The sequence below is a fragment of the Astatotilapia calliptera genome, chromosome 18, assembly GCF_964374335.1.
Source record: "Astatotilapia calliptera chromosome 18, fAstCal68.1, whole genome shotgun sequence".
NCBI lineage: Eukaryota > Metazoa > Chordata > Actinopteri > Cichliformes > Cichlidae > Astatotilapia > Astatotilapia calliptera.
Window position 1 is genome coordinate 34,302,676 of NC_137439.1, and position 72,089 is coordinate 34,374,764.

Genomic DNA, 72,089 nt, shown 5'->3' on the forward strand with positions numbered 1-72,089 from the left:
GCATTAAGCCAGCTCCCACAATAAAGGCCTTTTTCAGGGCATGAGCAGAAGGATACAGCCTCATTTTTGTTGGTATTCCATAAAAGTCTCACTGTCATTCATTCCCACTGTAACCTCTCCCAGCACAGCACCCATAAGCTGCAATAGTCTGGGAAGGTGGTTTCACATGATCACATGAGCTGTTTAGTCTCCAGAACATTTGAAAAGCTCATCCTTGGACTGGGGGAGAAAGCATGTATGTATACGAGATGCAGAACTGCTGACAGACCTCTGGAACCAAGGCCAGATATAGGTCTCCTTTTGTTCCCTGAACACATATGTTTCAAAGCTATGAACAGTTTTAAAACCGCAAATATTTTATCTGATTAATTTATGATGCATTCAGGACCAGTGATAGCGATCAACAGAAAAAAGCTGTAAATGAGCTTGAGTAATGCTTAGACATTAGGTTAAAAGTGACTGTAGTGACTGTAGTGGCGTGGCAAACAAGTATTACAAAACTTAAACATAAAATCAGTAAAATAGACAAAAGGAAATGACATTTTCCCGATGATGGATGATCTAATCACAGAATACACAGAGTGCTTTTCATTCCCACTTCTGCTGGTTAGATCTCATTAGCTAAGGCACTCTGTGGCTGAAGCACCACACTGAGCTTAAATGTGTGCGTGTGTGCTCGGTGTATGTCTGTAACCTCGATGAGCTGCATATGGCCTGATATTTTTATATGGTAAGCCCTCAGTACACAGGCTTAATGAGCAACCTGCAGATGCCCCCCTCCCCCACCCCCACATATGTAGATTACAGATATGGCTACCAAAGAAAAGCACTCTGTGGACCACTCACTCTGTGCTAGGCTCCTGACAGCAACAGAGCTTGATGGAAACTGGCAGCCTTAGAAAGCTCGCCACTGGGGCTGACAGTGCCCACTACCTCAATGTTAAAAAGGTCACCCAGCAAAGTGGGAAGAGACTGGTAACTAGCTCTTGTGAGACAGACTCCACACTACAAGCAGAGCTGGACTGGTAATATGACAGGTTATGAGCTACTGTGCACCCACCCTAAAGTGTGTGGAAGAAGTGGTTGATAAAGTTGGGCAGGCAAATGTAAAAAGGTGGACTGGTTGGAATGGACTGGTTCTTATATAGCGCCTTTCTACTCTTCTGAGCACTCAAAGCGCTGAAAAGCACTTTGAGGTGGAGCTGAAAAGCTAAGAGAGAGATAATAAAAAGAAACTAGAAATAGGTTTAATAAGGAAATAGATGAATGGACATCATTAGGAAAGGATAAATAAAATGAATGGATACATGCACATCTTTGCTCTGAAAAACAAATGGCATTTGGAAGGTTACTGCATTTGGAAATTCACTGCATGTATATCTTATATCCTCTAGTTTGTATTTCTCACCTAACCACATTCTGTTCTTGTGCTTTTCACATATTCTTAGGATATTCAAAAGTCATGCTGTCTCCTGAAGGTCCACCCACTGGGAGCCTTGTCCTCCGTTTTGTCTCATTGGAAGCTTCAGTTATATACATATACTCCTAGGACCTGGCGTCCACATGTGGACATCGCATTTTGGGTTATTTAGACCAAAATACTCAATTTTGCTCTATAAGGGCCAGATATCTACTTACGAGGACATTATCCTGCTACTGTTCTATCGAAAGTTTAAACGAATATCCTCATATGTGGCTCTGATGTTTCTTAGAAACAAAAATTAGGTAAAATTTTTTTTAAAAAAACAAAAAAAAAGTGGTAATTCTTTGTTTTTAAATTCATCGAGTCCCAATATGCCCAAATATCAAAGAGAAATTAAAAATGCCGTGAAAGAGTTCGGGTCTTAGCGCGGATTGACGCGAGGTTAGCTCGTTAACGCGCCGTCCAGACTGTGTCTGCTTCTGCAGACTGTGACACAACCAACTAGCTAATATTGTAGTACTGTCTTATATGTACCTGAGATGACGGAAGATAAAGCCAGTGGGGATGCGTGTTAAATCTCCCTTCTTTCATAGTTTTATGTCTTATTAACTAATGAGACTGAAAATAGTCTTATTCTAAGACATGTCTCATTAACATCACTAAGTGATGTCCACTTAGTAAATTATGTTCCACATTAGAGGAAAAACAGGATACTGAAGGACTACCTGCTGACTGATAAGCATGTGTTGTCCTTGAGTTCAGCGGTGAGGCCTGAGTTATGAAAGAGTTGAAAAGGTGATGGCGAGAACACCTCAAGCCTTTGTAAACCTGTGATGATGTCACAGTGACATCTTTATCTTTTATAAACTATGGTCCTTCTTCTTTATTTATGTATTGTTGAGCAATGTTCTAGACAAATGCACAGCACGTAATATCCTATGTAATATTAATATTATGTATTCCTTGTTGTCTAACAGACGGCCCAGCAGCAGCAGAAACCATATTATGAAAAATAAAGCATACCAACTCAATGCCCACACAGTTTTATTCAGTGATGTCTGCAGTGTTTCCACGTTGTCTCCTCAAATGTAGCAAATGGAAACATACATTTGTTCTACCCTCAGTGGCATACTTCACTCCCCAAACCTGCCTCTGTGCTCACTCTCATCATCTAAAGCTCAGTTCTGTTCTGTTCACACAAAGATGTAGTTATGAATACACACACACACACACACACACACACACACACACACACACACACACACACACATCTCTACAGATTTTTGCTGTGGCAAAGCTGTTCATGAAAAGATTAGCAGGAGTTTTGAGCACCTGCAGGATTGAAAGCATGCTGATGACCGTGACAGGATACTGTCCATATGCCACAAGCTGCGCACACTATACTCACTCATACACACATCCACACGCACACATGTGTGCAGGCTTCAGTGAAAGGTGAAGGAGTGTATCAGATTATTGCGACAGGCAGTGAATGAAGATGTTGGGCTGTTCAGCCATGGTGAACTTTCACACACACACACACACACACACACACACACACACACACACACATACACACACACACACACACACACACACACACACACACACACACACACACACAGTCAGCAGATTGCAGTGATCTGACTGCTAAGTCTGGAACAGTTTACAGAACGTGGAGAATGTGGGACATGTAGTGTTAAATACTCCATGAGGGAGATTATTTCCCTTTGAGCCTATAGTTGGTTAGAAGCTCAGAGATGCAGATGGTGAGACTATCATGACCTGCTGTGCTCTCAGGGATCCAATGCCAGAGCAACAACACAGAAACCCAGAAATGTGATTATTGACTCAAACACAGTGCTTGCAGTCGACTCCAGTATCTCCAGCCAACAGACAGATGTCTCTTTAACATGTCTAAGACTGGATAATAGTATTGTGATAACCATACTCAGATTAATGCCAGATAAGGCTGAAAGTAACTGTGATTGTTTGAGTGGTCAGATCAGTTGATCATAGAGAAGTTGTGGCTGTTTTTTCACCCGATCAATGAAAGCACAGAGAATATTAGCATTTCATCATAATCTGGTTGATGTACTGCATGGTTGATTATCAAAAGGAGAAGCCCAATGCAAATGGTCTAATAAAAGGTTAGTTTTAACTAAACTTGTTCAAACTTACAAGAACACAAATGTCCAAAAGTCTATGCAAACAAAACAGGAACCAAAGAAAAACACAAGTGGAAATGGGACATGGGAAAGAATAAAGGCAGGGAGACGAGTAAAAAACATAAGAAACGATTTGCTTAGCACTTTTCTAGTCCTACTGAAAAGTGAGCACCAAGGCCACATTTAACCGTGCAAACATACAGTGTTTTGTTTTATACTTTCTAGGTATTTTTTCTACCTCACATCCATAGCCAATTTAGAATGGCCTAACTTGTCTTTGGACTATGGGAAATAGCCAGAGAATGCAGAGGTCATCCACAGAGCCACAGGGAGAACTTGCAAACTCCACATAGGTGCACTATTGTGCTGGTTACACAAGCCACTTATAAAATAAGACTGGAAGTAACAACAAAGAGAGGGACATAGGTAAAGACAGGGAAGATAACAGGACTTGGAAAAAAAAAGAATAAGAAACACCAGCAATTAGCCAAGGAGAAAACATGCCACAGAGAAGCCAACATGCATGAAACTGTGGAGCACGTTTTTACAACGCTGTGATTGCAGCCATTCCCCAACTCTCTGTGAATGGGACTCATGGCCATTGATCAGTGGTTGTTGATCAATGGTCATGAGAATTTGCATAATTATGATTAAGGAACTGACCTCCCTGCCCATTGTTCCTTCACTGAGCTGGTTTCAGTCATTATGCAGATGTCCTGTTTATAAGATTGAAACCTGCAGTCAGCTGAGACTGAAGACGTCACCTGATGATGACGAAACGTTTCTCCCACAAAACGCTACGTCCAGATGAACAGAATCAACTTTTGGAGATGTAGAGCACATTGCATAAACAAGTAGTGTTGTGAAGCCTGCTTTAAAAATGTAACAGGTCATAGTATACCACCCCATAAAAATATTTAAACTAACTTTTAATATTTGATTACTTTTGAATTTTGAATGTAAGACTTGAAAGTGAACAGTAAAGCAGATGTGTCCTCTAAATTCAGGACATATTTACCAATGTAAACAAGCTGTATTGTCTACACATCGTCATGCTAGGTCAGCTTTCTGAATTCACAGGGATACTGACTTTATATAGCACAGTACCTGAGAACTGATCCATGAAATTTGGTGGCAATTCTTGAAATTTTTATATTTTTCCATTTTCAAAATAGTGCAGGGAGTTAGTCCGCAAATGTGAAGGCTTTGGAAACAGCATTTAACCCCTTAATGGAATCTAACAGTGGCATCAACATGATTCATGAGAAGAACATACTGATTAAATGTTTGCATTCAGGGCTGGAGTCCAGTATGTTACATTCCTATCAGAAGAAATGAAACCAGCTGCATATCAATGGTGCATATTTGAAATGTTATGCTGTAAAATCTGCCAACAGCAGCCGGGCCAAGTCATCTGCTATGTAATCCTCTATACACACAGTACACATAGGATTATTTCGCAGAGTTAATTGGTATTTTGCAGAAAACAAACACTTATAGCATCACTGAGCACACACTGTAGACAGGAGAATAAGTTCTTGTTAAACCCAACTACTACATGCATAGTCTGCAGTGAATAACAATTAACACAGAACGGTGGGTGCCGCATTAGTGTGAATACGCTGAGGTGGAAGAGCAACTGTCCTCTGTTTAAAAGGCAGCTTTAAGTAAGGTGCCAGGTGTTTTATAATTAGAGAGTCAATAGAACCAATCTCTCAAAATGCAAAGATAACTGCCTTCATCCTTACTGATATATGTGAATTGACGAGCATTTAAATATAAAAAGACACTGCTCAAAGACAATGGTTTCACACTTTCTAATAAAGCTAATAATATTAGCTATAATAATAATGCCCATACATTTACTCATTTCTTCCACAGCTATAAAGTTATCAGTCATTTCAAATAAACCTACAAACAAAGCTCCCACATGGAAATAACAGCAAACCAAGCTTTAGTCTTTTAAACTGAAAAACAGCAGACATGTCCTCTCTGGGTCTCAAGTTATTTTTCCTTTATTCTACATCAGTTTTTACCGTTCTTAAATCTAGCAAAGGAGGAGGGCGAGGAGGCCTTGCTGGTGTTAACACACAGTTATGCTTCCTAACTAGCTGGTGTTATCGTGGCATTATCAAGCCCACAGCCCATTTTGTCTGTTTCACGAATGATTGTGCCACAATGTTTGACTTTTTTTTATTATCTTTGTCACATCATTAGAACGACACTGAACTGCCAAAGTGTACCCCGCCTCTTGCTCAGTGATAGTTGGGATAGGCGCTCTGCCCATTGATCACAATTCATCTAAAAACAGAGAACTTTGAGAACCTTTCTTGGTGCAGTATTCCAGGGCACTGGATTAATGCAGTGCTTCAACCAGCAGTAAAAGCTAAAGCCTGGTTCTATGTTAGAACATTTCTTAACATCAAAGAAACACTGTTAATGAATTAAATGTTGTCTTAAATAACTCTCAAGCACTTCATGGTAGATCAAACCCTAACGCCATTCCCTCCTCGAGCAAATGGAGTAAAAAAGCTGGCACTGGATCAAAATTGACAGGCAGTCTTCTCTAATGCTGCGAATCATAAATTACAGCCCTGCTACTGAACGTCAAGGTTAATTCCCTCACCCAGTGTGATGAAATGATTCCACATGACACCTTCAATTGATGCTTTTGGAGGCCTGCCCACCAGAGGAGATCCCTGTCACACAGGCTTTTAATAAAGGACATAAAGGAAAACGAAAGTGGCATGACAATAGTAACCATGAAAATGACTTCATTCTTGTATAATTCACTGCAGCACTGCCTTCTTTTGTTAATAATTATTCTTTTTGGTGGTGACTGAGAAATAGACATTGAACAAAGTAAAAATGATAAAACTCTTCTTTCTGTCTCTCAGAACATTCAAAATTCTTCATCGAGACAATGAAAATATGTATAGAGTTTGCACAGCCAAGCTATGATTTTTGCTGCAGATACATAATAAGTCTGGTACATAGCCATCTGTCAAGATTAAGTACCAATCAGCACCACTGGTTCAAATGCCCTTCTTAACACTCACCATCCTCACACTACCATCCCTCCTCTTACCTACCCTTTCTTCTCTCACCTCCCTCCTACTACCCAGTGTGTTTTGTTTCTGTGCCCAAATGTTTGGAACACATAAAAAACAACAATAGCAAGTCTACAAGAGTGGTGTGGTTTTTTAACTCCCAAATATGAATATGAACTTTAAATTCATACCATCACTGAATGTTTTGTGGCAAACAAGTAGCACAAAATCTCCTTTTCTCCTCTAGAATTGGGCATGGTGGACAAGGTCCATGGCATGGCTGGATCATTCTGTCATGGTAGTCAGACATAACTCAAATGCAGGACTCAAAGGTTTACAATCAGACGTGTGTTTATTTACAACGTGGTCACCAGGTGCTATATACAACAGTGGGAGGAAAGGGCTCCAGGGAATACAGAGGAAGGCACACAAGTCCAGACTTCACACTCTTCACTTGACAGTCATTTACAGAAATACACGCTCATCACAGTCCAAGGCCACAGGGAATAATCCAGGTAGGTCTGTGCCAGGAGAAGGAAGTACACGTTAGAACACGTGAACATGAGAAAGATAAATAGAGATGGTACGAGAGCCAAGGGTACACTGAGTAGATTAAGCACAATGATCCAGAGACAATTAAGCAATGGCTTTGAAGATGATGATGATTTGCAGGTGTCTGAATGTCAGCAGGTGAGTTGGCCAAGGGCAGGGAACCAGCAGGGAGGACCACAGGTAAACAAAAGAGGTGAGAGAAGGAGACAGAGGGGGAGAGAGAGAGACAACAACAAACTCTGGTAGGAAGTCAGGGAGGACTGGGGTACGATGACGTGGCAATTTTCTTTTATTGTTTTGTTTTTGTTTGTTTTTTTCAAATTGTGTATGAGTGTGTGTGTGTGTGTGTGTGTGTGTGTGTGTGTGTGTGTGTGTGTGTGTGTGTGTGTGTGTGAGAGAGAGAGAGAGAGAGAGAGAGAGATTGAGAAAGAGAGACATTGTTAACATTGTATGTATGCCTGGAATAGATTTTAGTAATTTTTGCTAATGTATGACTGTAAGCAACTAGCCTGGTACCAAGTATAACATTAACATTCTTGTTGTTTTGCTTATTTTATTGGCTGAGAATAAGCCAGTAGCTGTGGAATCTGGATGGTGGTGGGTTCTTTTCCCCACTCCCTTTGTTGTACAACAACCTGAGTGTAAAGTTGTTTTTAATTGCTTTATATTGTAAGGTAAAGACAAAGAAAACCCCAACAGTCATATGAACTCCCTATGAGTAAGCGCTTTGGCGACAGTGGGAAGGAAAAAGAAAAAAATGGGTTTTAACAAAAAGGGCTTCTCACTCTTACTAAACTTGTCACGGTCGGACGGTCCTCCCTGGACGACCTGCTTGTTGTGTGTGTGTGTGTGTGTGTGTGTGTGTGTGTGTGTGTGTGTGTGTGTGTGTGTCTCCTTTTTTCCTTCGCCCCTCCCTCCGGGTCCGTCTATGTTTAGGAGCCGTGCTTTCGGGAGAGTGAGAGTGTGGCGACCCCTGACCCGGAAGTGTCTCCGCTCAGCTGCTGACACACCTGCACCTAATCTTCCACCCAGCTGCCACTAATCATCCCCGTTTGGGCTGAGGTATTTAACGGTGTGTCCAGACGGCAGTCGACGCTGGATTGTACTCGAAGCTCGGTAGTAAAGTGTGCTCGTTATTGGTGACGTAGCTTTAGCCGGCTAGCCTTCTCATCTATTGTTGTCACCCGTCCATTAGGAGCAAGAAGTACGGAGCGGAGGGTTGGAGAGAAGGGCTCCCTAGGATTATCACTCGGGAGGAGAAGCACATTCGGATTACTACTGGGGAGACTCACCTGCACCACTACTGGGAACTTGGAGAAAACCACTGTTGGACTATTACACTTCTTTCATGTTTGAGACTGTTTTTGAGCACTGTAAATAAAAGCACTGTCTGCTTTGCATCCAGAGCTCCGCGACTGAGTCCATATTTCCCCATTACTCGTGACAAAACTGCTGCAGTGCTCAATATATACTGTGAATAAGAAATTACAAGAAACATTTACAACAACTATTTACAAATACTCTTAGCTCAAAACAACATATATTAATTACAAATGGCTCACGTGTTACGAAAAAGACCATCGCTCAGGATTCTCACAGAAATGATCAGAACTACAAACAACTAGCTGCTTTGTTGGTTGTAGAGGAGACAAGGAGAGAGGCAAGGTGGCTGTCAGCTGGAGATTAAGAAGCTGCTGTCCATTCAATCATCCAATCCGGACTTCAAGAGCTTTCTTGAGTCAGCCAATCACAGCCACACCCATACACCCAGCCTGGAGGGAGGAGATAAAAAATACACACACCCACACACACTCCAATGGGAGGAGCCACACATCAAAACAGGCAGCATGTGATCACAAACCACAACATTTCATGGAATCATAACATTTCCCCCCCCCACCCAAAAATTGAACATTTCGCCCTTAACGAAATGCTGGATTCATCACCTAGATAGAGCATCAGCCATGACACTTTCTAAGCCTTTCTTGTAACGGCAGAGGTCTTACACTGTGAAAATCTGGGGGTGAAGCTGGTTGTGTTTTCTAAGGAGCTGTCTTATAGTCATTTTCTGATGGTTTCCACTGCCTCAATTGTAGGTATGCAAATGAAGAGAGAAACCACATCAAAGAACGCTATGGTTTCACCTGGATAAAGTGTAGGTTTCTGGACATTTTTTGTGAAGTCGGTGGAGTTTTTGATGTGACTGGGGGTCTTCCCCACAAGGGGTGCTAGGATAGTGACAAGGTGTTTGGAAATGTTCTAGGTGGCTGAGTTTATACTGCTAACAATGGGTCTGAGTGGGATTCCTTCTTTGTGGATCTTTGGAAGTCTGTAAATACAGGGTATAGCATCCCCGTTTTAAGGCTTCATTGGTATTGTTGTCACTGAGCAGTGAAGTAATTTTTGTGTCATAGTCCATTGTGTTTAGAACAACAGTGTACCTTCCCTTGGTAATATGGTGATGTTTTGGTGTTTGCTCGGGGATGTGAGGGCCTTGTTTTCGTTTTTGTGTTTAAGCTCCTTAGATGACGATGACCTAGATGACTGTGAACATTCACAGACAACACCTTCAACACACCACGCTCCTCCTTGCCATAGCATTTGTGTTGTGCCTCAATCTTGAGTTGTTTAAGTTGTTTATGTTCAAGAAAGGACTTTATAAAAGATGGACGATGTGGCCCCACTTCCTTCCATTGTACAAAAATAAAGCTTAAAGGTTTCATAGAAGTGTAATTTGTTCTATTTAGTTGTATTTTTACTCAGTTGTGTCACAGTCTGGCGAGAGCAGACTGTATGAATTGAGAAAAGGACCCAAAACGCAGACTCCAAGGAACAGGGAACAGAACTTGAAATGTTAACAAAAGGCGAGCCGTTTAATATGGCTGGTAGAAAAGGTACAAACAAAGGGCAAGGCAAACTGAAGCAAAATTAACACAAACCTAAACTGGGGAATCTAAACAAACAATAAGAAAAACCTAGACAAGAAACTTGGAAGCATGGCATGAACAACAGACGACCTGACAATCACACACTGAAAATAGAGGACTTAAATACACAGCACGTGATTAGGGGAAGTGGGAACACATGGAGGAACAGCTGACTGACATGAGCCTAATGACAGGACAAGGGAACTGAAACTAAATACAATGAACAAAGAACACACGACTCCTTCAAAATAAAACAGGAAACATGAGACAGACATGATAATACAAACTTGATAACATAAGACACGCAGCATGAAACACGAAGGTTGAGGGGAAACTTAAATACAGGGGAAGAAAACACAAGGAGTCTAATAACCAAATGAACTTAGATAACCTAATGAACAAAATAAACTCAAACTTAAAACGCTGGGTCAAAAGACCCAGGATCATGACAGAGCCCCCCTTCAAGGGCAGATTCCAGACGCCCAAAACCATGAACAAAGAAAAGAAGCAGCAAGAAAACAAACATGAAACAAAATCAACAACCCACCCAGGGCGGGCGGTGGGGGTCCAGGATGGAGGGCCAGAAACAAAACAAAGAAACCGAAGCACTCAGTCCAAACACAAGGGCTTAAGAGTCCGAGACCCTGTTTCAGGAGGGCGACCATGATCTCGGCAGAAAAGGAGTTCATGGCACAGTAGTTCAGGTGGCCGACCTGGAGGCCGATGGCACAGTAGTCCATAGTTCAAGGGTTCAGGGGGCCGGCCATGTGGAAGGTGGCAGTGGCGAAGCAAGCATGGCTGGCCACACTGGGGGGCTTGGCTCGTGGCCGGCGGCAACATGGACGAGACCTGTCGGGTGGCTTGGCTCGTGGCCGGCGGTGACGTGGACGAGACCTGTCGGGCGGCTTGGCGGGTGGTCGACGGCGTGGACGATAATCCTTGGATGGTTTGGTTGGTTTCCGTCGACAGGCTGTCCTGACAGGCTCCGGAAACAGCCGTGCTGGACCTGGACGTGGCTTGGCAGGTGGAAGGAGACAAGGCTGAGGCGTGGCAGGCACAGATAATGGCGCTGCAGGCGACGGCGTGGAAGCCGCAGGTGGCGGCGCTGCAGGCGATGGCGTGGAAGGATGCTGGGCGCGCTTGGCTGAACCTCCAGCTGGCACAACAGGACCAGGCGAGGCAGGGCCAGCAGGTGCGGAGACCTCTGGCTGAGGCGAGGCAGGGCCAGACGCAGCAGAGGCAGGACCAGGCAAGGCTGAAGACTGACGAGGCCGGACCAGGCGAGGCTGAAGACTCTGACGAGGCCGGACCAGGCGAGGCTGAAGACTCTGACGAGGCCGGACCAGGCGAGGCTGAAGACTCTGACGAGGCCGGACCAGGCGAGGCTGAAGACTCTGACGAAGCTGGACCAGGCGACGACGTGGACGGAGACGCGGAGGCCGCAGCTAGTGTGGATGAAAACACATCAGCTGCAAACGTGGATGAGGCTGCTGGTGGAGCAGCTGGTGACTGAACGGGCCCCTCGGACCCTCCAACGGAGACAGGAAGCTGAACGGGCTCCTCGGACCCTCCAGCTGACGTGGCGTGAAGCTGGTGCGGTTCTCCTGAACCCCCAGCTGACGTGGCATGAGGCTGGACGGGCTCCTCGGGCCCTCCAGCTGACGTGGCATGAGGCTGGTGCGGTTCTCCTGAACCCCCAGCTGACGTGGCATGAGACTGGACGGGCTCCTCGGGCCCTCCAGCTGACGTGGCATGAGACTGGACGGGCAAAGCAGAAGCTGAAGCAGAAGCTGGACCAGGCGACAGCGAGGCAGCCGCAGGTGGTGGCTGGACGGGCTCCTCGGGCCCCCCAGCAGACACAGGAAAAGGCTGCACAAACTCCAACTCAGCCCCTGGCCCCAACCTGGCCTGGATCTCGGTCCCACAGTAGCTTAGCTGAGCCTCATGGCTAGCACTTCCAGTGCAAACAGTCTTATAATTTGGCTTCTTGGAAGCAAAGTTCATAGCATGATCAATACACTGGGATGCTAGATAATTTTGCAGAAGGATAAGATATTCCATGGAAGACTTGGCTGGTGATTTTTCAGTCTTAGTCATTTCATAAACATGCCCATGAACCTTTAAGGCAGTGTTTGTTCCAATATTGTCCTTAGAAAAAACGCGTGGATTCAGAATACAATCACCCACCTCATGTTGCTGTGAGCCGTGGTGACGACCTGGACGCCGCCTCCTCCTGGAAGCCGTGGTCGTGGAGGCCGGCGCCGCTACGGCTGAGATGAATGTAGCGCTGGAAGCAGCCACCGGTTGAGGTGAGGAAAACGCAGCACTTGTCTGCTGCAGTGGCGACATGGACATGGAGACAGGTGGGAGACTCAACACGCCAACTTTAGCTCCTATAGCTGGCATAGGGAGGGCTGCGTCACAGAGGGGCTGGAGTAATTCAGTCTGCATGCTGGGGGGCTGCTTTGGCAACACGGTGCGGATGAAGCCGTGCAAATCCTCCGACAATCCCTCCATGTAAGCCGGGTATGCAGACAGAATCCGGTGCAGCTGAACTCTAACTGACTCCTTCTCACTCTCCTGTCTGCACGCAGAATAGATTTTCCACTGTCCATGGAGAATGGTCACACGAGTGCTGAACTCCCAAAAATCCTCAAAGATGTCTGCTGGGTCCATTCTGGTCAGGTCGTTCTGTCACAGTCTGGCGAGAGCAGACTGTATGAATTGAGAAAAGGACCCAAAACGCAGACTCCAAGGAACAGGGAACAGAACTTGAAATGTTAACAAAAGGCGAGCCGTTTAATATGGCTGGTAGAAAAGGTACAAACAAAGGGCAAGGCAAACTGAAGCAAAATTAACACAAACCTAAACTGGGGAATCTAAACAAACAATAAGAAAAACCTAGACAAGAAACTTGGAAGCATGGCATGAACAACAGACGACCTGACAATCACACACTGAAAATAGAGGACTTAAATACACAGCACGTGATTAGGGGAAGTGGGAACACATGGAGGAACAGCTGACTGACATGAGCCTAATGACAGGACAAGGGAAGTGAAACTAAATACAATGAACAAAGAACACACGACTCCTTCAAAATAAAACAGGAAACATGAGACAGACATGATAATACAAACTTGATAACATAAGACACGCAGCATGAAACACGAAGGTTGAGGGGAAACTTAAATACAGGGGAAGAAAACACAAGGAGTCTAATAACCAAATGAACTTAGATAACCTAATGAACAAAATAAACTCAAACTTAAAACGCTGGGTCAAAAGACCCAGGATCATGACAAGTTGTATATAGTATTTGTATTTGTATTCTATTTTTATCTTATTGTATATTTATTTTATTTTATTCTACTGTATATAGTATTTTATTCTATTCTGTACAGTTGTGTACTGTATTTATTCTTATTGTATTCTAATTTTTGCCTCATAACTTTTGCACTGTCCACTTCCTGCTGTGACAAAACAAATTTCCCACGTGTGGGACTAATAAAGGTTATCTTATCTTATCTTAATAAGGCGCGTGCACACGCAGCGGCTTCTCTCTCTCCCAAACAAACTACTTTTTCGTGTTTTTCGTCCTGCAAGTTGCAGTGTTTTTGTAAGTCTTTGTCGCGTCTATCTGTGTGCAAGCGAGGATATGCCCGAACACTTCTTCTCGACATCGGCAGAAACAAACTTTTTAAGTTAAACTCTGTGGACATCGAGAAGCTGAAAGATCTGGGTCTGCTCCGAAGGCCTACTCAATCACCGACCCCCACTCCTGCACTTCGCCCACAATGGATGCGCCTCAAGCGGTGTGAGAGGAAGCAGAAGAGGGATAAGCGTGGTGGCATCTGAGCTAGGCTAGCGGCTAGCCCACACAAACCCGCCATCCCCTCTATCGTTCTGGCCAACGTACGCTCGCTAGAAAATAAACTGGACGACATCTGACTGCTACGTTCATCTCAAAGGAACGTAAAGGACTGCTGTGCTTTTGTGTTCACGGAAACATGGCTTAGCGACAGTGTCCCGGACCGCGCCATTCAGCTCGACCAGCTAACATGCTACCGTGCTGACAGAGTCATCGTCGCGGGAGGTAAGACCCGCGGGGGAGGACTTGTGTTTACATCAATGATGCCTGGTGTTGCGATGCTGCTGCGGTCTGCAAACACTGCTCACCAGTGCTGGAGTGTATGGTTATTAAGTGCCGGCCATTCTATCTACCGAGGGAATATACAGCCATACTACTGTGCGCTGTGTACATCCCTCCCTCCTCCAATGTCAACAACAGGAGTGAGGCACTGAATGAACTGTACCAGCACATCAGTGAGCAGCAGACAGCCCATCCTGATGCTTTTCTCATCCTGGCTGGGGATTTCAATCATGCAGACTTAAAGTGCGTGTTTCCAAAAATACAACAACACATAGACTTTCCAACAAGGGGAAATAACACACTGGACTTTGTTTACACCACCCAGAGAGGAGCCTACAAAGCTTTTCCCCTCCCCCACCTCGGCGCCTCAGACCATATCACTGTCATGCTAATGCCTGCTTACAGACCGCTCGTTAAAACCACCAAACCGGTTCGTAAGCGGATACAAGTGTGGCCAGAAGGGTCTTCAGAGGCTTTACAGGACTGCTTTAATACTACAGACTGGAACATGTTTAAGCAGGCTGCCACCTATAACAACACCACTGACCTCCAGGAGTACGCAGAGACTGTTACTGCCTACATCAACAAGTGTATTGAGGATGTAACAGTCACGAAAACCATAACTGTCCGGGCAAATCAAAAACCATGGATGACAGGAGAGGTCTACAGGCTGCTGAAAGCTCGGAATGTTGCCTTCAGAGATGGAGACGAGGCGAGCCTGAGGACAGCTAGGGCCAACCTTTCCCGTGGCATCAGAGAGGCTAAGAGACAGTACTCCAGGAAAATATCTCATCACTTCAAAGACAGCAGAGACTCACGGAGCCTGTGGCGAGGCATTCAGACCATCACAGATTACAAGCCCCCACCACAGACCTGTGACAGCACTATCCCCCTGCTGAACGAGCTGAATACTTTCTTTGCTCGCTTTGAAGTCCAAAACAGCACCACTGCACAGAAGACCCCACCCCCTCCTGGTGACCAGGTGATGACTCTGTCCCCGGACAGCGTGAGGAGATCCCTCAGCAGGATCAATGCACGTAAAGCTCCGGGTCCTGACAACATTCCTGGTCGTGCTCTGAGAGACTGTGCAGTGGAACTCACTGATGTCTTCACAGACATCTTCAACATATCACTCATCCAGGCTGTCGTCCCCACATGTTTTAAAGCCACCACAATCATTCCGGTTCCAAAAAAGTCATCTCCCTCCTGCTTTAATGACTACCGTCCTGTTGCACTTACTCCCATCCTGATGAAGTGCTTCGAACGACTAGTCATGCAACACATCAAGTCTGTCCTGCCCCCCTCCCTGGATCCCTTCCAGTTTGCGTATCGGCCCAACCGCTCAACCGATGATGCCATCTCCACTGCACTCCACTCAGCACTCACACACCTGGACAAAAAAAGACTCATATGTTCGAATGCTGTTCATAGATTTCAGTTCAGCATTCAACACTATAATCCCCCAACAGCTCACTCAAAAACTGGTCCAGCTGGGGCTCAACACCTCACTGTGCAACTGGCTGTTGGATTTCCTCACCGGAAGACCTCAAGCAGTACGGGTCGGCAGTAATACATCCAGCACCATCATTTTAAACACGGGGGCCCCGCAGGGATGTGTGCTGAGCCCCCTCCTCTTCACTCTGCTGACCCATGACTGCACTCCATCATATAGCTCCAACCTCTTCATCAAGTTTGCGGACAACACAACGGTGGTGGGTCTCATTAGCAACAGGGATGAGACCGACTACAGAAGTGAGGTGAGACGCCTGGCCACGTGGTGTGTTGACAACAATCTCTCTCTGAATGTGGAGAAGACGAAGGAGATTGTTGTGGACTTCAGGAGAATGCACACCCAACATGCTCCTCTGACCATTGACGGAGCGTCTGTGGAGAGAGTGAGCAGCACCAAGTTCTTGGGTGTGCACATCACAGAGGATCTCTCCTGGACGTACAACACCACAGCACTGGCCAAGAAATCACAGCAGCGTCTCTTCTTTCTCCGCAAACTAAGAAGAGCAGGAGCACCAGCCCCCATCATGTACACTTTCTACAGAGGCACCATCGAGAGCATCCTGTCGAGCTGCATCACTGTGTGGTTTGGAGCCTGCAATGCGTCCTGTCATGGAACCCTCCAACGCATGGTGAGAGCTGCAGAGAGGATCATTGGTGTCTCTCTCCCCTCCCTCCAGGACATTTACAGCACCCGTCTCACTAAAAAATCCCTTTGCATAGCGGCTGATCCCACGCACCCAATGCAAAGCTTCTTCAAGCTGCTGCCGTCGGGGAGGAGACTGCGGAGTCTCCAGGCCAGGACCAGCAGACTGAAGGACAGCTTCATCCATCAGGCTGTCAGGAAGCTTAATTCCCTCCCGATTCTGCCCCCTCTCCCCTCCTCTCCTCCATGGTGTCACTGAACTCTGTCACACACACACACACACACACACACACACACACACACACACACACACACACACACACACACACACACACACACACACTCTCTGACTCACTCACTGGCCTGCACCAGTTACCAGTCACTTTGTGGAGCATTGGACTGCCATTACCTCATACGACTTTGTTGTTATACTATCTCTTACCGTACATTACTAAATCTCCATTTGCACTATTTGCCTATTTGCACTACTCTGCCTGGTTTACACTCAATGTCATTTACCCTTACCTGAATATTGTATATTGTATATTGTATATTGCATAGCTTTCTTGTTAATTTGTATTGTATTTATTTATTTAAATTTTTACTTTTTAATTATTTTATTTGCATTTTTTAATCACTCTCTTTATTTAAATGTTCATTTGCTATTTCATCTAGGGTTTGAGAGTAACGAAATTTCTATTCTCTGTATGTCCTGTACATGTGGCAGAATTGACAAATAAAGTTGACTTTGACTTTGACTTTGATAACATGATCCAACATCCAGATTATTATCAACAGCTACATTAATCCTGGGGGAAAACAAGTGAGGGAAACAATCAGGACCAAGCTGGCTTTCATCACTACTGCCTGTGCCAGATGTTCTGCTGACTCACGGATAGAGAGACCCACTGAGGCCTGTCCCAGAAGATGGAGAAACCCAGCACTTTATGAACACCTTGATTTTGACCTTTGCTTTGTGTAATGGATTTTTACATAATGATGTAACTCAGCCCTGTTGAAAGTCCATTCATTCATCTTCTTCCACCTATCTGAGGCAGTAACCTAAGCAGAGGAGCATGGACCTGCCTGTAGCTCAGGAGGTAGAGCTGGTGACCTGCTCTACCTGGTGGTTTGATCCCTGGCTGCCCCATTCTGCATGCCAAGTATCTTTGGGCATGCTCTACGGCATGCTCAAACACATTCATCAGAGTATGAATGTGTTTGAATGCTTAGATAGAAAGCACTTAAAGCATAGAAGAAAGTTCTTGTCACGGATTGCCGGGGCAAGCCGTGTGGAATTGTAGAAAGGGACCAAAAGGCGGCAGCTCTGGTGCAGGTGAGTGTTTATTCACAGAGGTGGGTAAGTACAAACAACGGTGGCGACAAAACATGAAACTGGAAACCTAAACTGGGTAAACTAATAAGACAAACCAGAAACGAGGATGCAGGGAGGTCCGGAGAAATACATACGGGAAGACGCAGGGAGACCGAGGGGAAACAACACAGATGAACCAGCAATTACTATGACAGAAGACACAACTTAAATACACTCAGAGAACACAGGGAGATTACATACAGGTGGGAACACAGCTGGGAGTGATCACGTGACGAGAGTAGGGAGACAAACTGAAACACTCACATAAGACGCAGACCTTCACAATAAAACAGGAAACACATACACGCAATGACATAACACACCAACTTAACACAGACTGGGGGACACAGAACATAGGAACATGAACCATGAAACAGAAGAGTATAAACACCCAAGGTAACCAAAACCACAGAATACTAATAAACTAAACAAACACGGAGTCGCAGACTCCGGATCATGACAGGACCCCCCCCTCAAAGGCTGGCTCCAAACAAAACACGAGACCCAACCCAAGAAAACCAATGAAACGAAACACACCACAGCCCAAGAAAAACGGAGTCCAAAACAGAAAAGTTCAGGGGGCCGACAGCACAGGAGTCCAAACAGTTCAGGGGGCCGACCGTGCGGACGGCAACGGCGGCGATGTGGACACAGTTCGGGGGGCTGGCCGTGCAGACGGCAACGGCGGCGACGTGGACACAGTTCGGGGGGCCGACCGTGCGGACGGCAACGGCGGCCACTCAGGCGATGGCGGTCCGGGGGCCGGCCGTGCGGAAGGCAACGGCGGCCACTCAGGCGAAGAGGGTCCGGGGGCCGGCCGTGCGGAAGGCAACGGCGGCGACGAGGGAGACGACGGAGCAGTTCAGGGGGCCAACCGCGCGGAAGGCAACGGCGGCGACGAGGGAGACGACGGAGCAGTTCAGGGGGCCGACCGCGCGGAAGGCAACGGCGGCGACTCAGGCGATGACGATCCGGACCAGGCGAAGCACAGGCAGAGGCCGGACCAGGCGAAGCACAGGCAGAGGCCGGACCAGGCGAAGCACAGGCCGGGGCCGGACCAGGCGAGGACGAAGACTCGGATGAAGCCGGACCAGACGAGGACAAAGACTCGGATGAAGCCGGACCAGACGAGGACGAAGGCTTGGATGAAGCCGGACCAGACGAGGACGAAGGCTCTGAGGCTGGACCAGACGAGGCTGATGATGATGATGCTGCAGCAGGCGAGGATGATGATGATGTTGCAGCAGGTGGCTGAACGGGCCCCTCGGACCCTCCAGCCGACGAGGAAGGCTGCTGGACGGGCTCCTCGGGCCCTCCAGCGGACGAGGCATGAGGCTGGACGGGCTCCTCGGGCCCTCCAGCGGACGAGGCATGAGGCTGGACGGGCTCCTCGGGCCCTCCAGCGGAGGCAGGAGGCTGAACGGGCCCCTCGGACCCTCCAGCGGAGGCAGGGGGCTGAACGGGCCCCTCGGACCCTCCAGCGGAGGCAGGAGACGAAGGCCGGAGCGGTCCCTCGGACCCTCCAGCGGAGACTAGAGACGAAGGCCGGAGCGGTCCCTCGGACCCTCCAGCGGAGACAGGAGATGAAGGCCGGAGCGGTCCCTCGGACCCTCCAGCGGAGACTAGAGACGAAGACCGGAGCGGTCCTACGGACCCTCCAGCAGAAGTCATCACTAAGCCAGCAGTCATGGAGGCCACTAGCTGACACAACGGCGACTGGCAATGCACTGAGCACTGGCTCTGCCCAGGCAACACTGACATGGTGCAGTTCTCAGGTGGCTGCTTAAACTTCAGGGGTCCAGAATTAGCTGGGGACTGAGACCTAGCCTCTGGGGGAGCCCCGGAGCGGCAAACTGTGCCAATGGCGGCTAAACTATGAAAAGCACCTTGAGTTGAAATTAGACTTTCTCCCTGCATGGAGTGAATGAGTGAAACTGGTAATACTGGAGCCAGAGCTACGGGTAGCGGGGGCACTGGAGCTACTGGGGCCTGCGCTACAGGCGGCAGTGGAGCTACCGGAGACTGAACTGAGGGGGACACCGGAGACTGAACTGAGGGGGGCACCGGAGACTGAACTGAAGGGGGCACCGGAGACTGAACTGAAGGGGGCACCGGAGACTGAACTGAAGGAGGCACAGGAGACTGAACTGAAGGAGGCACAGGAGACTGAGCTGAGAGGAGCACTGGCTGCGGGGATGCTAACTGAGCTGAGAATGGCTGCGGGGGAGCTAACTGAGCTGCCAGTAGCTGCACAGGCGATAAGCAGCTCGCGTTGACATCCGCCACACAAAACGCAGCCCCTGAATGAACAGTCATGCAGTCCGAAAATGAAAAAGAGTCCTCACTCACCACAGCCGGCGATTTAGAAGCCCGAACGTCCGGCTGTGGGGTGGCGCGCTTGCGGCGCGATCTGCGTTTCCTCCCCGCAGACGGCTCCGACGGGCCGGGCAAGATCACATCCGGCGAGTCGGGCAGCGAGGCAGGAGTGGCTGAGAGAAGGTGGGGTGTGTGCCGGAGAAAAGCCTGCACGGTCGGAGGAAGCGAAGTTAGAAGCCATGGCAGGCCGGAAAAGAGCCGTTGTAGCCGACTTTCCACGGCGCGGCGAAGCTCCTCTGGAGGGTCCTCAAGCCACAGCCCGAGGAGAATCTCCACGTTATATGTAACGTCGTCCCGGAGCTCCTCGGACGGATTTACTGCCGCTGGGTCCATGGTGGCTGGTTCGTACTGTCACGGATTGCCGGGGCAAGCCGTGTGGAATTGTAGAAAGGGACCAAAAGGCGGCAGCTCTGGTGCAGGTGAGTGTTTATTCACAGAGGTGGGTAAGTACAAACAACGGTGGCGACAAAACATGAAACTGGAAACCTAAACTGGGTAAACTAATAAGACAAACCAGAAACGAGGATGCAGGGAGGTCCGGAGAAATACATACGGGAAGACGCAGGGAGACCGAGGGGAAACAACACAGACGAACCAGCAATTACTATGACAGAAGACACAACTTAAATACACTCAGAGAACACAGGGAGATTACATACAGGTGGGAACACAGCTGGGAGTGATCACGTGACGAGAGTAGGGAGACAAACTGAAACACAATGTTGAAACAAACTGAAACACACCTTTCAAGGTTGTGGAGTAGCGGCTCTACTCTGAGCCCCTCCTGAATAGCTGAACACCTCACCTTAAGGGAGAAGCCAGCCACCCTTCGGAGAAGGCTTATTTCCACTGCTTGTACTTATACTCTCATTCTTTCGGTCACTCCCCAAAGCTCATGACCATAGGTGAGGGTGAGTACATAGATCTACTGGTAAATCGAGAACTTCGCTCTTATGCTCAGCTCTCTCTGCACCACGGTGAAGATGAAGCCAACAGAACCACATCATCTACAAAAAGCAGAGACAGGATTCTGGAACTGGAAGCCTTCCACCACTTGGTTATAGCTAGAAATTCTGTTCATAAAAATTATGAACAGAATCGGTGACAAAGGGCAGCCCTGGTGGAGTCCACTGCACACCGGGAACAGGTCTGACTTATTGCTGTCTATGTGAAAAAGACTCTTGCAATGGTTGCATAAGGATTGAATGGCCAGTAGCAATGGGCCAGAAACCACATACTCCCTCCCAAGTATGTGGAATGCCTTCTCCAAATCCACAAAACACATGTAGACTGGTTGGTCAAATTCCCATGACCCCTAAGTATCCTTGAGAGGGTAAAGAGCTTGTCCAGTGTTCCACGACCGGGACGAAAACCACATTGTTCTTCCTATATCAGGCATGGCAGGCACCAACCTGGTGGCTGCAACTCAGCAGCTTCAGCAATGCAGATGCTGAACATGGTCCATTTGAACTCAATGTCCCCATTCTCCTTCAGGATACTGCTGAAACTCTGCCAGAGGAGAAGTTGAAAATTTTGTGGACCGGGGTCTCTGCCAAATGTTCCCAGCACACCCCAATTATACATTTAGGCACCCCAGGTCTGTCCAGCATCCTCCCTAGCCACCTGATCCAACTCACCACCAGGTGGTGATCATTTGACAGCTTAGCACCTCTCTTCACTTCCAGAGTGTCCAGAACATATGGCCACTCCAAGACTCCAAGAAAGCTGGGTGCTGTGGTTCAGCACATTGGCACAGATAACAGTCTGGACCCAACAGTGTTATTTGAGTGATGTTAGATAAAAGATTAGCACTGTTGACTCAGACCTCATAGTTGGGAAAACAGTGATAATGGATGGGTGCTGAAAGGTGGAAGACGTGGTGCAGGCCGGGTGCTGGTGGTTGGACGAGCAGTGATGTTGGCTGATGGAGGAGAAGCAGTGTTGACTGAAGCTGGCTGGGAGCTGAAACATTTAAATGAGTCCAAATGATTCCATTGCTACAGCTAATGGACTTTTTTCTCTTTCTAAAAAATTGCTTGTTACTGTCACATTAGAGGGCACCGTGAAATTCTGTCAATAATTACACATTTAACCTAGCAATCTGTCCATTTTGCAATTGTCAGTTTGAGGAAAACAAACAAAACTTTGAGGGAGAATTATTCTGTAATTTTCACTAATCAGCATATTTTTTGTGTTTTATATATATTAAAACATCACACAAAAGCTGAAGGTAATAACTTTGATTTGAATCAGTTTTTCGCGAGCAAGCTAAAGCCATATGGTAGAAAGGTTGAAATATTTATAAAGAGGCCAGTTGGGTGTTATTATCTCACTAGTCCTGGGGTTGAGCCCCAGAGTATGAGAAGTATTTTTGCTGCTAGGCATATTAAGGTATTAATATTTTTTTGTTTATTTGTTGGCTGAACAGTTTGTGTTGAGCCATACATCAACAGTCAACCCAAGGAAGTATGGCGTCTATGGTCTGTTGTCTGCCAAAATTGATCTCACAGACTTTGTACCCCTGGCAATCCAGGGGTATACATTTATTTATTACTGATTAATTAATTAATTAATTGTTTTTTTTATTTTAGATTTTTGTATGTATTATTTTCATGTCATCCTCCCACCGTCTCCTCCCACCGTCCAAAGACATGCAGCTTGTGGGGATAGGTTAATTGGATAATCCAAATTGCCACTAGGTGTGAATGTGCGAGTGAATGTGAATGGTTGTCTGTCCCTATGTGTTAGCCCTGCGACAGACTGGCGACCTGTCCAGGGCGTACCCCGCCTTTCGCCCTATGACAGCTGGGATAGGCTCCAGCGCCCCCCGCGACCCTGAAAAGGATAAGCGGAAGCGAATGGATGGATGGATCATCCCCATGTGAATGAAATGTTGAATTCTCCTTTTGTGTTTGTTTCACATGCCATATTCAATGTACATTGCCTGAACGTAACTTAACTGGGGATTTAAGCTTCAGCAGAAAATCTACATTGTAACCTGTGGTGTAACTTTGAACCTCTATGATCCCTACGCTGTCATCTATTCACCTCCCTGAAAATGTGAGTCGGGTTAACGCAGCACACAACTCCTGTAATTGGTCTGTTAAGCAACATTGATTCCTGTTTTGCATTTGAGGCTTTTTTGCCGCAAAAAGCTGATGGTGTATTGTCATCCATTGTACATCTACTAAAAATCTCCTGGTGACCTTGACCCACAAGGTCAGAGGTCACGTTTTCTGAAAATCATGTGGATTCAATAACTCTGAGTGACTCTGAGCAAGCACAGAGTGACCTTACTTCCTACAGGGAGTGCAGAATTATTAGGCAAGTTGTATTTTTGAGGAATAATTTTATTATTGAACAACAACCATGTTCTCAATGAACCCAAAAAACTCATTAATATCAAAGCTGAATGTTTTTGGAAGTAGTTTTTAGTTTGTTTTTAGTTTTAGCTATTTTAGGGGGATATCTGTGTGTGCAGGTGACTATTACTGTGCATAATTATTAGGCAACTTAACAAAAAACAAATATATACCCATTTCAATTATTTATTTTTACCAGTGAAACCAATATAACATCTCCACATTCACAAATATACATTTCTGACATTCAAAAACAAAACAAAAACAAATCAGCGACCAATATAGCCACCTTTCTTTGCAAGGACACTCAAAAGCCTGCCATCCATGGATTCTGTCAGTGTTTTGATCTGTTCACCATCAACATTGCGTGCAGCAGCAACCACAGCCTCCCAGACACTGTTCAGAGAGGTGTACTGTTTTCCCTCCTTGTAAATCTCACATTTGATGATGGACCACAGGTTCTCAATGGGATTCAGATCAGGTGAACAAGGTGGCCATGTCATTAGTTTTTCTTCTTTTATACCCTTTCTTGCCAGCCACGCTGTGGAGTACTTGGACGTGTGTGATGGAGCATTGTCCTGCATGAAAATCATGTTTTTCTTGAAGGATGCAGACTTCTTCCTGTACCACTGCTTGAAGAAGGTGTCTTCCAGAAACTGGCAGTAGGACTCGGAGTTGGGCTTGACTCCATCCTACTGCCCGAAAAGGCCCCACAAGCTCATCTTTGATGATACCAGCCCAAACCAGTACTCCACCTCCACCTTGCTGGCGTCTGAGTCGGACTGGAGCTCTCTGCCCTTTACCAATCCAGCCACGGGCCCATCCATCTGGCCCATCAAGACTCACTCTCATTTCATCAGTCCATAAAACCTTAGAAAAACCAGTCTTGAGATATTTCTTGGCCCAGTCTTGACGTTTCAGCTTGTGTGTCTTGTTCAGTGGTGGTCGTCTTTCAGCTTTTCTTACCTTGGCCATGTCTCTGAGTATTGCACACCTTGTGCTTTTGGGCACTCCAGTGATGTTGCAGCTCTGAAATATGGCCAAACTGGTGGCAAGTGGCATCTTGGCAGCTGCACGCTTGACTTTTCTCAGTTCATGGGCAGTTATTTTGCGCCTTGGTTTTTCCACACGCTTCTTGCGACCCTGTTGACTATTTTGAATGAAACACTTGATTGTTCAATGATCACGCTTCAGAAGCTTTGCAATTTTGAGACTGCTGCATCCCTCTGCAAGATATCTCACTATTTTTGACTTTTCTGAGCCTGTCAAGTCCTTCTTTTGACCCATTTTGCCAAGGGAAAGGACGTTGCCTAATAATTATGCACACCTGATATAGGGTGTTGACGTCATTAGACCACACCCCTTCTCATTACAGAGATGCACATCACCTAATATGCGTAATTGGTAGTAGGCTTTCGAGCCTATACAGCTTGGAGTAAGACAACATGCATTAAGAGGATGATGTGGACAAAATACTCATTTGCCTAATAATTCTGCACTCCCTGTAATCTGGGGCTACCATCAATCTAGTGATCTAAACAAGTACACAATCCTGTTATTCAGTAGTGATCTCTCCAGAATTAAACAATCATGGCTTTCAATGTCTTTTTATTAATTCCAAAGTAGTGTAATCTGGGGAAGTAATGACGTAGAATTCAGTTTCTGGGTCAAAACTCTCCTGATTCAATATGCCGCAATGCTGTGTTCCTCATTGCCTTAACAGGGATCTGAATTTTTTTTAAAAACACACTAATTAGTCATTTTACTGTTTTGACGAAATGGCTCCATCTGATAAGGTTACATGCAATTAGCATAATTTTTTACTTCCTCTCCGTGAATCGCTACCTTATCGTGGTGGAGGGGTTTGTGTATCCCAGGGATCCCAGGGGCTATGTTGTCTGGGGGCTTTTGCCCCCTGGTAGGGTCTCCCATGGCAAATTTGTCCTGGGTGGGGGACCAGACAAAGAGCGATTCAGAAGACCCTTATGAAGAGAACATCGAGGGAACAGTTTACCCTGCCCGGGATAGGGTTACCGGGGCCCCGCCCTGGAGCCAGGCCCGGGGAGGGTGCCCGAGGGCGAGCGTCTGGTGGCCGGGCCTTAGTCCATGGGGCCCGGCCGGGCACAGCCTGAAGAGGAGACATGGGCCCATCCTCCCGCAGGCCCACCACCCGCAGGAGGCACCATAGGGGTCGGGTGCATTATGTGCCGGGTGGCGGCCAGGAGCCGAGGCCCTGGCGGACTGATCCCCAGCTGCCAAGACTGGCAATAGGGACATGGAATGTCACCTCTCTGGTGGGGAAGGAGCCTGAGTTAGTGCGTGAGGTTGAGAGGTACCGGCTAGATATAGTCGGGCTTGCCTCTACGCATGGCTTGGGCTCTGGAACCAGTCTCCTGGAGAGGGGCTGGACTCTGTCTCAGTCTGGAGTTGCCCTTGGTGGGCGGCGGGCTGGGGTGGGTATTCTAATATCCCCTCGGCTTGCTGCCGGTACGTTGGGGTTTTTCCCAGTGGATGAGAGGGTTTGTTACCTGCGCCTTAGGGTCGGGGAATGGGTCCTGACTGTCATCTGCGCTTATGCACCGAGTGGCAGTTCAGAGTACCCAGCCTTCTTAGAGTCCCTGAGGGGGGGGGGGGGGGTGTGCTGGAAGGTGCTCCACCTGGAGACTCTGTTGTCCTCCTGGGAGACTTCAATGCTCACGTGGGTAACGACAGCGAGACCTGGAGGGGCGTGATTGGGAGGAACGGCCTCCCTGATCTGAACCCGAGGGGCGTTTTGTTATTGGACTTCTGTGCAAATCACAGTTTGGCCATAACGAACACCTTGTTCGAACATAAGAGTGTCCATAAGTGCACGTGGCACCAGAACGCTCTAGGCCGTAGGTCGATGATTGATTTTGTAATCGTATCACCAGACCTGCGACCATATGTTCTGGACACTCGGGTAAAGAGAGGGGCTGAGCTGTCAACTGATCACCACCTGGTGGTGAGTTGGATCAGGTGGCGGGGGAGGACGCTGGACAGACCCGGTGCACCTAAACGCGTAGTGAGGGTGTGCTGGGAACGTCTAGCAGAGGCCCCAGTCCGCGAGATCTTCAACGCACACCTCCGGCAGAGCTTCAACAGCATTCCGAGGGAGACTGGGGACATTGAGTCCGAATGGACCATGTTCAGCGTCTCCATTGCCGAAGCTGCTGCATTGAGCTGCGGCCGCAAGGTGGTTGGTGCCTGCCGTGGTGGTGATCCCTGAACCAAATGGTGGACACCAGAGGTGAAGGGAGCCACCAGGCTGAAGAAGGAGTCCTATCGGGCTTGGTTAGCCTGTGGGACTCTGGAGGCAGCCGACAGGTATCGACAGGCCAAGCGGAATGCGGCTCGGGCAGTGGCTGAAGCAAAAACTCGGGTGTGGGAGGAGTTCGGAGAGGCCATGGAAAAAGACTTTCGGACTGCCTCGAAGAGATTCTGGCAAAACGTCAGGCGTCTCAGGAGGGGAAAGCGGTGCTCAACAATGATGAGACAAACTATAGGACAGAGGTGCAACAACTAGAGTCATGGTGCCACGACAATAACTTGGTCTTAAACACCAAAAAGACCAAGGAGATCATTGTAGATTTCCGGAAGAGGGGTCATAACAACCATTTGCCTCTCTTCATTGGCAGTGAGGCGGTGGAGAGGGTGAGCAGTTTTAAATTCTTGGGGGTAACTGTGACCGAGGACCTGTCCTGGGGCAACCATATCACCTCAGTTGTACGGAAGGCCCAACAGCGCCTCTACTACCTGAGGAGACTGCGGAGCGCACACATTCCCAGATCTCTGATGTTGAACTTCTACAACTGTGCCATCAGCAGCGTTCTGACGTATGGATTTCTAGTGTGGTTCCCCAGCTGCACCAAGGCCGATCAGCAAGCACTCCAGCGGGTGGTGAAAGAAGCTGGCAGAATTATTGGAACAAGTCTGCCAGAGATCAGTAATATCTTCCCCACTCGCTGTCTGAGGAGGGTGCACAGTATCCTGCGGGACCAACATCACCCTGCGCGCCACCTTTTCCATCTGCTGCCCTCAGGGAGAAGGTACAGGTCTATACAGGCCAGAACATCCAGACTGACCAACAGCCTGTATCCACAGGCTGTGAGGCTCCTGAACTCTCTGCCCCCCTCTCACGGACAATAACCATATCCAACTTCTTAATAGCAATGAACTGGTCTGCATTGGTGCATCATATCTTTATTCTCTTCCCCCTCCTGCCCCCCCCCCCCCCTCTTTCTTAAATAGATAACTATCATATCTGATATCATATCTCACAGTACAATAATATTGAATGGGTTGCATTGTTGTATTTTGTCATGTTTCTCAGGTCTTTGTCTGAATTTCTACGAACATTATTGCTAAGGATTGTCTTATTGCATTGGAGTCACACTGGGTTAAATATGTACACTTGGGTTTTAAGGGGTATTTTTTTTTTTTTTTGGGTTGTATGGAAGCCCCAAACGCAATTTCATTGTTCTTGACAATGACAATAAATAAATAAATACTAAATACTAAATACTGTGTATAGTGTTGGCGGAGCGCTGCTGACGTCGACTGAGAAAATTGTCAGGCGGTGGAAGGAATACTTCGAGGACCTCCTTAATCCCACTGACACGTCTTCCGAGGAGGAAGCAGAGTCTGGGGATGAGGGGAATGACCCACCAATTTCTGGGGGCGAGGTCACTGAGGCAGTTAAACAACTCCTTGGTGGCAGAGCCCCTGGTGTTGATGAGGTCCACCCCGAGTTCCTGAAGGCTCTGGATGTTGTAGGGCTGTCCTGGTTGACACGCCTCTACAATGTTGCATGGAGATCAGGGGCAGTACCCCTGGACTGGCAGACCGGGGTGGTGGTCCCCATCTTTAAGAGGGGGGACCGGAGGGTGTGTTCCAACTACAGGGGGATCACACTCCTCAGCCTCCCTGGGAAAGTCTATGCCAGGGTGCTGGAAAGGAGAGTTCGTCCGCTAGTCGAACCTCGGATACACTGCGGTTGGAACAATGCGGTTTTCGTCCTGGTCGCGGAACACTGGACCAGCTCTTTATCCTCTCGAGGATACTTGAAGGTGCATGGGAGTTGGACTTGGAGAAGGCATTCGACCGTGTCCCTCGGGGTGTCCTGTGGGAGGTGTTGCGGGAGTATGGGGTGTCTGGCCCATTGCTACGGGCCAGTTGATCCCTATACAACCGTTGCAAGAGCTTGGTTCACATTGCCGGCAATAAGTCGGACTCGTTCCCGGTGGGTGATGGGCTCCACCAGGGCTGCCCTTTGTCACCGGTTCTGTTCATAATTTTTATGGACAGGATTTCTAGGCGCAGCCAAGTGGCGGAGGGCTTTCACTTTGGTGGCCTCAGAATCTCATCTCTGCTTTTTGCGGATGATGTGGTTCTGTTGGCTTCATCGGGTGGGGGCCTCCAGCTCGCACTGGAACGATTCGCAGCCGAGTGTGAAGCAGAGGGAATGAGGATCAGCACCTCCAAATCTGAGGCCATGGTTCTCAGCCGGAAAAGGGTGGAGTGCCCACTCCAGGTTGGGGATGAGTTCCTGCCCCAAGTGGAGGAGTTCAAGTATCTCGGGGTCTTGTTCGCGAGTGATGGGAGAAGGGAGCCGGAAATCGACAGACGGATTGGGGCTGCAGCTGCAGTAATGCGGACGCTGCACCGGTCCGTCGTGGTGAAGAGGGAGCTGAGTGTAAAAGCGAAGCTCTCAATTTACCGGTCGATCTACGTCCCACCCTCACCTATGGCCACGAGCTGTGGGTAGTGACCGAAAGAACGAGATCGCGGATACAAGCAGCAGAAATGAGCTTCCTCCGAAGGGTGGCTGGACTCTCTCTTAGAGATAGGGTGAGAAGTTCGGCCATCCGGGAGGGGCTCAGAGTACAGCCACTGATGCTCCACATCGAAAGGAGCCAGCTGAGGTGGTTCGGGCATCTGACAAGGATGCCTCCTGGGCGCCTCCTGGGTGAGGTGTTCCGGGCATGTCCCACCGGGAGGAGGCATCGGGGCAGACCCAGGACACGCTGGAGAGATTATATCTCTCGGCTGGCCTGGGAACGCCTTGGTGTTCCCCCGGATAAACTGGAGGAGGTGGCTGGGGAGAGGGAGGTCTGGGCCTCTCTGCTTAGGCCCCCGCGACCCGGCCTCGGATAAAGCGGGTGAAGATGGATGGATGGTTAGGCATTTGTTTTGTAGTTTTTGGTTTTGTGCGGAGTAAATAAATGTTTTCCTTTTTTACATTTGCCTCATTTTTTTCCTACCGAAAGGCATACAAGTGATCCAAGAAAAGCACGAGTCAGAGACTTTACGTCCTACAGAAGCGGCAAAGAAGGACCGAAGATTGCCGCTAGCTCCCCTTTGACCCGTCTTCATGCCATGGAATAGATGAACAATATTCTGGAGGAAGGAGATGGCCTTTTCATACTACTACATTTTGAGCTTGCTCAGGGCTGTAATTTGGATGATGAGATGACATGAGAACAAACCAATGATCTATCTACTCTACAAACCATGCAGTAGTAATATAGCAGAGAGGGCAGTTTTCTTGCTGCATTTTTGAGCTATTGGTTTTTGTAGATATTTTTTGGTCACAGAAAATTTTGTTTTCTTTAGAGCTCTATTTTCTTTCCTTGTTTTCCTTAGCCTTTGCGTTTTGGATAGTTTGTTCTTGTCTCTTAATTATTTTTATTTTATTTTCAGGATAATTGACTGTCCAAAGGGTCCCTGGCATACTGTCTGTGTCCTGCCTCACTGGTATACTGGCAGACTGCTGGCTGACTGGGAGGTGTAAGCTCTTCCTGTCTCTGATCTCTAGCCTCTTCTCTGTCACCCTCACTTTTTCTTCCCTCAGTCTTTATAGCTGATATAAAGGATCAGAGGAAACATTAGTTGAACTACTGCTGATTTTGTAAGTTTGCCCACTAACAAAGAAATGATCAGTCTATAATTTCTATGGTAGGTTTATTTGGACAAACAGAAACATAAAAAAAAATCCAGAAAAATGCATTTCAAAAAAGTTATAAATTAATTTGCATTTTCATGATGGAAATCAGTATTTCCTCCCCTGCAATCACCAAGATTTCTTTCTCCCAGGTGTATTTTATACAGGAGCCTTCTCAACTCATTACATGTATAAAAGACAGGTGTCCATAGATGCAACCACTCCATCTAGATTCCAAACTCTGCACCATGGCCAAGACCAAAGAGCTTTCCAAGGATATCAGGGACAAGAGTGTGGATCTAAACAAGGCTAGAATGGGCTACAAGACCATCTCCAAGCAGCTGGGTGAGAAGGCGAGACGAGTTGGTCTGATTATTCGCAAATGGAGGAACCATAAAATAACTGCTAATCTCCCACGGTCTGGAGCGCCACACAAGATCTCACCTCGTGGAGTTTCAATGATAATGAGAACGGTGTGGAACCAGCCCAGAAGTACTCAGGAGGAACTTGTCAGTGATCTCAAGGCAGCTGGGACAATAGTCACCAAGAAAACAGTTGGTAACACATTACGTGAAGGACTGGAATCCTGCACTGCCCGCAAGATCCCCCTGCACAGAAAGCACATGTACAGGTCCATTTGAAGTTTGCCACGGAACATCTCAATGATTCAGAGGAGGACGGGGTGAAAGTGTTGTAGTCAGATGATACCAAAATCGAGCTCTTTGGCATCAACTTGTAGTTTTTGGAGGAGGAATGCTGCCAAGAACATCATGCCCACCGGCAAACATGGAGGTGGAAACATTACTGTGGCAGGCCGTGGTCTGCGGTACGGCAATGGGGGAAGCGGACGCACCTGAGCGGCATCCGCAATCATGACCCGCCAGCTTGAAACAGATGTAGCGGATGTCGGGGTGTGCAAGGGACCTGCCAAGCCCGAGGTCAGCGTGCTGTCTAGACCAGCCTTGCTTCCACCAGAGGCCGGTGCGTTGTGTGGTCTTGCACACCGGCTTGGGGGTAAGTTCAGCTGGATGGCTCCGTGGCCTCAGTCGGGCGATCAGGGCAAATTATGTATTTATGTATACTTTATCATGGGGTTAGTCATCGTACACACAGTTATTTAAATCAAGTGTTTTTGATTTACAAAAAACATAACTGTGCTGTTGTACTCTGTTTAATGAAACTATAATTACGTCAAGAAACTTGTAACTGAAATATGAATTCTTAAGCTTTCAGTCCCTTTCACTTCTCCATAATCTATAAATATGATAAAAGATGTGACTGAGCTTGACTGGCATACAAGTTTAGAAACTGTATTAAAAAGATGAGTGCAATAAACAATGTTAACTTACTCTTTAGCTGGCAGCCAAAACTGCCGAAAGGCTGATTCTGAAAACAGTTTTAACCAACAACCAAAACCATTGAGCTAACAGCCCAAACTGTTAACCCTGTCAGTAACAGTAACTGTTCAGACTAATCCTTGAAGATGTTACTGTTAGAATACATATATATTGATTGAACCACATACACAATTGTATGTTTTATGTAAATATTGTAAATCAGTGCATTTATAGATAATTAATTACCAAAAATTGACAGTCTGTCTCCCTGGAAGTTGATTTAAATTTGCTGGTAAGCTAATTATTTGTAGTCGCCGTGTATCATGTGACAACCCAAATTCTGGACCCCTGCTGACACAACTCTGACTTACTCAACGACTCTGGTCGGAGTATGTCCACAGAGTAACTTGTGTAATGTACAGTGGGGTAAAAAAGTATTTAGTCAGCCACCGATTGTGCAAGTTCCCCCACTTAAAATGATGACAGAGGTCAGTAATTTGCACCAGAGGTACACTTCAACTGTGAGAGACAGAATGTGAAAAAAAAATCCATGAATTCACATGGTAGGATTTGTAAAGAATTTATTCGTAAATCAGGGTGGAAAATAAGTATTTGGTCACCTCAAACAAGGAAAATCTCTGGCTCTCACAGACCTGTAACGTCTTCTGTAAGAAGCTTTTCTGTCCCCCACTCGTTACCTGTATGAATGACACCTGTTTGAACTCATCATCTGTATAAAAGACACCTGTCCACAGCCTCAAACAGTCAGACTCCAAACTCCGCCATGGCCAAGACCAAAGAGCTTTCGAAGGACACCAGAAAAAGTATTGTAGACCTGCACCAGACTGGGAAGAGTGAATCTACAATAGGCAAGCAGCTTGGTGTGAAAAAATCAACTGTGGGAGCAATCATCAGAAAATGGAAGACATACAAGACCACTGATAATCTCCCTCGATCTGGGGCTCCACGCAAGATCTCATCCCGTGGGGTCAAAATGATCATGAGAACGGTGAGCAAAGATCCCAGAACCACACGGGGGGACCTGGTGAATGACCTGCAGAGAGCTGGGACCAAAGTAACAAAGGTCACCATCAGTAACACACTACAACGGCAGGGAATCAAATCCCGCAGTGCCAGACGTGTTCCGCTGCTGAAGCCAGTGCATGTCCAGGCCCGTCTGAAGTTTGCCAGAGAGCACATGGATGATACAGCAGAGGATTGGGAGAATGTCATGTGGTCAGATGAAACCAAAGTAGAACTTTTTGGTATAAACTCAACTCGTCGTGTTTGGAGGAAGAAGAATACTGAGTTGCATCCCAAGAACACCATACCTACTGTGAAGCATGGGGGTGGAAACATCATGCTATGGGGCTGTTTTTCTGCCAAGGGGACAGGACGACTGATCCGTGTTAAGGACAGAATGAATGGGGCCATGTATCGTGAGATTTTGAGCCAAAACCTCCTTCCATCAGTGAGAACTTTGAAGATGAAACGAGGCTGGGTCTTCCAACATGACAATGATCCAAAACACACCGCCCGGGCAACAAAGGAGTGGCTCCGTAAGAAGCATTTGAAAGTCCTGGAGTGGCCTAGCCAGTCTCCAGACCTCAACCCCATAGAAAATCTGTGGCAGGAGTTGAAAGTCCGTGTTGCTCGGCGACACCCCCAAAATCACTGCTCTCGAGAAGATCTGCATGGAGGAATGGGCCAAAATACCAGCTACTGTGTGTGCAAACCTGGTAAAGACCTATAGTAAACGTTTGACCTCTGTTATTGCCAACAAAGGTTATGTTACAAAGTATTGAGTTGTATTTTTGTTATTGACCAAATACTTATTTTCCACCCTGATTTACCAATAAATTCTTTACAAATCCTACCATGTGGATTCATGGATTTTTTTTTCACATTCTGTCTCTCACAGTTGAAGTGTACCTCTGGTGCAAATTACTGACCTCTGTCATCATCTTAGGTGGGGGAACTTGCACAATCGGTGGCTGACTAAATACTTTTTTGCCCCACTGTAATTATATTATTTTACACATATAATATATAATTGAACTGAATCTATACTTCACCACCTCTTGACTTACCCTTCATGACAAAAACATCACAAATCTCTTATGCACAGTTACTCTGAAGCTGCATTTGATTTAATTTAATTAAAAAAAAGAGCTCTTTTTCATCTGCAATGGATTCACTGCCCTGCCTATAATCACAAATCACAAAAGAGTGGCAAAACAATTATTATGTCACTCTATCATCTGATTATGCATAATGTGGAGGTCAATAATCCTTTCAGTAAATCAGAGTTTATCAGGGTAAGCCATAAACTTTAGATTGTGCCTTCCACTGCCTTGGAAGTGGCTCAGCTCCTCACTGAGCATGTTTTCTGTCTTCGTGCTATTCCATATTTTGGACTGAGGTCTGCAATTCACGTTTAGAGTCTGGAAGAAATTCTGCGCTCAGGTCAGCCTGTCATAAGGTTTTCATCCTCATAGTAATGACCAGACAAGGAGGCTCAACCAGGAGCTAGAGGCAGCTCTGCATTGTGTAGCGTCCTCCAAGGGAACCACCTAAGCTCCCACCTAGTGTGGACCACAACACCCTAACGTCTGCTGCCACAGAGCTGTCTCCCTTTGAGGTGAGCTTGGGATACCAACCTTTCCTCTTTCCGTCTAAGGAGGCCAAGTTAAATGTCCCATCCATCCACCATCACCTCTGTTGCTGCCAGAGAGTCTGGAGAGCCACTTGGCCACTTTGCTAAAGAATCGCAGAATAAACAGCGTGCAGACTGACATTGCTTTCCAGCGCATAGAAACATCCCTAGTCAGAAAGTCTTGTTGTCAGCAAAAAATATCCAACTTTACAGTGAATCCAAAAACCGATCTCCAAGTTTTGGTGGCTTGTTTGAGATCCTGTATGTGTCTGCACATATACTTGGCCAATAAACACGATTCTGATTCTGATTCTGTCAATAAATAATTCTGTCATTCCATCTCAGATTACCTCAGTATATGAAAATTCACAACAAAACCAAATTAACTGCTAAACCTTTCCTCACTGTCTTACGAGTAGGTTCATTATTCTGTTGGTTCACAACAATGACAGGTGTTTAAATTCTTTTTTTCTTTTAAGAAGAATTTATTTAGCATAAGAGCACGAAAACACTCTCAAAACACCTCACAACACATAAAACTGTTTTAGTGGCAAAGTGCAAACCCCAAAATAATTATGCTGCAGAAAAATAAAACTACACTAAAACACACACACCAACTATTTAACAGGTTTAATATCTGACTTTATAAAGGCATGGTGCAGACATGAAAAAAATAATTTTCTGCAATATGAGAGTAATGAGCTCCACTCTATCCGGTCGTTAAGTGATGACGTGACGAATCCTACTGCGTTTAGTCCTTAGTGGAGCAACAGAGTCAAGGATGTTGGAGCATATTGAGTTAAAAAGGTTAGCTAGTTCAACTGATAGTTCCGCACTAGGGTTGGCATCATAGAGGAGCGAGTTAGTAAAAGTGGGGGGAAAGTGAGCAGTGGTCACTGAATTGTTCGCATCTGACGCACAGGTCGCTCGCTGTCCAACTCCACATTACACACTGCAACATTAAACATAACTGGGAAATGATCTGATATCCCACAATCCTTGATTTCCGTAATCCGATCGTTAAGTGATGACGTGACAAATCCTACTTCCGGGCCTAAAGTAGTCTGCGTTTAATATGGCTTTTGTGTTGTTAACATGTTTAATGTTTTGTATTTTCTTCTATTTAATCTCAAAAAGCTCCTAAAACAGTCAGTGATCACTGTTGACCTCCCTCGGCTTTTATTACCGCTAATCATTTATTTAAGCTCAGTTTTTAAAACCTTAGGATGTAACTACAGCCCAGCCCATGCAGCAGTATATAAATGACTAACCTCGTATTGTGGATGGATTATCTCAGTTGTTCTCCTGGCTGAAGTTTGGTCCTTTTACAGCATCCTGCCATGCGATTACATTTGTTCCTGACCACCGAGAACACTCACATTAACTTTTATCCAGTGGAAAAAAGTTCGCTTGTTTATATTATGCTAACATAGCTGTGTCGCTAGCGGTCACGTAGCACATCATTATATACCAGCTAGCCAAACTTCAGTAACCCTACAAACGTCACTGCTGTTTAGTTTTCTGTCTTCATTTATGCTGGAAGTGATAACAGAGCTGTACGTTTGAATTTGTTTCCAAAACCCTGCAGTCAGGACATGCTATATTGTATTTAGATAGAAGCTAGCGAGCTAACTTCCTGCTAACTTCTCTGTTAAATGTCATAAATTCCGTTTTCATGGATGCCTGGATGTTAAACTCAATTGTTACACCTGGTAGAGCAGAACGCTGATCATTTTATTAAAGATGAAAGACTTTAGACAGTTTTTCAACTCTCAGTAATGCCACAGTGATCGTTTGATATATGGACCTGCAGCGGAGTTTAGACCCAGACACGGCTAGTCACGTCAGACTTAACGACCGGATTGAAAGGTGATAACACCAGAGCACATTTTACATACAGGTGTACAAACATGTGTGTGTGTGTGTGTGCGCGCGCATGTGTGCGTGTGTGTTAACCACGCCTTTTGCTCCATTTCTGAATCTCAGCTTATCTGTTTGTTCTTCTCTGTGCAGAAAACCTGGAACCACTGAGAGTGATTTTCTAAGAGACAAAGAGAACTGTGGGTCTGTCTGCACTGATTGCAAATCTTTTTTAAAGCACTTGCTGAAATAACTCTTGCTAGGGTGTTTTTTTAACAGAAGCCCAGTGAATCATCATCAGAGTAATAGCTGCAAATGTTAACAATCCTATCCCAATACTTAATTATGACGCTGATAAAATAATGAAAAATAAATTTTCACTCGATCCAGCTGGACTGCACTGATAATTGATAATTAAGGTTGCTCTCGACTAGCTGCGTGCACTTGATTTGTAGAAACAAATATTCGATGTACATATGTATCTATCCTCTGACTTTTTTGTTTAGCACTGAAAACAAGAAAACATAGCTGGGGCAGTGAATGAACTGAGGCTGAACAAATTGACAGCACAAACTTTGTTATGCAGTGAAATGCACTCCCTGTAGGAGATAATGAAGGTAGTCCCTTGTAATGGTCCTGCTTCCCCTCACCATTCCCTCCTCTGGGACAAAGCCATACACCATGAACTGATAGATATGCAAAAGAGAAGACTGAGTGTAAATTAACTCAGTAATTTAGGTGTTACAGAGGCATAACGTGCCTGGTTGTTGTTGTTTTTTTGTTTTGTTTTGGGGTTTTTTTCCCTTGGGCGGGGGGGGGGGGGGGGGGGGGGGTATTCTTTCTTTCTTTTCCTTCATTTTATTATCTGCTGCTATATGTGGTGTGGTGTAAATGCCACTAGAAACACTATGGAGGCATCAACAATTTATATTTTGACGCCAGCCGTAGATCTGGCTCCTGTTATACCGTAATCATTACTACATCTGAGGCCAACGGGAGCATTTTACTCACTTCCCCAGATAAGTGTGTCCACCTTCAAGCCAAGCTAATGATCACTAGTCTTTGAAACTGTGGTGGAGCCACAGTGTGATGCACTGTGCACAAATTTCTTTGCTGGTTAGAAAACAATTATACCGTAAATCATTGTGTTTGAATCTGTTTATTGCTCTCAGCACAGCCACACAGCAAAGTTGGGCAGAAAGAAAACAGGGTTCAAACAGGATGACAAGGAAATAACAGAGCACAATAAGGTGGTACAGTGATTAGCAGTAGTTTTATCAGATGGTAAGAATGGGTTTCCTCTAGATACAAACCAACTGCCTTAAGGACAAGAAGTGTGGAACCTCTTAAGCTGCTGAGGTATCTCAAGCTTTGCCAGCCTCCATCCATCCTTTGTCTTCTACTCATCCAGTCCAGGGTTGCAGGTGGGATGGAGCCTATCCCAGCTGCCATAGCGATAGGCTCCCCATTTACACCCTGGACAGGTTGCTAGTCTGTCGCTGGGCTAACACACACAGACAGACAACCATTCACACCTATGGGCAATTTGGAATTACCAATTAACCTATCCCCACAAACAAGACATGTGGGAGGAAATTGGACTAGCTAGAGAGAACCAAACAGAAAGACCCCACCCAAATGGTGAAACCCAGAGCCTCCTTGCTGTGAGGCAACAGTGTTAACCACTACACCGCCATGCTGACCCCTTACACCTCTGCCAGCTTGTTCAATCACATTATCAGTGATGCATCTTGGGTTTGGATGTCCAGGACTACAAGACCTGGAGTGTACAAATTATCAGCCAATCAGCTTCTGTGTTACCCCACAATGATCTTCAAATGAGCCACCATCTCTCCCAATCAATGCCGATTTGGCAAAAGGTGTAGGATGACTGACAGCATCCATAGAGCCCAGCTGCATTTGGAAAGACCCCGGCAGGAAAAACAAGCCCGTTCTTATAGAATTTCTGGTAAATGAAAAAGTCTCACCAGGCTCATCTGGCATGCTTTTGGGACACATGACATGTCCAATGTGTCTAATTGCTCTGCCAGAATGTAACTAGACTGTACAATGCCCAGCAGTAACTTTGCTGCTTTTCAATGTCAGTGTTGGGATCAAACCTACCAAAGCTCTTTTTCCTCTATATAGACAAAGCAACAGCCGATTTTTAGCTTCCCTGGAACCTGCTGTATACCTGTTATGGCCCTGGCCATATTCATTACAGTTTAGTATTTCTTCTGTGTGCTGTTTTGTGCATTAGTATGACCCTTCTTCTTTATCTCTGAGTCTCTCTCTCCAGGTCTCCTAATAATTGGTCAAATCCATGGCTTTAAATCCAGCCTTCAACATCACACACATTAGTGGAAGGATTGGCTGGATGTGATGCCATGCAGCTAAATTTAAAGACATGCAGCGGGAGCCACAGGCAGATGGGGCAATGGTTGTCAATGGTTTAACCCTGAATAAGTGTTCAAATACTTGGCTCCATCATTTCCAGTGATGGCCAGAGGTGGCAAATGTACAGCATATCTGTACTTAAGTAGAAGTACAGATACTAGTGTTAAAAATACTCCAGTAAAAAGTACAGTACTGATTCAACTTCTTTACTTGAGTAAAAGTAAAAAATAACTCTTTGGAAAATGTTTCTACCAGCAAAGCTAACTGAACTTCTTCCTATATTAAGGTAATAATAAAATAATGTTAGTAGATGGAAATACAAACTTTATTTCAGTCTCTCAACTTGAATCTGTAAAGTAGACCATGAGCAGAGAAAAAGAAGGAAAATTAAAAAAACAAACAAAAGCAAAACAGTAGCTCTATTTTGCCTACACTGCACTAAAGAGGAAAATGAGTAGGGAAGAGGTTAGAGTGGGTTTCAGCAGGTGGAGGATCCCTAAAATCACCTGTAATGGCTCAGTGTAGAGAAAAGAATCACAACTCACAATAATTTCTATTGTAGATTTTCCTAGTATACAGGCTGTGATTCAGCTACTTTAAGATGGCGATTTTAAGATGACGCGGCCACATCCAGACGCCTTCCTGACCGCTCCGTTCCGATTGTGCACCTTTTTAGTTTTTGCACAAGTTGAGGAGCGTGTCAGGTTACATTTCACTGTGTGTTATACTTGTATAACTATGCATGTGACGAATAAAGAACCTTGAACCTTGAGCTAACCTGCTGCTCTTTTTGGATATACACAACCGAAGTCAACAACTGGATTCAACCAAATGTCAGCTGATGTTTGATGAGTTGTCCTTTTTTTTCTATAAAGTTGTTATGAAGGTGGAATTCAGTAAATGAATCTCAGTACCATCAGCTTAACTTTAAATTAATCTCTGCAACACTTCATTTAAGCTAACTCTGACCATGAAACCACAGCTGCTGAAACCAGTCACACACACTTTAAATCCAACACAGTACAGCAAATTATCCTGTTTATCAGAGTATTTTCATGCAACCTTTAAAATGAATTAATGTTGCATGAAATAAATAAATAACACAGTAAGTCTACCTCAGTTCTTACCTTTAAATCTAACCTCTGTTGTCCGTCTCCTGTCCTGTTTTTCTGATCTTTCTCCATCTCTGAGTGAAGTTAATTCTCTTTCTTTTCTCTCCCTGTGAAATACAGCAACTGGACCTTTAGCCAGCAACACACTGTGAGACCGACTGCACACAAACACTTTGTTTGTTTGCTGATGTTTGTTGAGTATGTTGTTTGTATGTTGCATTTAAAATTGCCTGCCACAACATGTTATTGCCTTTATCCTCGCTCATCTTCTGTACTGCTAGGTAGATGTGGAAGTAACGCAAACGTAACTTATGGACACCTGCAGTCATTCTGGTGTCTAAAGGCTCGCAGTTGCAGATAAGATGCAAGAATCATGACTTCAATGGTGTGTATTGAAGACCTGTTGGACAGCTTCAAATACCTCGGAGTTCACATCACGCAGGACCTGTCATGGTCCTGTCACATCAACACCGTGGTGAAAAAGGCCCGTCAGCGTCTCTACCACCTCAGACGCTTGAGAGACTTCCAACTGCCCTCCAAGGTGCTCAGGAACCTTTACTCGTGCACCATAGAGAGCATCCTGGCGGGAAACATCTTAACCTGGTTCGGGAACAGCACCATGCAGGACAGACGAGCTCTACAGAGGGTTGTGCGGTCAGCTGAGCGCACCATCCGCTCCGAGCTCCCTGACCTGCACTCAATCTACAGCAGGCGGTGCTGGACCAAGGCCAGGAAGATCGTGAAGGACCTCAGCCATCCCAACAACAGACTGTTCTCTCTGCTGAGGTCAGGAAAGCGATTCCGCTCCCTGAAGACCAACACAGAGAGACTGAGGAGGAGCTTCTTCCCGCAGGCGATACGGTCTCTCAATCACACCACCACACAGTACTGACCCACACATATAGTTCTTACACACACACTGGACTTTCTGGACTTTGGTTTTGCACAACACTGGTCACTATATTCTTCATTTCCGGTTAATACTTGTACAGCTGCTGTTATTGTGTATATATTTATTTATATTTAGATTTCTTCATACATTCTTATATAGTTCTATATTGTGTATTTTGTTGTACAGTTATTTTATTTTCAACTTTAATTTATATATTTTATCTTATTCTTCCCAGTTAAATTTACCCTTCATTCTAATTTGTGTTGTACAGTTATTTCATTTTTAACCTTAATTTATATTTTATTCCTTCCTAGTTAAATTTACCCTTTTTAATTTTTCATATTTATTTCCTATCTTATTCATAGCCTTTTCCTTTTTTGTTTTCTTTAGGTCACGAGCGGTTGTCCAAGCATTTCACTACATATCGTACTGTGTATGACTGTGTACGTGACAAATAAAATTTGAATTTGAATTTTGAATTTGAAAAAACACCTTATGTCTCAAGCTCAATGACCTCAAGAGAGACTGAAGAAGAGAAGGCATGACCATCTTTAAGGGGACATACGGGGAGTGTGAACTTCATGCCAGAGGATTACTTCAACTTTTTCATATGGAATGCAGCTAAGCCTGTGCTTGCATGAGAAAAATCACTTATTGTATACAATTTTATAAACTATTGTTATAGTTATAGAGAAATTATCGTTGAAACACACACACACACACGCAGCAGCCAAAACATGTAAATAACATGTTGCCAGGTAACTAGAGTGTTGTTTTACACGTTCTGTGGTGTCATAATAACTCCTTTGGAGATTCAAGGTGTAAAGGTTTGTATATCTTTCTCTTTATGCCACAAACCCCAAAGGTCACTATTGATAAACTTATTTTAGGAAAAGTAATGGAATTTAAAGTTATGGCATTTCCATTTCACAGTTAGATACTTTAAAATGCAATGATGGACAAGAAAGGCAAGCAGCGCTTGCCTTGAAAACACACAAAAAAAACCCAATTAATTAAAATGTACTAAAAAGCGATCTTTGTCCTTTCCTCTTAAACAGTGCTGTTGTTTCTCCTTGCCTATATGTAAAAGTTACTGCTTGCTAATGTTAAAATGCCAAAGGAGTCAAAATGACACATTTGGCACCTCCAGTGCTAAACTTTTAACCTTGCAGAAACATTATTTGAAGCATCTTTTCGGCATTTAAACATTAAAAATTAAAACATTAAGATGTGCAGACGGATGTATGGCTGTACAATCTGAGAACACGATGCCTCTGCAAGCATACTAAGCAGCACACTGACAAATATCTTGACTATATTTGACCTTTTTAGCAATAGCAGACAGCTTTTAATCACCACTGCATGCCATACTGTATTGTGAACATTTACATCTACCTGTCCAATCGAGACTTTGATGTTAAAGATAAGATTCAATTAGCAGCAGGAAAACCAGGTCAGATCCCCCCGTAAAGACACCACCTGGCTCTTAGTCTCGCTCTCTCACGCATGCACAGGTGGGAAGTGAATTACAATGCGTTGCTTGATTAACCTCAGCATGGAGCTGAGCTGTTATGTTTAGAGAAGGAGAAGGAGCTCTTCAGTCAGATCCATTAGTATTTACGGCCACAGCATATCACTGTGGTGGTATATTTTCTATAGCACTGCAGTCGAAAGCTCGAAAGTCACATGCACGTAAATATCTTCTGAACAGTTGAATATATTCTATTTAAATTACATTTAGTTTTAACTGACTGTAACAGGAGATGGTTTATGTTTGGCGTAAATGAATGTAGTTGAATTTATTGCAGTACTGTTTATTTATTTTTGTATGAATTCACAAGTCACCACTGTGGTCTAAAGTCATCAGCACACTGAAGTCCGATTTCCACATTCTACCAAAGCGTCCAGGAGTCAGCGCCTGTAGACGCTGCGTCAGTTTGATTGGTCCATGCTCTTTGAGTTTGGAATATGATTGGCTGTCCACCTCTATGCCCGACTGAACGTGGCTACACCAGAGCCGAGCACGTCAAGACGACAAGCGAGCCGGAACTAGGTGTACTAAGAGAAGTAGGCCGAGTGTGCTTTTAAGATTGACGCATGATTTTTGTTATGATAAAGATATACTGAATAATTATTTCGAGACAAAGATTCCGACTTATTTTTTATTATTATTATTTTGTGTGTGAACTTTACTACCGCAATTCCCGCACAATAGTTAAATATCGAATATTTTTAGGGCAATGCCCTTTTACTTTGAAAGGCACACCCGGAAAGCTAACTGTTGTACTGTATGTGTCAGTGCTGTTACCTGTCAGTAAGTGAAGCAGAGATAGGCATGTACAGACAAATGAGCTGAGGACATGTCATTATTGTAGTAACAGCGCTGCTGCACCGAGTCCAGTCGGCTCCACGTCCGCTGTTAGCTGCTATAGCTCGCTTTCCTCGCAAGGTAAGACAAGCTACCAGCGCTCCCTCACTATTCCCGACGTGGACCGTACCTCGTAAACAAATGTGAAATCTTAAGACAAGTCTCGTATGGCGATCAAAATCCCAGCGGTGAGAACGCGTTGAAAATATTGTTAATATTTTACTTGTATGAGCCTACAATTCGGCATTCGCTAAGTCCATAAATAGTTCGTTTCAAGTACAGTTTGATCGGATTTATGCTTGCCTTTTCCGCAAGTGACCATACTGAACAACTACAGGTGACGTTTTAGGAAAAGCACTTGTTGATCCCTCCGTAAAGTTCCCAAAGTGCTCCCCTCTTTAAGGTTTCAGGTCTCAGTTTCAGTTGTGTACACGTGGAGGTAAAATAACACTTCAATAATGTATAAGCACACTAAACTTACTGAAAATATGATTTGCATTTAAATTGTATGTGGTTTGGGTTTTTTTTTAATACACAATATGTTGTGTTTTTTGAAATGTCTTCACACTTTAAGACTCTGTTACTTAGGTGTAGTATACTGAAATTTGATTTTAGTTTTTACTGTATATGCCTTTCTGTACTATTAGGCTATCAAGATGACTGCATGGGTTATTCAGATGATGGTGATGGTGCTCTCTGTCTTTACTGGCAGCAGCCAGGGGAAGAGGGACAAGGTGCTCTACTGTTCTGGTAAGTCATGCAGATCTGACAGAAGCTTTCTGTCTCAAAGAATATTGCTGCTATTTTAAGGAAAACCACAACTGAACTGCAATGCAAAACCATCTCACCAAGTAACTCCAGAGTTGGCAAAAGTACAGACATTCTGTGCTTAAGTACAAGTACAAATACTACTGTTAAAAAATACTTCAGTAAAGTTGAAGTGCTGATTCAACTTCTTTACTAAAGTAAACATAAAAACTGCAGGCTCAGAAATGTACTCAAAGTAATAAAGTGAAAAGTAGCTCTTTGGAGGATATTTCTATTTTCCTGCAAAGCTAACTGAACCTCATGCAATATTTATATGATAAAATAATATCAGTAGATGGGAATACAAACTGTAAAACTTTTTTAAAAATTCGTATTATACTCAGCTTGAATCTAAAGAAAAGGGACGGTGCGATTCCACATGTACAGACCCAATATCTGATTTAAAAACCTCATCAATCCTCATCTTTTAATCTAACCTCTCTTCTTCCTCTCCTGTCCCGTCTTTCTTATCTTGCACAGTGTGTTGTGCACAATAAATGCAAAAATGAGGAGAAATACTTACAACATGCACAAACATATGACCCACAGCATGTAATTAATTTGCATGAATGTAATGTTGTTGATATGCTGCTTAGAGATGCTGGTGGAGCCAGTGATAATCGATAAGGGAATCAAATCGGGAATCAATTCCCATCCATAGCATTTTGACCTTGTAGCACTTCCACAAACATCAGTATGAGACTGAATTCTGGATGATTTTTCATGTTACTTACGTACTGATGTTCACTAAATTCCAGGCTGTGAGCTGTTGCTTGTATTGTTTCCATCACTGAGGTTTACCTCTGTTTCCCAGCATGCAAGGCAATCGTGGATGAACTGAACCACTCAATCAGTCAGGTGGACCCAAAGAAAACCATCAATGTCGGCAGCTTTAGACTCAACCCTGATGGAACCATGAAAGACAAAAAGGTACTTTACGCCAGTGTTTACACACACACCACTCACTTGCCAAAGCCCCAACAGATGCTTCCTCATCGGTGACCCCCCTATGAGTAAAAAGTGGGAAGGAGGATCAAAGTTTTAACAGGAAGAAACCTCCAGGAGAACCAGGCCCAGGGAGGGGCAGCCATCTGTCGTGACTGATTGGGGTTGATGGGGGACGACAGGACAAAGATACACTTTTTAAGAGTTGCAGAAACCAGTAACAACTAAAGATTAAATACAGAGTGGTGTGTAAACACACAGTGAGTGCAGGTGAATCACAGTGCATCATGGCAGGCCCTCAGCAGCCTGGGTCTATTGCAGCATAACTGAGGGAGGACTCTGGGTCACCTGATCCATCCCTGACTATATTCTTAAAAAGTTAAAGTTTGAAGCTTAATCAGTGTCTGTCTCCCGAATCCACCAAAGAGGGGTCTTAAGGCTCTGCCTTCCATTCTATTTCTAAATATCCTATGAACCACATGTCTGAGAGTGAAGTGTTCTCTCTCGTCTTCATTATTCAAGACCTTGTATGCGAGAAGAATTTTAAAGTTCTGGGTTTAACTAGCCAATGAAGGGAAGCCATTACCGGTGAAATTTGCTTTCTTTTTCTAGGAATGACGTTTTCCAGCTCTAAGTGGAGCATTTTGGATCAACTGAAGGCTTTTCAAGGAGTTTTTAGGACAGCCTGATAACATTGAGTTACAATAGTCCACCCTCGAATAGATGCATAAACTAGTTTTTTAGCGTCACTCTAAGACAAAATGTTTTGAATTTCCTACACATTTGTTTAAAAAACTCTAAGGTTCCTCACAGTGTTACTGGAGGCCAAGGCAATGCAGTTCAGAGTAGGGCTGCTCAATTAATCAAATTTTAATCACGATTACAATCTGGGCTTTCAACGATCATTAAAAATGACTGAGCCGATTATTAGCCCCTCCCTCGTGCTTTACTCTCGCGCTGCTCTGTGTGGCAAATCGAGCGCACCTCTCTGCATTTCGAACACGTGTCACAACAATTAAGAGCAGCGGTCTCCAACCTTTTTTTGCGCCACGGACCGGTTTATGCCCGACAATATTTTCACGGACCGGCCTTTAAGGTGTCGCGGATAAATACAACAAAATAAAACTAGTACCGGTACCGAAAAAAGAAAATTTATTCATAACACACGTGGAAAGACCCAGGAAAACAGAGTAAACGATAAAAACGATAACAAAATAACGCTGAAAACCGATAAAAACCCTGAAAACTATACATTTCACACCTGAGCCTCAACGAACCAAACGACTCACGCACCGGTACCGGTCTGAGGCCCGGGGGTTGGGGACCGCTGATTAAGAGGACCCGAGGGAAGCTCGGAAAGCTAAGCAGAAGTTATTTGGAGAGGAGAGTGACTGCCGTTGGTTGAAAAGAGGTAAAAAACCTTCAGTGGTGTGGAAACATTATGGGTTCAGTCAGACGTGGATCAAGTGGACACAGTGTGTAAACTTTGCTACGGTGTCGTAGCTGCACCACAGAGCAACACTGCAAAGTTCACTAAACATAGATGTTTACATTTTTCATTTATTTTTTATATTGCAAACATTTGCACTGTTATCAGTATTTGCACTATTTTATATTATTTTTTGACAATCTTTAAAGTCATTATTCAATACATTGTTATTGTTAAATAAATATCACCAAAGAATCGAGATCTCAATTTCAGTGAAAATAATCGTGATCATCATTTTTGCCATAATCGAGCAGCCCTAGTTCAGAGTAAGCATCAAGAAATCTCGGGAAATCTTGGGATAAAAGGAAGGCTGGTGATTGGTCTATAATTAGCTAAGACCCCTTGTCTGTGAAGGTTCTCGGTCATCCAGGTCATCGTAGTTTAAGGAGCTTGGAAAGAAAAGCGTCTGGACTTTTTAAGTTACTTAAGTTACTTCTTAACTTAAGTTACTTCTTAAGTTAAGAAGTAACTTAAGTAAGTCCAGACGCTTTTCTTTCCAAGCTCCTTAGACTAAGACCCCTTGGTTTAACTGATGGCTTTTCAAGTAGCAGTTTAATTACTGCGAGCTAGAAGGTCTGTGGTACATTGCCCATTAATAGAGAGAGTTGATTAAAATAGAAATTGAAGCATAAATAAATAGTTGGACTTCTTTGAACAGTTTTGTAGGAATGGGTCCTAAAGACACGTTGATGGTTTGGTAGTTGCTGAAGTTAACTCGGAGAGATCAGTTAATTCTCAACACACTCTCACCAAACTCTCTGTACTTGCTAGCACATCTCCACGTTAAGCACTCTAAGCTGCTGCACATCCTTTCCATCTCGATCACCCCGCCTAGTCCATTTGTCCTTCCTGTTTAGCCAGTGAAATCAGAGCTGCTGGTTTGAGTGTATTAAACAGTTTGGGTATACTGTATGTAGCCATAGGGAACACAATAGACTACTTCCACAGTTTAGGGACTCATTTCTGCACACAAGACATGATAAATGTGTCATAAAACACATGACCAAGTTGCTATGCATTCTTCAGCAGTCTTCCTGTAATCCCATCCGACCCGAGGCTCTTATTTGCCTTTGATTTTTTTCAAAGACTGACTGAACATCATGTACATTTTAACAGTGCAATCGGGGTACAAGGAGCCATTTCTACATAGATGCTGTGATTAACAGATGCGGTCTTTTCATGGAGGAGTCGATTGATCTTTGTTGTTACTGTGGCTGTGTGCATGACACTGTGTGAGTGCAGAAGATTGATCCAGGCTATTGTCCTGCTGTAATGAGGTCACCCCCCCCCCCCCCTGGAACTATGACGTTTCCTGTTGCTCAGAGGCCAGAAAATCATGAGGTTTACAGCTATACTATTGATTTCTGGAGCTTTAGCGTTTGTTGTGACTATCACTATCACGATAACTGCACCGATCAGTGTGTGCACGTAGGCGTCGACACCTACAGGCAAATTCAGAATCACAGATCTTGCCTTATGACAACTGTTTTCAACACTGATATTACCAGCTCAGTGTAGCCATTAGATGTTCTGTGTGACGACATAAGTCATCAAGTTTTACTGCATAATTTTCCTCAAAACAAAGTCCAAACTATCCTCTAAGCATTTACATGTATCCTGATTAGAGTTAGAAAACAGCATTCCAGTCACCCAGCAGGGAGAATGAGCTTCCTCCAGCAGTGAGCTCCTGCTCTACTCTGAGCTGACACTTTCCTCTACCTGTTGTATTATCTGGTCAATCAGATGTTATTGAGCCACATAAGAAGCCAAACCTTGATCCCATGCCCTCCCGGCTCCCTTCTTTTCAGCAGCTTTTGACCTAGTGTGAATCAGAGAGGGAGGGATGTCACAGCTTAGATGCCATCAGTGAGGAGGATTTGCAGGTTTTAAGTCTCTGCTCTTTGGCCTTGTCACAGTAGGACTTCCTGGGAGTATGGGGCTGCTCTGTGCCACAAAAGTTAAACCTGCCTGCCACAACAATGCCACATTTAAGGCTTCCAAAGACATTGAACTTAGTTGGAGCGGGTTGATCTCATAGTGAACGGTGGGAAGTCATGCATTGAGAATGAGAGGATGCACAATAGCATGCTGACACAATGACACATAATATCATGGTCTAGAAATGTGACTCAGTGAGGTGACAGTCATTTTTTTTTTTAATCCAACAAGGATCTTTTATTTTTCCTTGGAGGTTTCTTAAAGGAATAGTCTAACTTCCAAACAAATTTCCTTTCTTTGCTTACTGTTTGATTTGGTTGATATCAGTCTCATGTCTGAGACTCTTACTGCACACGGCATTAAAAAAAACAGCGACAACCCTCAGGGCAACAAAATGAACCCATTGTTGGAGTGCCAAGTTTTGGGACTTCCAAAAGTCAGTCAGTCCCAATAAAATTCCACGTTAACTTGACCTGCTAAACAGCATAAAAAGCATGTTTGAAGTTTCCCACTTCACACCGTTATTGATGTATGAGACTAGTATTTCATTATTCAACTTGTCATGTCTCAGGTCTCTTTTGTCTTCCTCCCCTCACCCCAACCGCTGTTGCACCTGTGCAGCACATAATACACCTTCTAACTTGGCAACATTAGTAGCTAACTTGGCGCTCCTGCTTATTATATAAATATGGTATCTTTTGGCTCTTAAAAACACAACAACAGCGACAACATGGCGAATGTTGAAGCCTTAACGTGAATTCTAAAGCCAGTGGGGAACACTGTGGTGGCTACATTCATCAGTTTGTGGACAGGACATGTTCTTCTGTGAGCTCCAGAGGCAGCGTTAGCATTGTGAACGGCCTTTGGGGCCCAGGCCCATCCAAAAGGATGACTGTGCCCCCTCAGCTGAATTCTACTGACTTACTTTTACAACTATAGGTAAAATTAATCGTTGTACAATAATAATTGTTATTGTAGTAACAACCAAACCCATATTAATAATTTGGTCAATAGCAATTTACTATTTCATTGTAGATGCTCTAAAGTTAGTGAGTCTAATTCCCTCCTGTCAGAGTTGATTGCCTGTCTAGTCCATCTTCTGAGGTGCTGACCCTGTTTAGAGGTGCTCGTAGATGTATGTTTGAAGTTTGGACAGTGTAGAAGGTCAAAAACACAACATGTGAACAGCCAGATTTTCCCTAGTTCAAGTCTTCATGATGGCTTTAGTGGATTTTATGAGATCATCACTAAGCCAGCATTTGATGTATTTCATCGTGGCATATCAAAAGTCAGCTGTCACTAGAGATGAAATATGATAAACCAGATCTGATCAGATGCTGAAAGGTTAAATACACTGGACTTCTTTCTGATTTCTAAGAATCACTTAGAAATAAATCACAGAAACTGGAGCATCACGAGACTTTCTAACCAAGTTTTCTAACCTCTGGCTAGTTTTTTTAAAATCTGGCTAATGAGAATAAACAGCATTATCAGCCTAAATTTAAAAGCACTATGAGAGCACAATTACAGTGAGAAAGGACCATTTGAGTGCTTTGAAATAATAATAATAATAATAATGGATACTTTATTGATCCCCATGGGGAAATTACTTGTTTTTCTCTGCATTTGACCCATTCACTCAGTGAAGCAGTGGGCAGCCCACTAAGCAGGCGCCCGGGGAGCAGTGTGTAGGGACGGTACCTTGCTCAGGGGTACCTCAGGGTAGCCGTTAAGTGGATTCGAACCGCCGACCTTCCGATCATGGGGCGACCACTTTACCTACTGAGCTATCCCTGCCCATGTACTCACATTTACCACTGTAACAAACTAAGGAATGACTAAACTTACCTGACCATGAACACAACAGCCTGTAAAATGCCTCCACTCCTCTGTTAAAATACATAGAATATTATTTTATTCTGGATTTAAATATTTCAAAGACAAAAGATTTTTTACCACTTATTTTCAATACAATATGAAGTACCCAGATAACTTGAGCAAAATATCGTGCGACACATCCAGTTAAAAACAGTCTGGCATGAAGTAAAATGATACAAGGAAGCTTTAAATCTGCAGTTTTCAACTGTTAAAACAATAACTCTAGTTATGCTTGCTCCTCAGTAGAGCTAGCTAGATGCTAAAGTAATGTGACCAAGGCTTTCCCGGCGTGTGCACAAACACATGATAGGGACGAGGAGGAAAAAGGACCTCTTGTGGATGTAAGCAGAACCGTGGGATGAAGCTTTTCTCCACGGGCTAAACTCTAAGCAAAGTTGTGGCACAAGAACAATGATATTAAGTATCAATCCGCCCATCAGATTTAAACACTCACTAGGTGCTTCTGTCATATTCTTTGCTTTTGCCAGTTTTGTTTATGTTCATCAGTGCCATGTCTTACTCTTGTAGTATCTCCGGTTTGGCCTATAATATGGTCCTTTACACCACAGAAAAAGAAGGAGCTTGTGGAGCTTAGCGTACTGTTGAGAAAGTCTTCTCACCTGACTTCTGACAAGAGTGAAGAAGCTTTACCGCCAAACAGTGTTTCAGTCCTTGTGCTGACTCTGCTCGCCACTATCTTCCAAACTGCTGACATCAAGAAGCCCTGGTTTATGATTTAGAGCTCCTATAAAGACGCATAGCATTTCCATTCAGAATGACCAGCTGGTTACTATTAGCTTTACTACTCTATCATAATGAAGTAATATTATTACTGTTAGACCTTTATCAACGACTGCTATTAGAAAATTTGGGATTTAAATGATATATAAAGGTCAAAAATACATTTTAGGTTCTCCTTCCACTTGCTGCCAATGTGACATTATTATTGTTATTTTATTGTTTATTATCATTATTATTATTGTTAATTTATGGGTCTTCATTGGCCAGAACAATGACATTGAAAGGCCCCTGTCCACAGTGGTGCAATAATGGCTCCCTGTCCAATGGGAATTGAATGGAGGATAGCTTCCCTGAGAAGCCTATTCTCTGGGCCAACCAGTCACACCCCACTACCACCTCAGCCACCACCCCCCACCCCATTCTTCAAACAACACTGTGACTGACAGCTCCCTTTCACACGGCTGCAACTGGCAAGGAAGGGCTTTAATTCCAAACCATTTTGTAGCATGGCATGATAATGACTTAGACCCAAGCCCATGGATTGACATGGTTTTATTGTAGGGCCGGGGAGAGCAGCCCTTTTCTTCTCTTTTTTCATGCTGTTTGGATGAGATTGAGGATTTAGTTTTATATTCAGTTTCATTCTCATATAATCATATATATAAAAAGAAAGATATGACTGACATGATGACAATACAGGAACATGTATTATCAATTATTTCTGCAATGAATCAGTTAATTAAACCTGTGAATGTTGCATTGTCAAACATGTACTGTTTTTAAGTCAAACTCCAAAGTATTACATTTGTGCAACAGCTTCAACAGATGATGCTATATATGAGTATTGTTTCTACTGAATGTGCCTTCAGTAGCACTTAAGCTGCCGTTCAGTAATGACTCACTAAATACAGGCTGCGGTCAAACCTACCAACTAAACCTTAATCTGACTGCTGAAGCTGGGACTTTAAACAATGATGAGAAATGACTAACTGAAATATGCAAATATAAACTATGACTTGTCATTTATATTATTATTATAAGCCTTCCGTCAAATTGGCATGGATATTAGAGTGTAATAAAAAACGAACCTAGCAAGCTTCAGGTAAAGATGATTTTGTGAAAACAGATCATGTGTTCTTCAAAATCATTAAAACAGTGGCGGCTTCTGCACATTCTCAAATTAGCTTTTTAAAAGCTTGGTGGGAAAAAAACCAAGGTATTTAAATATGTCAACATGGTTCTAGGAAAAGTGTGACCAGCATCAATTAATTGACCAAGTTTTAATCCAATAAACAAAAAATTCAGTCATTGAGTGAAAGAAATGACAGCACTGATGCCAAAGTCACCACAAGCAAGTTTTGATTGATAGGCGAGCCTCATCGCCACTGCTCTACATGACCTACATCCCCTAGTGCCTGGCCCTTCCAACCTTTAGCCCTGTGCTGTAACACCTTCTGTCGACCAGCCAACTTTCTTCCTTCTTCCTCAGCACACTGTTAGCAACCCTAACAGTGTTGTCAGGCTCAGGGTCTTCTGCAAGGATTAATGCAGCGTCGGAGAGCTCAGGTGGTTCTAATTGTCAGAGGAATCGCTGGCTGGTTTTGCTCTACTACCCAAAATTTCAGTTTGCTGAGCAGGAAGAGGCAAAGATTTGATGAAAGACAGATGGCAGAGCAGTCCTTTGTCACATCATCACATCTCAAAGTGTGTGTGTGTGTGTGTGTGTGTGTGTGTGTGTGTGTGTGTGTGTGTGTGTGCGTGTGCGTGCGTGCGTGCGTGCGTGTGTGAGATCAGTATGGCTGGTTAGAGAAACAGAAGAAGAAACAAAGGCTGAGAGTATAATTTATCTATCATTATAAGATCCAGTTCATCTGCAAGAGGCTCAAAAACGCTCCCTTCTTCCTCTGTGTTCTCTCACCACCCAAACTGTCCCCCACCCCCAACCTCCGTCCTGCCACTCTTTGACCAAAGAAAACAAGGAAGATTTCCTCCTTTGATCGTCAGAGGATGGAGGGGCTGAATGGGCCAAAAGACAGCGCAGAGGCAGGGTGGGGGCCGAGGAGATGAGCCGTTTACCCTGCACTTGGCTTCTGTTGAGGCCTTCTGCTTCTCCCATCTCCTCCTCCTACGACCCCACCCTTCTCTGGATCCCAACCCCTCTTTTTGCTAGTTCGAGGTATAACAAACACTGAAACCCACCCCTCCCCTACTTCACCCTTTTCAGTGCCCTATCCTTGCATCTTCACCCCTGGGCGTCACCCCTGTCACCCAATATCCTTCCGGGGATGGAGGGAGCAGAGCACAGCACCTGTCTTGACCCGTCTAGACACCACCGCCCTGTTGATTTGTCTTGAAAGGGATGGGTGGTGGAAGAGCATAGCTGAGTTTGGATGGAGGGTTGGGGAGGGTATTCATGCAGGTTAAAAGTCAAAGTTGGAGGGTGAGGTATTTCAGCGTTGATGGAGAAAACACAGCGGAAACAAGAGGCCACCCCACTGACCCACCCTGAGGCCTGTGGTGTAACACAGCTAACACTAGGCCAACCCAGAGTCTTTTCTTTTTTGCCATGATGCAGCTGTGCTGTTTTGGTCTATCCGGCACGAGTTCTTAGACGTTTCAACGTGGCAATCGGGTATTGGAAACATGAGACAATGGCTACACGGTCCAAGAAGAAGCCGTGCTGGAACATGCCAGTCCAACATGATGATTCCCTCCTCTCTCTTTGGTTTGATTTGCCAGGTCCCATTCGCTCGCTCGGAGACTCACCTCAGCGAGCTTCTGGACAGCGTGTGCAACAGTATGAGTGACTATGCACTCTATGTGGATCCCATCACCCAGCACAAGCAGTACAGGAGGTTTGCTCCCAGAAGCAGTGCTTCCACCGACGACTTCCCCGACTTTAAGAACTTCCAGTTTGATGGGCCAGAGGCGTCCAATGACATCAAATTCGCAGTGAGTGGAAACATGCACTGAAAACAATGTTTTTAAGTAGAACTATAGTATAGTTAGAACTGCAGCCTAGTTCAGGATCATGTACAGAAGCATTGGAAGCATTTCCAGGCCAATTTCATCCATTGCTATGTATTAAGAATCAAAAAACAAAGAAAATTCTCAGAGTTGCTAATTTTGAAACAAGTTGTTCAATAAATGAAGATGTACATTTAAAATTGGAGGCGGTGATTATGACAACCCTGCATCAGTCGGTTTCCAGCGCCGTCCAATCGAAAACAACACGTTTTGTATAGCAGAAGCATTACAAGGTAGTCATACAGTTACTTAGATGTGTAATCTAAATACACGTTTGCTATTTTCATCAATCTATCAGTTGGGACAAAATGTTAGACTAGAAAATCGGATAGTTGCAGTAATGCTATTATTGAAATTCCTTTTATATTTTTATTTATTTTAGTAAATTAATTATTAATCGGTTTGTTAAGCTCACATTGTCAAAATTAACAAAAGTATGCATTTTATTCTAGGCATTTTCGTATATGGATACTTTTATGTAGATGTATATTTCATGTTATTTAAAATAATTGCTCCTATGCAGAAAAAATAGTCTGTTTAAAACACACTACTTGAGCTACAGACAGATGAGAAATGAAAGAAAAACCCAGAACAATAACGTGGCGACCTGCCACATCAGCGTCAGAGCTCCTCGCCATTTATTCTTGCAGTAGACGTTGGAACAGAATTAGATATCGCCTTTTGGGGTTTTTTGATGGTGGTGGTGGAGCATGATGTCAGTAAAACTAGAAAACAGCTAAATAAATACAAGTATATTACTCTTTTATGTCTGACATTGTTCCGAAATCAATTTTCATATTCTTTAAACCGTTCAAAGACGCTGTGTCACATAGAACAAGTGTGTCTACATAGCAGTGACCCTTCTTTTGATACAAATGGCCCCCTGTAGCATAATGGAGCCAACGGAGCTCTTCACTGTAGGGGTCAGTGATTCAGGGTTTTCCTTTAATTTGTCATGCGTTTGTAGTGTGGCCAGTTGGTTGTGCCAGCCATTTCACCTGCCTTCAATTTGAGAAAGTACTTGATATCACCAGTCACTGCAGAAAACCCGGTCAGTGAGCCATGATTGGATTTAGTGACGTGTAGACTGAACAGCTGTGAGCTTCACCACGACGCACCATGGCGGCTTCACGTGACCGAGGGGTCTGAAGGAATTAATAGGACAGATGAAACAACAGACACGGGGAAAAGTTTGTGGTTTATTCTGAAGTTGGATTGCATCACGAGTGTGATTGGGTGAGCCAGCTCCCACTGAAAGCTGCTGCTTTAATAAACAGCTTCGGACTCGCATCACAGCCACTTTTGTACTTTTTATTCACCACCATGTTCCTCGCTAAAGAAAAAGCAGCTGGAGCAGAAGTCGAATTCATAAAAAGCGAGGAAGGGTGCTTTCACAGAGTCTTCGAAATGGATGAGCGGTTCGATAAACAGGAGAGAAACGTGGCCGCCGCCGCCATGCAAATGGCGTGCCCACAGTGTGTGAAAGATGTGTGTTGTGCATGTATGGTCGAAGCACACTTTGACCAGTGTTTGCTGCGTCTGTGTCTCAGTGTGAAACGCTGGTGGAGGAGTTGGAGGAAGAAATCATCTCTGTGCTGAGCCGGGACAGGCAGGAGAACGTGCACGAGGAGCTGTGCAGCAGAGTCTCAGGTAGCAGCTATGCTTCACACGCGCACTCTCACAGAGCTCACACACACACACACACACACACACACACACACACACACACACACACACACACACACACACACACACACACACACAGCTGTGGAAGCTGCTCGGGTTTGGCGTCCACAGCATTCAGTAACAGCAGAGGCCAGTGTCAGCACAGCTCAGTAGCCTCAGTGTAGGTCAGTGTTAGCTATTTGTGTCTTTAGATGGTGGCACATTTTCGGGTTGTGGAACATAAACACTGATGTGTTTGTCGTCATGCTTTTCCTTTCAGACTACTGTGAAGACAGCAGCCGTGCTAACGAGGAATTGTAGCATCACACTGGATTTTCGGTGCAGCGAGGAGAGACCAGCTTTGACACACATTTCTGAGAAAAGGGTTTTGATAAAAAATGTTTGACAAACAACTGAGACTATTTTAAGTAAATAAAAACCAAATGTTGAGAAAGCACAGTGTTCATTTTTGTCTCTGCATGCTGCTCACACCACAGTATATTAACCAGACCTACAGTAACTGTTTGTTGGTGCGAGTTCCACATATCAAAAGTTAAGATAGTGGTCTCCACAGTTAGTCAGCTGATCAGTTTATCTGGCAAAACTCTTTTCTGCTCTCTGTCACAGTCTGGCTTTATCACCAAGTCCAGGAAAAACATTTGGATTTCTTTGTTTTTTTTTATAGAAAAAAAATACACATTATTTCCTTCCTTTGCACACACCATAAACATCCATGGGAGATAAATCTGTTAGTGTGGAATTGTAGACTGCTGGATGATAGTGCTGACTCTAAATGTTCACAGAAGCTAAATGTATTGTGTCAGTGTGAACATGCAGCTTTCAAATTGCTGTATCTTTTCACAAAGACTAGCAGGTGGACAGACCCGAGCCACAACTCAAGCATCTGTTATCTGATTGGACCAGACTTAACAGCAGCTGATTGGTTGAAAACTTTGCATTGATATGCTAAAGGCGGCCGCATGCAGGGGAACCAGAGAGTGCGTTATACTGACGCTGCTTTGTGCCGATTCTGTAGCTTGGTTGGGTTCGCAATAAAAAGGAGACCGAACAAGTGCTGATGGTTATTATATATAATGCATTACTGGGCTGTCATTAAGTGTGACCTGCGCCTCTCCTGAGCACTGGGGGCTGGGTCTTCAGGGAATGGGTATATAGTATCTTTACTTCATTATGCATCGCTAAGAAAACTATCCTCATGAACTGGAAATCAAAAAACTGTTGATGTATTAACATAAAAATGTACTTGTCTGCCTCCTCAGAAAACCTACTGGATGAATTTGTTCCTCTCTGGTCCCCACTGATCTATTCCATTAGTTGGTGTGAGTGCTTGGCTATAGTCTCCTTTCCCTGTATGCCTTGCAGGTGGATGCAGGTCGTCTCTGGGACTGCAGAGGTCTGGCAGCAGGGGTCCGTCTGTCCCTCACACACCCCACAACAAGATTGTTGATTTATGTATATGTCCATTTTCAAATTTTTGTGTTGCAGGTACTGTATGGTTATTTTCCCCACAGGTGCAGCAGTTGGGGATACATTATGCATTTCTATTTGTACTCCTTTTATTACATCTTCGCCGACTCCTGTTTTTTTTTTTTCCTCCTCCCAGCAGATTTAAGCCTTATGGGAGTGTCGTCCCCCCCCCCCCAAGAGGGAAAATAGACCCCCTAATGCAGCAGTCTCCAACCTTTTTTGTGCCACGGACCGGTTTATGCCCGACAATATTTTCACGGACCGGCCTTTAAGGTGTCGCGGATAAATACAACAAAATAAAACTAGTACCGGTACCGAAAAAAAGACGATTTATTCATAACACACGTGAAAAGACCCAGGAAAACCGAGTTAATGATAAAAATGATAACAAAATAACGCTGAAAACCAATAAAAACCCTGAAAACTATACATTTCACACCTGAGCCTCAACTCTCGCGGCCCGGTACCAAACGACTCACGGACCGGTACCGGTCCGAGGCCCGGGGGTTGGGGACTGCTGCCCTAATGGACCACCATTTGACCTTAGAACTGAAGAAGCTTCTCCGTTGAGAGTTGAAACATCTTCAAGCAACTTAAAGAAGTCCAAATGCCTTTCCTTTCCAAGCTCCTTAGGCTAATCTAGAATTCTTTTGTCTAGAAAAAAGTAATATGTGAATGTGTTATTTGGACTGGGGAGACGAACGAGTGTGCTCTTGAAGATGTTACGGAAATGCCACACACCGGCCACTCCATATGTTTCAAGATATAAATGAATGGCTTGTGTGGATTTTGACAGGGATGCCCTCCCGAGAGCACTCTGATCAAAGATGAGTAAAAACAATTTGCATCACCACATTTATAAGATTAATGGTTGACAGATTTTGCAGACAAGAGAAAAAATTGTTGGAAAATGCAAGATCATCCCAATTAGGTGCATAGAAGCATGCTAATATCACTGGAACAAATATAGTTTTCCAGCAGCAAACACACATCGCTCAGCTGAATCGGCCTGTACACTAGACACCGAACTGTATATTGTTACTAATCATGATAGCAAACCCTCTTCCTCTGTACCAATAACTGGACCGGAATACTTGCCTACATGTAGGCGGACATATCTGGGTCTCCTGGAAAGTTGAATGTCTGCTCTCAGCTGTTTCAGATCTGTGATCACTTTTTTAAATTTCACTGGTTGGTTGATGGACTTAACATTCCAGCTCACAAAATTTACTGACAAACCATTAAACGTTTCAATGTTGCTTACACAGGCCATAGTCTGTATCACCTGAAAATCAATGCATACATTTAATCTGCCACATAACGGAAACACCATCATAATGTATATAAAGGTCTGAGAAAATAATTCCAACCCCTTTCACCTATAGGAACATGGTGATTACAATACCCATCAAAAAGAAATGTGGTGGCGAGAATATACCAGAGCGCCCACTCAGCCACATTAGTATATGCATGTTCATATATTCAATTCTATGCTTCAATCGCGACCTCGGTTGTGCTAAGAGCATCTGGTTAGATGATCTCAGTGCTCTTTTGGGGTCATACATGTTGAGGAGTTTGCTTAAATAACTGGGCGCCACATTGTTTAAAACTTTAAAAGTAAATGAATTAATCTTAAATTAATATGATATTTGACAGGGAGCCAGTGCAAATTTGCTAAAACTGGAGTGATGTGTTCATACATTCTAACACCCATGCAGCAGCATTTTGGACTAACTGCAAGCGATGGAGAGATAGATGAGTGTGAAGACCCAAATAGAGAGTTGCAGTAGTGGTGAGTAGAGGTGATGAAAGCCTGAATAAGTGTTTCTAGGTCTCTTGGAGGAAACAATGAAAGGAGATGTTGTATTTCCTAAAAATAGATCCCAAAGGTAGCATGTATAAGGAGAACAGAGTTGGACCCAAACAGACCCCTGTGGCACACCACAACACATCGGGGCAGAGGAAGAGGAGTTATTGGCCAATAGTAACAGAAAAAGACCTTGTAGTGGCGGCACTCCGTCTCTATTTCACTCTTCTTTACCACCTTTAGGAGTCAGTCTGGCAACATGCATTTGAAACGCGAGCAAGTCCAGGTACTTTTCTTGCAAAAAAGATGTTTATTGAAATTTTTAATTTACATGGCAAGACTCGGTCAAAAAACTGTTTTGCTTCCAGCTTATCCGACTCCCCAACTATGTAATTACAGTGTGCCGGAAGCCCAAAATACTAAAAAGTGCATTAGAATGTCGCACTTCTATATTCTATACCTTTAACAAAACAGTATTTTGAAATTAACTAGAAATTATATTCTTAACATCAAACATGTATATTTCTCCTCTAATCATTTTACCAGTACCAATAAAATTAACATTTAATTGGCTCTTACAGACCTCTCTGATAAATATGATTTAAACCATGAAAAAACTGAGCCTTTAAGACCAACAACGTGTTCAAGTCTTGATAAAAGAATGTTGTTATCAACTGTGTCAAATCTAAAAGGACTAAAACCACAGAACAACCTGAGTCGACGGTTAAAAGAAGATCATTAAAAACTCTTAAAAGCGCCGTCTCAGTACTGTGACGCGACTTAAAACCAGACTGCAACTCTACACAAATGCCACGAGTGTCTAAAAAGATCTGAAGTTGCTTGAAAACAACTTTTTCCAAAATTGTGGACATCCAGATTTTTTGGTTTGCACAACAGCATGTTTGAAAACAGCTGGTACACAACCTGATGACAAGGAAGCATTTAATAAAAATAAAATACTAGGCCCAATAATGTGAAGAGCTTCCTTGAAAAGGCAAGAAGGAAGAATATCCTGAGGGGAATTAGACAGTCTTAAGCGATCAATTACTTCCTTTAAGGCAGAAAATGTCACAGGCTCGAACTGCTGAAAAACAGCTGAGCATTTAGAGGGTGGATCTAGGTCGAACACTGCTGTGAATTTGGAGACCTTAAATTTTTTCAATGAAGTGTTTTAAAAAGTTTTCACACAGTGCAAAGGAAGCCTCACTAGGAACATTGGCTCAGGGGTTAATCACAGAATTAAAAATATTCAAAAGAACTCGGGCCTTGTGATTGTTGGTAGAAATTACACCGGATAGGAAAGCAGATTTTGCAGCTTTAACAGTTTTCTGATTATTTGTTAAGCGGTCATGCAGGATGCCCAAAGACACCTGGAGTTTCTCCTTTTTCCATTTTCTCTCTGCACGTTGACATTCGCGTCTGAGAGTGCGGGTGGTTTCATTCAGCCAAGGTTGACGTGAAGATTTGGTGCGTTTAGTCCTTAGTGGAGCAACAGAGTCAAGGATGTTGGAGCATATTGAGTTAAAAAGGTTAGCTAGTTCAACTGATAGTTCCGCACTAGGGTTGGCATCATAGAGGAGCGAGTTAGTAAAAGTGGGGGGAAAGTGAGCAGTGGTCACTGAATTGTTCGCATCTGACGCACAGGTCGCTCGCTGTCCAACTCCACATTACACACTGCAACATTAAACATAACTGGGAAATGATCTGATATCCCACAATCCTTGATTTCCGTAATCCGATCGTTAAGTGATGACGTGACGAATCCTACTTCCGGGTCTAAAGTAGTCTGCGTTTAATATGGCTTTTGTGTTGTTAACATGTTTAATGTTTTGTATTTTCTTCTATTTGATCTCAAAAAGCTCCTAAAACAGTCAGTGATCCCTGTTGACCTCCCTCGGCTTTTATTACCGCTAATCATTTATTTAAGCTCAGTTTTTAAAACCTTAGGATGTAACTACAGCCCAGCCCATGCAGCAGTATATGAATGACTAACCTCGTATTGTGGATGGATTATCTCAGTTGTTCTCCTGGCTGAAGTTTGGTCCTTTTACAGCATCCTGCCATGCTATTACATTTGTTCCTGTCCACCGAGAACACTCACGTTAATTTTTATCGAGTGGAAAAAAAGTTAGCTTGTTTATATTATGCTAACATAGCTGTGTCGCTAGCGGTCACGTAGCACATCATTATATACCAGCTAGCCAAACTTCAGTAACCCTACAAACGTCACTGCTGTTTAGTTTTCTGTCTTCAATTATGCTGGAAGTGATAACAGAGCTGTACGTTTTAATTTGTTTCCAAAACCCCGCAGTCAGGACATGCTATATTGTATTTAGATAGAAGCTAGCGAGCTAACTTCCTGCTAACTTCTAACTCCGTTAAATGTCATAAATTCCGTTTTCATGGATGCCTGGATGTTAAACTCAATTGTTACACCTGGTAGAGCAGAACGCTGATCATTTTATTAAAGATGAAAGACTTTAAACAGTTTTTCAACTCTCAGTAATGCCATAGTGATCGTTTGATATATGGACCTGCAGCGGAGTTTGAGCCCAGACACGGCTAGTGACGTCAGACTTTACGACCGGATACAAACATCCAGACCATATGACAACACCAGATCGAATGTATGACCTTTTTGGTGAGTTGGATCACTCACCCACTGAGTGACAATAAAAGTGTCAATAAGGGCAAGGAAGTCCTTTACTAGTGGTCCAGTCTCACAGCATACATGGATGTTAAAATCACCAACAATTAAAACACGGTCATATCCTAACATAAGACTCCCCAATAAGTCAGCAAAATCGAGATTAAAATCCTTAACGCATTTCGGTGGACGATACACCGCAGTGCAGACAGCTGATGGAGTGCAGTTCAGTTCCAAAAGCTGCACCTCAAAGCTAGGATACGAAACAGGTGGCAGTTGCCGCCAGCGAAAATAATTTTTAAATACTGAAGCTAGCCCTGCACCTCTACCAGTGGTCTGCGGAGAGCTAAAAAGTGAACGATTTGGGGGGAAGGAGTTCTGAGAAAGAAAAAAACTCACTGGGTTGAAGCCAAGTTTCAGTCAGGAATATAAAATCCAGTCCTGACGAGATAAAAAAAAGTCATTTAGGATAAAAGTTTTGTTTGACCTGGTGTTTAGCAGGGCCATCCGAAGTGTGATCAAAGTGTTGCTAACAGGAGCACGTCCCAGCAGACGAAGGTTACTGAGATTCACGCCACCTCTGTAGAACTGCACCAATCGCCAGACAGGTGGAGGCTTCGCCGGCAGGTCCGAGGGAGCAGGAGGTCTAACAGCCCAGATCCAGCGATGCCAACTGCCAGACTGGACTGGTCCCAGACAGCACGAAAAGATGGTAGCACATCTGTAAGAGTACGATGTTTCTTCACTCAGGTAAGCCTTGATGCGTACCAGGATGCCACCTCATTTCCCCATCTTCTTGAGCGCTTCCTGGGAGGAAGGGTAAATGGTAGGCGACGTAGGCAATCAGGAATGTCCGCCAGAAGTGTAGGACGATTTTCTGGCTTGCTTTCTAAATCAAGCGTTCTGGGTTTTAGTGGCCCAAGGTTCAAAAGAGTTTGGCGATCATAGATGAATAAAGCAGAGCCATCAGGGCAACATAGAAAAGGAAAGATAACACCCAGCAGACAGGACCCAAAAAGATGGCTCGCCGTGCACACAGGTGCCATCTTGGTTCTGGCTGTGAGGCAAATTCATTATATCTCAAGGATATAAGAAATATGATTTAAAAAAATTTAACCTGGAGCATGTAAACACAAATGTTCTAGTGTTAAAGTTACTCATCGGAGACTGGAGTAATTTTCATCTTCACGTAAGTCACAGTCTTATCAGGATCCGTAAATTTTTTATCTTCCCCTATGTGCGTGATGCGAAGTCGAGCTGGGAGGGAGTAGAAGGAGAATATCAAACCCCTCGTCAGCCATGTAGACGTCTCCTAACTTCTGTAAATGCTGCCCGGGCTTGCCACACTCGTGGTACAGTCAGGGAAAATGATAAATCTCCGTTGAAGTGAAGTGGGCCCTGGCTGCGTATGTAGCACTGGATTTCCACACATTCTTGATAGTAATGCAGCTTGGCAACAACGACCCGGGGTTTGCTGCCAGTATTGCTTAGTCCCAGGCCTCAAAGAGAGCCTGGGGCCAGAGTATCCTGGCATGTAATTAAGTAACCGATGTGTGGGAGCTGGAGCCAGGTCTCCCAGGAACACCCAGGATCCTTACGTTACCCCCCTAAAGCCCCCCCTCCATGTCTTTACATTTGCCCTTTAGATCCTGTAGTTCCTTTTTCATTTCTCACACCATATCTTGCAACATAACGGCTTCACAAGACCAGGTGGACAGGCCGCCCTCCATTTCCTTCACATTAGCACTCACCTAGACTGTGCTTCAGATTAGTGGTGTCCATCTCGCTTTTGTCCAGAGAAGGCTGGGACAGTCCACTGGACAGTCCACAGTCCCAGGAGGCCTAGCAATGGAAGGACCAGCATCCTTGTATTTACGTAGACTCATTGCTAGGTGTGTCTTGTTGGTTTTTTTTAAGGAGTCGGCTTCTTGTTTGTGGCGCTGTCACTTAGTGTTTGCTGTCTCTGCAGTAGAGGATCACTTCCTGTGCCTGTTCCAGCACACAGTGGTGTTTTTGTGTAGCTCATCTGCATAGCAATTTAATTAAAACTTGCAGATAACTTCTTATGTCATAGTTTAATCTTCACGTGCTTCATCCGAAGCACACTCTTTGTCTATTCACTCGCTAATCTATAGTCACAGTATTCACTCACTGTGTCTTTAGGCATGGCCTCTTCACCAATGTTCCCTCTAATGTTTCATGTGTCTGAGCGAACACACAAACTCCCTGAGCGTCCCTTGGACCACTGTGAGCAACATTAGACGTGTGCACTGTGGTCACATATTTGGAATAAATGTAGCCTATTTGCAGCCAGGATCACTGAATTAGAGACTCGGCTTCGCACCCTTGAAAAACCCAAAGCTAGCCAGGCAGAGGTTAATAACAGATATGATTCAATGCAGAGAGGTCTGTTAACACACAGTGAGTGAGAAAGGTGACTGGAAAGGAAAAACTCAATGCATCATGGGAATCCCCCGGCAGCCTACGTCTATTGCAGCATAACTAAGAGAGGATTCAGGGTCACCTGGTCCAGCCCTAACTATATGCTTTAGCAAAAAGGAAAGTTTGAAGCCTAATCTTGAAAGTAGAGATAGTGTCTGTCTCCTGAATCCAAACTGGAAGCTGGTTCCACAGAAGAGGGGCCTGAAAACTGAAGGCTCTGCCTCCCATTCTACTTTTAAATACTCTAGGAACAACAAGTAGGCCTGCAGAGCGAGAGCGAAGTGCTCTAATAGGATGATATGGTACTACAAGGTCATTAAGATAAGATGGGGCCTGATTATTTAAGACCTTAATAATGGATTGGATTTATATAGCGCTTTTCAAGGCACCCAAAGCGCTTTACAATACCACTATTCATTCACTCTCACATTCATACACTGGTGGAGGCAAGCTACAGTTGTAGCCACAGCTGCCCTGGGGCAGACTGACAGAAGCGAGGCTGCCATATCGCGCCATCGGCCCCTCTGGCCAACACCAGTAGGCAAGTAGGGTAAAGTGTCTTGCCCAGGGACACAACGACCAGGACAGAGAGCCCAGGGATCGAACCGGCGACCTTCCGGTTACAGATGCGATTCCCAACCCCCTGAGCCACGGTCGCCACGGGTATGTGAGGAGCAGGATTTTGAATTGAATTCTGGATTTAACAGGAAGCCAAAACAGGAGAAATCTGCTCTCTCTTTCTAGTCCCTGTCAGTACTCTTGCTGCAGCATTTTGGATTAGCTGAAGGCTTTTCAGGGAGTTTTTTGGACTTCCTGATAATAATGAATTACAGTCGTCCAGCCTGGAAGTAATAAATGCATGAACTAGTTTTTCAGCGTCACTCTGAGACAGGATATTTCTAATTTTAGAGATGTTGCGCAAGTGAAGAGTGTGTCATTTCCACAACACTGCTTTCACCCCCGAGGTCCACAGAGCCGTTGAGTCTGTGCAGGTCCCTGTACAAGCGCATAAACCTGTAACAAAAAATTCACCGAACTCGCAAACGCACAGAATGTTTTCCTTCGTGGAGGGAAAACGCTGGCACACACTGCGTCCAATGTGAAAGGGCCTTAAGCCTTCCAGGACCAGAAGCTCAGTAAAGCACCCATCCGACAGCCAAACCCATCTGTTCTCTGATTGGATTGTTACGTTTGTGATTGCCATGACATTGACCAATCAGCTGAAAGGAAGTAAAATTGCAAGCGAGGGAAGTGAGGGAGTTTTACATTACAAATTTTTGCTTTGTATCTGTGACCAGGCCAGATGAGTTACAAAAAAAGTTTGTAACTTGTGTAAATATTTCTTACAAAGTCTTTTTTACACAAGCACAAATTCTCTTCTACAGATGCACAAACATAACATTTTCAGATATTTTGGTTTACAAGGTTACAAAACTCAGTTCACACCTATGCAGTGTGATTTACAAGTAGGGATCGGTATTTTATCCGATACCGGTGCCAAACCGGTACTTTTGAAACGGTGCCGGTGCTTAAACGGTGCTCGAACCGGTGCTTAAAGAATGGAGAACACACACTTTGTCCAAAAACATCTTATGTTTTTATTTTTAGCAGTCTCTTTTTTTCAGCAAAATGATAACCAAGTCAGCCTTTTCTGTTGATACAACATACCTCCTTTGGTTGGAACCGGTGCTTAAACAATGGAAAACACAAACTTTGTCCTAAAACCTCTCATGCTTAGCTGTTTTTTTTGTAAAAAGATAACAATGTTAGCCTTTTTAGGGTATATATGGTATCACTCTATCAAACAAGAAGACAGCCGCATGTAGCTATGATGATGTTTGCTAGTTCACCTTACATGCATTAATGTAATAACGTGGTTAGAATAGAATAGAATAGAATAGAATAGAATAGAATTCAACTTTATTGTCATTGCACATGCACAGGTACAGAGCAACGAAATGCAGTTTGCATCCATCCAGAAGTGCTTTAGTGATATAGATATATTACAATATATATTAGCAATAATATAGATATGTGAGTATATTACAGAAATGGGTCTATTATGGTATGTTATAATGTACACGGTATGAAGTATGTTGTGAATATTCTATAACTATAAGTATGTACAGGCTGTAGTGAGTACAAGCTATGTACCGGCTATGAACAGGATATAAATATGAAAAACTATACAGAATATGAAATAAATAACTTTACAGATTCTGAGATATACAGCTATACAGAAATGGGAACTATGCAAGTTGTAAACAGTTGTAGGATTAAAAATTATCGAATGTACAGAATGATTATTTACACAGAGCTATACAGTAGTGCAGTTAAGATAAGTGAGGGTGTAGATAGTTTCTACAGAGGCTATAAAGTGCTAGTGGTTGTGAGTGGTGGTTCAGTCCATGTTATTATTGTGTTTGAGGGTACAGTTGTTCCGGTACCTGGTGGTCTTAGTCCAGAGGCTCCTGTAGCGCCTCCCAGAGGGCAGGGGGGTGAAGAGTCCATGTGATGGGTGACTGGGGTCTCTGATGATTTTCCCAGCCCTTTTCAGACACCGCTTCCTGTAGATGTCTTTTATGGCAGGAAGTGGTGCTCTGGCGATGCGCTGGGCAGTTTTCACGACCCTCTGCAACGCCTTCCGGTCCGAGACAGAGCGGTTCCCGTACCAGACTGTTATACAGTTGGTCAGGATGCTCTCGATGGTGCAACGATAGAAGTTCACCAGGATGTCTGAGGACAGGTGGTTCTTCCTCAGAGTCCTCAAGGGTTAGCCTACTCAACGTAAATTACACTGGAACAACATTAAGCTACTCACGCAGAGAAGAACGGCTGCTGCTGCATCAGGACTCTCCTCTTCGGGTTCTTGGGGGATGTTGCTAACTCCGGGTCCGATAACAGGCACCACACCCGCAGTAGATGTGCTCGGTGTGAGGTCTCGCAGCAAGCTATCAAATACGGCGCATTTCTCGGCTTTTAAAAAAACGCTATGCGTTGCCAGGTGTTTCATCAGATTTGAGGTGTTACCTCCTTTGCACAGTATCACAGTATCAGCTTAAAGCACTTGTTGCAGGCTGCTGAGTTTGCATCTTTTGCTGTGAAGTACAGACAGACTTTGACCGCTTCGCCTTGGGCATTTTTAATCTGTCGCTCTGCTCTAAAAGAACGTACGTACCTGGGCCCGCCTACTATCCTTGGAAAGGTAAAATGATTGGCTAGAATCCAAAGTGTATGACATCTCAGGAAAAAAAGCACTGAAATAAAGCACCGAAATGTGCGCTGCTTTTCGGTCTGGTCACTACCGTTTATGTCAGAACGATACCGGTACCCATCCCTATTTACAAGTACAAAATATTTATGACCACAACTTGAGCCCATACACACCTGATAGGGATCAAAATCAATATTAAATCATTGTGTAACTTTGCCAAAACAATATCGGACTCTGTAGTTTTCTCTGGTCCCCTCCCCAATCAGACCAGGAGTGACATGTTTAGCCGCATGTTCTCCTTAAATTGCTGGCTGTCTGAGTGGTGTCCCAGAAACGATGTGGGCTTCATAGATAATTGGCAAACCTTCTGAAGGAAACCTGGTCTTGTTAGGAGAGACGGCATCCATCCCACTTTGGATGGAGCAGCTCTCATTTCTAGAAATATGGACAAATTTATTAAACCCCCAAAGGGAGTGTAAATAACCCTGAATGACTTTCCTTGCACCTTATTTTGGCACTCATTCCTGTTTTCTACTACCAACTTCCTGTCCGTGTGTAGAAGCTTTTATTTTGATGGGACGATCTCCTGAAAAACTGTTTTTGGCGCAGTTTTCAGCAGCAGTCGCGGGAGTTTAGAAAAGTGATGGCTTAATGGAGCCTATGGTGATTTCTTTTGTCATTAGCAGCCCCCTTGATAGAGGCACAAGGTATGGTTATGATGTAAATAAGGAGACGTTTAGATGTTTTTGTGACAGTCGCTACATTTGTTAAATGTTACGTTGAAACGAACTTCATGTTATAAGGTTTACGATTGTAAGAGTGTGGATTATGTTGCTTACACGCTGTTTCTATGTATACATCCCCAGCTCTTACGGTGAGATTGATGGTTTACTGCCATTAAACCTTCAAAACGTCATCAGTAAAGTGTCATCCTTCATTCGGGGGGGTTCGCTACAGTAAGAGCTTACCTCCGGGAGCAGTAAGAGCTTGCCTCCGGGAGCAGCGAGAGAGAGAGCTTCCTGCGATCGGAACGGCACGGCACGGAGCAGCAAGCTACAGCAGCGGTCCGGTAACAAGCAATTGCTCTCAAAATGGAAAATATAGAAGGAGGTCAGTTAAACGAAAAGGAACAACGAAAGGAATTGACATGCGAAGCTGATGAAACAGCTAATGAAACGTTCCCAAGGCGGTCAGAACGGCCCAGTGCGCCCACAGAGAAAATGCTCTTATATCAAAGGGATGAACAGAATAAAAGAGAGAAGAAACTGCTAACCATTTATGAACATTGGAAAGGCCAGGTCAGAGTATACAGAGAAGACCTGAAAAGTGATTTATCAGATTCACGGTTAGCAGAAATGGCTGATGATATTGAAAGGACAGTAAATGATATGACAAAAACATACAGTGAATATAGAGAGCGTAATGAACCATCCCATGTCATAAGGCGCAAAATGGACTCTTGTGAATCAGTGACAAAGGACATTATGAAAATCATATCTGAGCGTTTAGCAGCTATAGATGAGTATGATGCAGATAGAGAAAGGCAGCGCCTCCATCAGCTCTTAGCTTATGAACATGCTAAGTCCATATTTGGTACTGCATCACAGTCAAGTTACCAATCTGAAGCAAGCATTGCAGCCAAAAGAATCGATGCTGCTGCAGAATTAGCTGCAAAAGAAGCTCAGTATAAAATCACACAAGAGGAAATAAAACAAAAACAAAAAATAAGAGAAATGGAAGAGAAACACAGGAGGGAATTGGATGCACAAAGGTCTGAACTAGAGCGTTTACAAGCAGAAAAGGAAAGGCAAGCAGCACGTGCAAAATTAGAGATTTATGACAAAGAGTTTAAAGTTGATATGGACAGTCAGTTAATGTTACAGAGCAATGGGATGTCTGTTATCAACCAAAGCTTTGCACAACCAGCCTCAGAGCTCTCTACAGGTTCATATCACCCACATGTGGAACAATATGCATCCATCCCTGTCAATAATCCTCTACAACAACTGCACTCACAAATTGTCACTCCATCGCCTCCCACAGACGTATTGCAGCTGGCTAAAGCTATTCAAGACAGCATAGCAGTAAGCAGAATTCCAGTGCCTGTGCCCATCGTGTTCAGCGGAGATCCCATCACCTACATCGAATGGAAGGCTTCCTTCATCTCACTGGTGGGCCACAAAGGTATATCTCCAGCTGAAAAACTGCATTTGTTAAAAAGGTATATCACTGGTCCTGCTCTTAAGTGTCTTGAGGCCACGTTCTACCGCAGTGATGAAGAGGCATACAAAGATGCATGGAAAAGACTTGACCAACGCTACGGTCAGCCATTTGTTGTTCAAAAGGCATTCAGAGACAAACTGTCAAAGTGGCCTAAAATCCACTCAAAAGATGCAGAAGGTCTACGGGCCTTTTCTGATTTTCTCACAACCTGTCTGCAAGCAACACCACATGTAAAGGGCTTAGAGATACTAAGTGACTGTGAGGAAAACCAAAAGTTATTGCAAAAGATTCCAGAATGGCTTGCAACGCGTTGGAACCGTCAAGTCACAGTTGCTCTCATGAAAGGCAAAGATTTTCCCTCTTACAAGGATTTTGCAGAGTTTGTAGCACTCGAGGCAGAAATTGCATGTAATCCTGTGACTTCTTCATATGCACTCTATTCAAGCAGCTCATCCTTGGAGAAAAGATACGTAAGGGAGACCAAACCAAACAGATCTGTGACTCAAGTCTTCACTACACAAGCCACAGTACAAGGAGAAAAAACTAAGTCAAATGACACAAGGTTAAAGGTGGCCTGCATGTTCTGCAAAGATGAAAGTCATCAGTTGTCAAAGTGCCCAAGCTTCTCAGAGAAGTCACTAGACCACAAACGGACATCTGTGAAGGAAAATAAACTGTGCTATGGGTGCTTAAAGGTGAGCCACAATGCCAGAGACTGTTGTCATCGCCACAAATGTGACACTTGCAAAGGACGACACCCCACCTGTTTGCACAATGAGAGTCACATGGCAAATGAAAGGCCTCAGAGCTCTACAAACGTCGCTTCAACCACAGAAAATGATACCATGGCAGCCACAGCTCTGAATGTTACTAAGGTGGGTCAATCAGGTAGTACCTCCATGATTGTTCCTGTGTGGGTTTCCACTACTCAGAGTCCATCTAAAGAGCAGCTTGTGTACGCTTTATTAGACACACAAAGTGACAACACATTTGTCAGTGAGGAGATAACTAACCAGTTAGAAGCAGCATCCCATCCAGTTAAGCTAAAACTAACCACGATGCTGGGAGTTCACATGACAGTCAAAAGTCAGAGAGTAGCAGGGTTACGTGTGAGAGGTTATAATTCAGATGTTCACATTGACCTTCCACCCTCCTACACAAAGGACTACATCCCATTTAACTATGACAACATACCCACAAATGAAACTGCAAGGCAATGGCCCCATCTGTCAGAGATCGCTGATCAGATACCCCCTCTCCTGAGTTGTGATGTTGGACTACTCATTGGATTTAACTGTCCCAGAACTCTAGCTCCAAAACAGGTTCTACTCGGAAAAGACAATGAGCCATTTGCCATACAGACAGACCTAGGGTGGAGCATTGTTGGTGGCTCATCAGAGTCAAATGAAACTGAAACAAGTCTGTGCCATAGGGTCATGGTAAAGGAAATGCCTGCTGTAACACCAATGGACATGATCAATGTTCTTGAATTAGATTTCAAGGACACAAAGGCATGTGACAAAACGGTCTCACAAGAGGATGTCGTTTTTCTGGAAAAACTTAAGGAAGGGATAAAGAAAAATGAACAAGGATACTGTGAGATGCCTCTTCCATTCAAGCAAAGGCCAAACTTACCAGACAACAAAAGGCTTGCAGAGATCAGACTGGAACACTTAAGGAGAAGGTTGAACAAGGATGAGAACTACAAAAATGATTATGTTGCATACATGAATGACATAATTGAAAGAGGAGACGTGGAAGAAGTACACAACGAAGGAACACAAGGTGAACAATGGTACATCCCCCATCATGGGATTTACCACCCCAAAAAGCCCACAAAACTGCGTGTCGTATTTGACTGTTCAGCCAAACACAATGGAACAAGTCTCAATGATCATCTCCTCCAAGGGCCGGACTTAATAAACAATCTGACTGGCATTCTCTTGAGATTCCGGCAACATCCTATTGCCTTAATGTGCGATATAGAAAAGATGTTCCACCAGTTCCACGTCAGTGAGAGGGACCGGGACTATCTACGTTTCCTCTGGTGGAAAAACGGTGATACAAGCACACAACCTCAAACATACAGAATGAAGGTACACCTTTTTGGTCATCTCCAGGCTGTGCAAATTATGGACTGAAGTACTTAGCCAAAGAGCACTGCCACTCGCACCCAGCAGGTTCACAGTTCATTGAGAAAGACTTTTATGTCGACGATGGAGTTACGAGCACAAACACAGTGAAAGAAGCAATGCAGTTGGCACAAGAAGCCAGAGAAATCTGCCTCAAAGGTAACCTGCGTCTCCACAAGTTTGTTTCTGACAATCACACTGTTTTGCAAAGTATACCTGCATCAGAGTGTGCTGTAAACATTAACATAAGAGACTTGACATTCAAAGACATGCCACAAGAAAGAGCACTAGGCATCCAGTGGAGCATTGAAAAGGACCGTTTCAAATTTGACAACACACTGAAAGTCCAGCCAGCCACACGCAGAGGTATTCTATCCACTGTCGCGTCAATCTACGACCCACTTGGATTTTTAGCGCCATATGTGCTGAATGGAAAGAAAATCTTGCAAGAAATGTGTCAGCATGGTGTCGGGTGGGACGACCCCATACCAAATGCACTCAAGCCAAGGTGGGTGAGTTGGC

The 72,089-nt window shown here is 44.4% G+C and overlaps 1 protein-coding gene and 2 long non-coding RNA genes across 5 annotated transcripts; 2 read left to right on the plus strand and 1 right to left on the minus strand.

Moving 5' to 3' along the window:
- Window positions 1–6,974: 6,974 nt before the first annotated feature.
- LOC113010845 (uncharacterized) lies at window positions 6,975–8,893 on the minus strand. The gene is made up of 3 exons (XR_003270390.2): window positions 8,756–8,893; window positions 8,486–8,664; window positions 6,975–7,162 (listed from the first exon to the last, which is right to left on the minus strand). It is a non-coding gene; the product is annotated as an uncharacterized LOC113010845 (long non-coding RNA).
- LOC145421791 (uncharacterized) lies at window positions 7,160–8,599 on the plus strand. Its single transcript, XR_013903158.1, has 2 exons — window positions 7,160–8,309; window positions 8,389–8,599. It is a non-coding gene; the product is annotated as an uncharacterized LOC145421791 (long non-coding RNA).
- A 33,816-nt stretch (window positions 8,894–42,709) lies between the features above and the next one.
- Window positions 42,710–56,068, plus strand: cnpy1 (canopy FGF signaling regulator 1). 3 transcript variants are annotated; one of them, XM_026150543.1, is made up of 6 exons: window positions 42,710–42,823; window positions 43,772–43,874; window positions 44,746–44,861; window positions 53,662–53,874; window positions 55,500–55,599; window positions 55,895–56,068. In XM_026150543.1, the coding sequence occupies exons 1-6, from the start codon at window positions 42,725–42,727 to the stop codon at window positions 55,933–55,935; spliced, it is 672 nt and encodes a 223-aa protein (XP_026006328.1). In that variant the 5' UTR covers window positions 42,710–42,724; the 3' UTR covers window positions 55,936–56,068. The 3 variants fall into 3 exon arrangements, with proteins under 3 accessions (XP_026006328.1, XP_026006329.1, XP_080148710.1); XM_026150544.2 differs by having other exon boundaries at window positions 42,776–43,205; XM_080292584.1 differs by lacking the exon at window positions 42,710–42,823 and adding an exon at window positions 43,070–43,312.
- Window positions 56,069–72,089: the final 16,021 nt, after the last annotated feature.

Bases quoted from the DNA above. Each gene is read 5' to 3' on its own strand.
- cnpy1 (XM_026150543.1), top strand. From the start codon at position 42,725: ATGATTGGCTGTCCACCTCTATGCCCGACTGAACGTGGCTACACCAGA. The intron at 44,862-53,661 runs GTACTTTACGCC...TTGATTTGCCAG, and splicing joins GAACCATGAAAGACAAAAAG to GTCCCATTCGCTCGCTCGGA. The intron at 55,600-55,894 runs GTAGCAGCTATG...TTTTCCTTTCAG, and splicing joins GCTGTGCAGCAGAGTCTCAG to ACTACTGTGAAGACAGCAGC.